General features: G+C 31.5%; 7 protein-coding genes and 1 long non-coding RNA gene across 12 annotated transcripts in view; 6 read left to right on the plus strand and 2 right to left on the minus strand.

The window, feature by feature from the left end:
* The first annotated feature begins 6,001 nt into the window (after positions 1-6,001).
* On the plus strand, positions 6,002-11,285 carry LOC11430559 (O-acyltransferase WSD1). Of its 2 annotated transcripts, XM_024775197.2 has the most exons (8): positions 6,002-6,314; positions 7,714-7,953; positions 8,345-8,920; positions 9,478-9,544; positions 9,692-9,804; positions 10,242-10,451; positions 10,522-10,659; positions 11,074-11,285. In XM_024775197.2, the coding sequence occupies exons 2-8, from the start codon at positions 7,771-7,773 to the stop codon at positions 11,239-11,241; spliced, it is 1,455 nt and encodes a 484-aa protein (XP_024630965.1). In that variant the 5' UTR covers positions 6,002-6,314; positions 7,714-7,770; the 3' UTR covers positions 11,242-11,285. The 2 variants fall into 2 exon arrangements, with proteins under 2 accessions (XP_024630965.1, XP_003588522.1); XM_003588474.4 differs by lacking the exon at positions 6,002-6,314 and having other exon boundaries at positions 7,771-7,953; positions 9,695-9,804; positions 11,074-11,241.
* A 910-nt stretch (positions 11,286-12,195) lies between these two features.
* Positions 12,196-15,018, minus strand: LOC11431318 (protein BOBBER 1). Its single transcript, XM_003588475.3, has 6 exons — positions 14,576-15,018; positions 13,535-13,707; positions 13,323-13,371; positions 13,037-13,203; positions 12,724-12,807; positions 12,196-12,490 (listed from the first exon to the last, which is right to left on the minus strand). Exons 1-6 carry the CDS (start codon positions 14,934-14,936, stop codon positions 12,455-12,457), a joined length of 870 nt encoding a protein of 289 aa, XP_003588523.1. The 5' UTR covers positions 14,937-15,018; the 3' UTR covers positions 12,196-12,454.
* Positions 15,019-21,736: 6,718 nt separating this feature from the next.
* LOC25481856 (protein BOBBER 1) lies at positions 21,737-24,162 on the plus strand. The gene is made up of 6 exons (XM_013610246.3): positions 21,737-22,168; positions 22,824-22,996; positions 23,176-23,224; positions 23,349-23,515; positions 23,599-23,682; positions 23,903-24,162. Exons 1-6 carry the CDS (start codon positions 21,808-21,810, stop codon positions 23,939-23,941), a joined length of 873 nt encoding a protein of 290 aa, XP_013465700.1. The 5' UTR covers positions 21,737-21,807; the 3' UTR covers positions 23,942-24,162.
* Positions 24,163-25,946: 1,784 nt separating this feature from the next.
* On the plus strand, positions 25,947-29,032 carry LOC11429600 (protein BOBBER 1). The gene is made up of 6 exons (XM_003588477.3): positions 25,947-26,407; positions 27,519-27,691; positions 27,870-27,918; positions 28,097-28,263; positions 28,526-28,609; positions 28,713-29,032. Exons 1-6 carry the CDS (start codon positions 26,032-26,034, stop codon positions 28,749-28,751), a joined length of 888 nt encoding a protein of 295 aa, XP_003588525.2. The 5' UTR covers positions 25,947-26,031; the 3' UTR covers positions 28,752-29,032.
* An 18,060-nt stretch (positions 29,033-47,092) lies between these two features.
* Positions 47,093-51,668, plus strand: LOC11434187 (zinc finger protein CONSTANS-LIKE 12). Of its 2 annotated transcripts, XM_024775199.2 has the most exons (5): positions 47,093-47,365; positions 48,814-48,946; positions 49,439-49,945; positions 50,335-50,481; positions 51,183-51,657. In XM_024775199.2, the coding sequence occupies exons 3-5, from the start codon at positions 49,463-49,465 to the stop codon at positions 51,270-51,272; spliced, it is 720 nt and encodes a 239-aa protein (XP_024630967.1). In that variant the 5' UTR covers positions 47,093-47,365; positions 48,814-48,946; positions 49,439-49,462; the 3' UTR covers positions 51,273-51,657. The 2 variants fall into 2 exon arrangements, with proteins under 2 accessions (XP_024630967.1, XP_003588527.1); XM_003588479.4 differs by lacking the exon at positions 48,814-48,946 and having other exon boundaries at positions 47,095-47,365; positions 51,183-51,668.
* A 4,430-nt stretch (positions 51,669-56,098) lies between these two features.
* On the plus strand, positions 56,099-66,776 carry LOC11434637 (histone-lysine N-methyltransferase ATX5). Of its 2 annotated transcripts, XM_003588480.4 has the most exons (23): positions 56,105-57,416; positions 57,553-57,608; positions 57,723-57,918; positions 58,228-58,356; positions 58,489-58,557; positions 58,669-58,737; positions 58,852-58,943; positions 59,142-59,234; positions 59,970-60,105; positions 60,554-60,659; positions 60,763-60,862; positions 61,326-61,450; positions 61,726-61,871; positions 62,199-62,303; positions 63,393-63,457; positions 63,640-63,853; positions 64,279-64,365; positions 64,493-64,549; positions 64,637-64,726; positions 65,384-65,470; positions 65,649-65,723; positions 65,912-66,012; positions 66,357-66,776. In XM_003588480.4, exons 1-23 carry the CDS (start codon positions 56,601-56,603, stop codon positions 66,445-66,447), a joined length of 3,105 nt encoding a protein of 1,034 aa, XP_003588528.2. In that variant the 5' UTR covers positions 56,105-56,600; the 3' UTR covers positions 66,448-66,776. The 2 variants fall into 2 exon arrangements, 1 of the variants encoding a protein (XP_003588528.2); XR_003008725.2 differs by lacking the exons at positions 65,384-65,470; positions 65,649-65,723; positions 65,912-66,012; positions 66,357-66,776 and having other exon boundaries at positions 56,099-57,416; positions 63,640-63,852; positions 64,277-64,365; positions 64,637-64,720.
* LOC112418703 (uncharacterized) lies at positions 65,806-66,482 on the minus strand. The gene is made up of 2 exons (XR_003008726.2): positions 66,350-66,482; positions 65,806-66,082 (listed from the first exon to the last, which is right to left on the minus strand). It is a non-coding gene; the product is annotated as an uncharacterized lncRNA (long non-coding RNA).
* Positions 66,777-67,704: 928 nt separating the features above from the next.
* The window catches only part of LOC11424469 (putative disease resistance RPP13-like protein 1), a 5,762-nt gene continuing 2,607 nt past the window's right edge, over positions 67,705-70,859 (plus strand). For both annotated transcript variants that reach the window (XR_005645304.1, XM_003588481.3), the window contains exon 1: positions 67,705-70,859. This exon is cut by the window's right edge and continues 899 nt beyond it. Coding sequence is in view for 1 of the 2 variants with exons in the window: in XM_003588481.3 (XP_003588529.2) it covers positions 67,858-70,859 (3,002 nt within the window). In the remaining variant the exon portion in view is untranslated.

Below are 70,859 nucleotides of genomic sequence, written 5' to 3' on the forward strand. Positions count from 1 at the left end.
ATTCAATTAAACCATGTTATAACAAAAATAATTCAAGTAACTTTCCTAGAAAGAACCATGTTAACAATTGGTGGCCACATTCATCTAAATCGTGTCACTTGAACTTTCTCTTGCATTACCTCTCTTTATACATAAGAAACCTTTTTTGTAAGAGTTTTCGTTATGAAAGCACACGAACGAGTTAGGTATTTCACGAACCACTTGTGACTCATAGATGTCTTTATTCGTTCATGAAAAAGAGAAAAGGTTGTGGTCCTTAACTATCTGAGTGCATGAACCACTCACTCACTAGTTAGTCACTACTTACTTACTACTCCTTCATAGCAATTTTTCCATTTTCATTTGGGACAAAAAATTAATATAGTGGTCCTTAATTAGTAACTTGGGGATTCATTTCATTAGGAAAGTAGGGGTCATTATCCTATCTAGCTCTCTTTTTTCATTCCCTCTTATACAAGTCATTAGTTCTTCCAAAATTGCTGAATTAGTTCTTCCCTCTTATACCACTAACTCATTAGTCATATAATTTGATCCGGCTCGTCTTGTTCGGTTTTAAACGGGCTTAGACAGATCGGACCGGTCTGCTTTGTCATCTCTAACAATATTGCGCATGTTAGACAAACTCTTATAATAAAACACAAGTATATTTTTTAAAAATTATTTATAATAAAATACGGAGGGAATAGTTGATAACATTTTTAAAAGTTACCCATGCTTATATCAACATAGAATTTTTAACTTCATTTAAATTATAAGAAAACATAGTAAATATTTGCATAGATGATGAATATAGTAAGGTAATAGCAATAGTGGAGACTTCATCAATAAGCAATCCTATATGATGCTTAAGTATCTATCTCCTCTCCTTCTTTGCCTAAATGCGTTGTACAAAAGTCTTTTCCACTGAAACAGTAGATCATATTGAACACTTTTATGTGTTCCTTGATGATACGATTTGTGAATTTTTTTTTCTTCCTATTTTGAGTTCTAATAATATAATTATGGCAAAGTTATACTATCTTTTGTCGTTTAAGTTATTTTTCAGTTTCACTTTGTTTCTTTTATTTTTTTCATTTCATTTTGATCCACTAATTTATAAACATTAGACAGTTTGATCTTTAAGTTTTTTATGTTTTTTACTTTGTCCCATTAAATTACAAACATAAGACAATTTAGTCTCTTAGATTCAAAACATTGGACCCTTAAGTTATCTTTTTTAATGTCTAATATCTATAATTAAAGGACTAAAGTGTCCAAAGTTTATAATTTAAGAGACTAAATGAAACAAAACAAAAATAAAGGATTAAAGTGTCTAATGTTTGGAACTTACTCTTCAAAAAGGGAAGGTACCAAAGTGAAACCTAAAAAATAACTTAAATACAAAAAGTGTAATTTAGCCTATAATTAATATCGTCACCGGATATAGTTCTCTTACCCACTAGACATAGTTCTCTTTTAGCCTAAACATAACTTCTTTTTTTTTGGTCGAAGCCTAAAAATAACTTAAAAGGATAAAAAAATGTAGCAAAGTGATCTCCGATAATAATAGATCAAATGTGAATTAATTCGTCCCAATTTTTGCAGATGAGTTCTTAATGCTGTTGCAAACTATAAATTCAAGAACAATGATAGACTTTCAACAACTCAAACGATGTTTATACTATTTTTAGTTTAATCATCATATATTTGGGGTATAAAGTACAAAGAGTTTAGCATGCTACATATATACTTTTTTTTTATTTTAACAACGGGACATGTAATTTGTTTTGCTGATATTTGTTATTTGGGAAATATTAACCGGTGCTCTTGGAGCATTAGTTAAGAACTTTAAATGGTAATCTTTTATGTAAGTTTGTGTAATAAAGTGTATTGGAAATTGGAAACTTTGACAATTTTATGAAATGATTATTTAATTTAGAATGCTTAAAAAGTACACCGGAGACACTCAAACCCTTGTTATTTTTAGTCAAATGGTATTTTGAGTAGAGGATGTAAGGTGGTTGGGAGCATGTAAGTTTGGATAACCAAAATTATACCTTATATTCCTACACAACGGGACATCATTTTACAACAACACTCAGACACACAAGCGGATACAATTTACAAAATCATAAACCGAATAATTAAGACCCAAATGTTCTGTTTATTTACTCTTTGAATTTTGAGGATTTTTGTTTTATGTTTACGTTTCAATTTTTTCAATTTCGTCTCTTGAATACACTATTTTTGTCTGCCTCTTGTTTTATCGTTGAATGTGGATTGTATTAAAATGAGGGGTACAAGATGAAGATAAATGGTCTAAGATAATAGACTCTTGTGTTGGTGAAGAAGAATGAATTTGGAAACTATCCCTCTTGTTTTCAAAAAAAAAATTGTGGGGTGAAGTCAAACGATAAAAGGATAAAAAATTTACTTTTCATGATTTGCAGGGGTAAAAGAATAAATATAGGGGTATGCGGTATAATTTCCTGGTTTTAATTGATAAATTGATTACTCAACCATCAGGTGGTTTGTTTATAAAATAAGCCCAACTATGGTTAAATAGTTGGTATCTTTCTTAAGGATCTGCTTTACTGCACCCCATTTTTGCTAATACATACTATTTTTTCTTCTAAGATACAATTGTTCAAAACATCCAAATATAACTTCAAATGGAACTTTTTTATGGGTTGTATGGATGTATTCTTCCAAACATCCAAATATAGTTATTATAACAGCTTATTTACTTCCTCTAAAAAAAATAACATATCATTATTATTATATGAAATTTCTCATGGTTGATGGTATTTCAATAACCTTCACCATTAAGATTTGAAATTCATGAAATAAATTAGTGATACATTTATTGATCTTGGCTGTCTGATATCAAATGAATGATGAAAACTATTTAAAGAGACCTACTGAAAGTGTAAAGTGAGTGACTAATCTCATTCAGATGGTTGGAATTAATTAATGCATGAAATTGTGTTTTTTGTTTTTTTTTAAATGCAGGAATTATGGATCGTTACCTTTAACGTCACACAGTATGTAACAGTCTGACCCTACCCTACCAGTCGACGGTGTTTCTTGTGGTCTTCTCGCTGCATATCTCTAGGATAATGTAGTGCGTTTTCTTCTTTCCGCAAGACTTGGACCCGAGACTTAAGGGATAAATATGATGATACTTGAACTCCCACTATGGCTCTACCAATTGTGCTTCAATAGTCATGATACTTACCCCCTAGGGGTTTGTATTTAAATCCAACGGGAAAAAATTGCTGAATCATCTCAAAAATAGAGAAGAATGCGAGAAGACCATAAGTAACGCTGTCGTCTATTGGGGGGGGGGGCTAGAATTTAGAGTTGCACCAAATTAAGGGCCAAAAGTATAATTGTATGAGCATGGTCTATCATAAATCTTCAACAATAAGTGATAAGTAACGCCGTCGTCTATTGGGGGGGGGGGGGGCTAGAATTTAGAGTTGCACCAAATTAAGGGCCAAAAGTATAATTGTATGAGCATGGTCTATCATAAATCTTCAACAATAAGTGAGGCCTAAAGCAAGTTTTAACATATAAGATTTTTTGTGTGTGTGTGAGCACGCACGGATATATTTTGCTTATAAAATTTAATGAAAACTGATAGGCCTAAAGAAGAGCTTTAGTAACCTTACCCTTAAACTGTCTTGAGTATGAGTCATGTTTATTTAAAAAAAAAAAAAAAAGACTCTAAACATACACAATCACAAATCGAAGGCCAAAACTATAATATTATGAGTCAATTTTATCAAAATGTCACTAAAAATACACATTCAAAGCAATGAGATACTTTGCAATAGGTAAATTATATGAACCCAAAGTAAAAGCAATAAACATTGAGTAAGCTTAGGAAAAGCTTAAAAAACAACACAACAACATTAAGAGTTAAAATTTCTAGGATTTGTTTACCGACTTCTTTGCATACAACCTTCGAACTTGTTTCAGATTGGGCTAAGGCCTAATCTGGGTTAGAATTCAGGTCCAACTGGAAATTGGTGCTCGGCGGATCATATTATAGACACGCCCTAAATTGCACAGGATCATGGTTCGGACAATCAACGTGGACTGTCTAATTTTGATCCAATGTTATGACTACGTGCAGATCATTACATATGTCCCTTGAAAACACATGTATGTCACATTTTACCATAAAGTTACCTAACTCTCTTGATCTCTCATTGACTTGAGTGTCGGAACACATGAAGGTACATCATCCCCCTCTAATGGAGAAAGACTCGTGACAAATCACAATGGAATCCTCCCTTTTCACAGTCACAACCAGCTCTAAGACCATCTTTTTCAAGTTCAAAAGGATCATAACTTATTGCTAAAGAAAATAGATTTTCCATTTGAATGTCATCTTTTACACCACCACGGTCCACGGATGGAGCAAAAATCTTTAATTGTTCATCCATATCTAGAACAACTTCTCTTTTGGGACATAATTGGCATATCTAACACTTCACCATATCATGTGAATGTTGTAGTAATTCTCACAATCATGAAACAAGTAAGATGGTCTCAACAACCTAAAAAAGGAGCAACCCACTACAAAAAAAGATAACACCACTTATTTCGGTACATTTCAACAGTGTATTATTTCTTTGTAATTATTGGTTTTGGAACTTCAATTCTTCAAAGATATTTATTGCCCATATGAGGCATAATACCATTAGACACATCTCCTTTCCTGTGAACTTGATTTTGTCTCTTTTTAAGTACTCGATTTGTATTGTATAGATATATTTGTAGAACGTGGTTGTACAATTCTATGATATTTTCCATTTTGGGAGTTCAAAATTCCCTCTTTCTTAACATCCATGTATGATGAGTTATTTATAAATTTTGTTTGTATCCATTTGTTAATTCCTAGTATCAATGAAAATGATGTGTAGGAATCTTCAAAGTAATTTTTAATCATTGAAACTTCACAACTTTTGACGTGTAGACATTTTTTCATAACCCAAACTTTTAAAATCGACTTGTAAACCGGAGATTACTACCATTTATAAACTTTTGTTGAAACCATACTACACCAAATGTGGCCTCTTAATACAAATTCAATAACAATTTAGTGATTATAATAAAATTATATATCCTTAAAAAAATGAAATAAAATTAAAATAGGTGTGGTGTTCTTCATAATCAGGACCAGCTTTACACGGTTGATTGCGGTTCAGCTGAAGGTGTGACTCATCTTTTTTTAAGCTTCGTTTTTTTTTGGCTCTATTTGGGGAATGATTTTGCATTGGTTAGGCTTTGTTTCAGTTCAACTGGCCTGCATTATCGATCACTTAAATCAGTTTCGTCATCTTAGGGAATCATCTAAGATTTTACGGTTATCATTGCATTTGATTTGACTTTCTTATGTTTTGGTCATATAGAATAAAAGAAAAGAAGAATCTTCAAATACGAGGAGCTTTCTTTAAATCATCTTAAAAAAGTTAAGCTGCTATCATTTGCATGGTTAAAGACAAAATACCCTACTTTTATTTTTGACTACCATTTTTGGCTGCAAGATCCTATTTTATGTTTGGGTGTTATCCTTAACTTTTGTTTTTTCTATATCTTTTTTTTTCCCTCAAACGGTGAACTTTGTATCTATTTTACTTTTTTTAATTCATTCTGCCACACTTACTTGGGTACATACAATTAATTCAAGAATTATTCTTGTTTGGTCAGTAAATCAAATTTAGAGTGCATAAACACACACATATTAAGATACTTCTTTTAATAAAGGGTTTTGTTAAGTGATGTCTATAAAAATTATGTCTTAGAAATATAAGTTTTTATTTTTAATCAAACAATTGACTTTACATTTGGAAAAGTGCATTGTGTGTACACTATGAATTTGGTCTTGTGAAATACAATAGGACCTTAGACATCCTAACTGAATAGTAGCTGAAAAATTAATTAACTTTATGTGACATAATGGTGGAGTGGGGAGACCCCTTAAATCTTAATTAAAGGCAAAAGGAAAGATAGAATAAAGAAATCCATGGCAGTTTGGCACATATTCTAACCTTGATGTGTCCGTCTGCTAGCACATTAAAGGAGCATCGTTGTCAAATATTAGACCTCATCAGAAGAAGGAAGAAACTCTCCAATAATCTATTCTCACAGATCACAAGACATAGAGAGTGGTCAGATATACTATCACAGCAGAAGAGTTATTAGGAGATCAGAGAAAGATATCATTCAAGTTAATTTCATGGACAGAGTTTCTACCATCTTTATCGTATATTGTCCTTGATCTAGACAGATAAAGGCTTCTTGGTCCAGATCAACTTTTTCAGGTTCTTTCCTTCAACACTCTTCCTTTTGATATATGTATGATTAATTAGTTATGTCTTAGAGGATGATTAATTAGTTCTTAAATAAACAAAAATAAAACCCTATTATTTTGCATGTACACCAAGAAATTTTGTCTTCTTAGGGAAAAATAAAACCCTATTACATTACACCTCCAATAACCTGTCTCCATCTATCCTATTTTTTTTAGGGAAAAATAGAGTTTTATGGGAGTATAAAAAAGATGTTATAAAATTTTGTATGTACACCAAGAAAAGTGAGTAATGTAATTAATTAATAAAATCATCTAAAATTTATATTGAGAGTCTTATATTTAAAGAAAAATAAATAGAATGTTGCTTTCATCTAGAGAAAACATGATGAACTTATCACTATTAATTTGAAACGGTTAGATATGGCCTTTAGTTGAATAAAGTGGTGGCTGACAAATAAAGACGTGGGGAAGGGTATTAATTTATATTGTCGTGAAACTTTCAGGAGCAAGTTTCCCGCTGCATATATCATTATTTAAATAAGGATTTTGTTAATGATTGTCGTCGTGATACACTTTGAAGTATTTAAAATATTTTTTTTTTTATAAAAATGTCACATAGTTTGATTTCCAATGTATTGCTATACATATTTTCATAAAAATTTATTATTTAAAAGATTTGAAGAGTGTCATGAAGATATCCGTTAACATTATTCTTCAAATAAATATTCTAAAAAGATCCTATATATAGATATAGAGACAAAAAGATTAAATATATTCTAGTTGTTCAATTTTTTAGAAATTCTATCATCCAATGAAGGTTGGGTCAGGCGAAAAAGACTTTTACAACATGATAAATCAATGTTTAAATTATTGATAATATAAACATAGTAGAATCCGACATTTTCCCAAATATAAAAATAACTTCGTTGGAGAAAACCCAAATTATCATCTCATCCTAACATTAGTAAAAATTGCATTTCTAACATCAAAAACTTTTTAAAAATACATGTAAAATAGTTAAATATTTTTAGCGGTAGTTAACTACCGCTACTTATAATTAGAAAACTGATTTGGTCATTTTCATATGTTTTTAAGAAACATTTAAGCTTCAACATTAGTTATGCTGGTTGGTCCATCTTTATTACCCAAAAGAAAAAGATAGATTGCTGCATCTATTTTGGTTCACATTGATTATTGACTACTACAGTGGTATCTTATATGTTATCTATCCCACCCACATGTATGGATATATGTACATTCTTTAATTCGTGTACAGCCTAATTCTCCACCAACCCCACCGACGATTTAAATGACATAAATATAACAATATTATATTTCTAGAAAAAATCATTTTTTTTTTCTCTGAAAATTTCATTAATTTTGGGTAATTTGATCACATTGATAAGCAGGCACATATATATGTACATGTGTCCTATCCAAATAGTTGTCTTGAGGGTTGTGTAAGAATGGCATGTTCAAGTGAAGGTGGTGGTGAGCCACTGAGTCCAGCTGCAAGGTTATTCCATTCACCATCCTTTAACTGTTATGTGATTGCCATCATTGGTTGCAAGACAAGTATCAATCCTCAAGTCATTAGAGATGGTTTATGTCAAACTATTCTTAAGCATCCTAGGTTCACCAGCAAGCTTGTAAGTCACATACTATCCATCCAACCCTTTTTTTTTTTTACTTAAATTATAGCAACTATTTATGTTGAGTGAAATACTTTTTTTATTTACTGAAACCAATTTAAAAAAAGAAGCAGTAATTAAAACATAGATAAAAGAAGAAAAGAAATACCACGTGGTTGAGACATTCTCCAAGTGTGGGGAGAAACAAGATCAAACCTAAGACAAATGAATAGTCATATTGGTCCCTTGTTTTCTCTTCTCAAGTAGAAAATTTATGTAACATTACAAAACTTGTACTTATAACATATTTTGAAACAGAGAAAATAAACAAACAAACTAGTCTTATATTTTGTAGTTTATGTTTCTCACATGGCCATATCTTTTTTCAACTTGTTGTTACAAATTTCAGGTTAAGAAAGGAAGGAAAACTAGATGGACAGAAACAACAATTGACCTAGACAACCATATCATAGTCCCACAAATAGATTCTAAAATTGATTTCCCAGATAGATTTGTTGAGGACTACATTTCCAATTTCACCAAAACACCACTAGACATATCCAAACCACTATGGGAATTACATCTCCTCAACATCAAAACCTCAAATGCTGAATCAATAGGAATATTTAGAATCCACCATTCACTTGGTGATGGTACCTCTCTCATATCACTTCTCATTGCAGCTACTCGCAAAACTTCTGACCCTAATGCGTTACCAACGGTCCCAACAACGCGAAAGAGAGATGACTCAAATGTACATAATTGTTCGATTATTGTCTCGTTTTGGTTGAGTATTTTGTGGGGGTTGAGATTGATTTGGAACACTATTGTGGATGTTTTGTTGCTTGTTTTAACCATATTGTTCTTTAAGGATACACATACTCCTTTGAAAGGTGCACATGGGGTTGAGCTTAATACCAAGAGATTTGTGTATCTTATGGTTAGTATGGATGATATTAAGCTTGTCAAGGCTGAAATGAAAACGGTGAGTTAATTTTCTTATTTCCATTCATAAATCTATAACCAAGTACAATGTTCCATTTTTATTCTACTTGTTTGTAACAATCTAGGTAGTATCTAAATTTTAGATTGAAGATGTGTTGGGTGTCTTTCACGAAACACACACGAAGATATGATTGCATTCAATCGATTATTTTATTTTAAAAATTAGTATTCATGTGTATGTGTTAGTGGTCCGTGTCAATTTTTTGTGCTTCATATATAGAATTTGGATTATCTGCGATGGACAATCTCACACAATCATTTATTTGTTATTTTGGTGGCCATTAGATCAAGATCAAATAGTTTAGATTTCAAACTCGACTTTTGGATTTAAAAGAAAAATCAAAATCATATAATGAAATCTGAATTGTTTGATCTTGATCTAGCAGGGATCACTTGTGAGTGTAGGCAATCCAAATCCTTCCTATATAACAATGCTACTACAAAATTACTACTACACATAAATCTTTATTCTAAAAAACAATTAAGGAGGTTTTGATTATTGTATGTGTTTGATTACGATAAATGTTGATTAACTAGACCATCAATGACGTTTTGTTGGGGTTGACACAAGCTGGTCTCGCTCGCTACCTGAATAGAGAATATGGTAAGCTTCTAAAAAAAATTCTTTCTAATTCAGCTTTTTCTCAAACTTAGTTTGCATTGCTATTATTAGTTAAACTATTCTTATCTACTAAAACTACCATAATGCTTCAAATTAATCATTTGTTACCTATGTTATACGTCCTTTAAGTAGGTGTGAAAAATGCAAATGACGGTGCTGCAATGAGTAAAAGTGGCATCCCCAAGAACATTCGTCTCAGGGCATCAATTCTAGTTAACATCAGAGCTTCTCCTGGAATCCAGGTAGATTTTATTTCTAAATTAATTGTTAGATATAATGTAATGTCCCCGATTCTGTCAACCGAATTATGCTCACAAGGGACCAAATAAGTTAGTCTAATATGAAGTATTTCTCTTGAAAAAAATCTCTCATACGTAAACACTTTTTTGTTACTGCTTGACATTTATGTGTTACGCTATATAGCAAGGTGGGCAAATGAGATCTACTATGATTCACATCAATTTCACTCAATAATTAATAGAGGGTTACATATTTTCTTGTAAATTTGATGGTTCCATTTTATATACATCTCTATAATTCATAAGTTGTAAAATATATGTAGTCCTTCTACCTTTCTTATGATTAATTTTAATTTCTATAGCAAAAAGTAATTTCAACTAAAGAATATTTATTATTTTATTTTTAGTCAACTAATGTATCATTGCTAGTGATTAATTAGGATCTAGCAGATATGATGGCTGAGAAAGGAAAAGCCAGATGGGGTAATAAGATGGGGTATATAATCTTCCCTTTTAACATTGCTTTACAAGAAGATCCATTGGAATATGTTCGTCAAGCTAAGGCCACAATTGATCGAAAAAAACAATCATTGGAAGCTATTTGCTCTTATGCTTGTGCAAAATTGGTACTCAATTTATTTGGAGTTAAGGTATATATTGACAACAACTTGTATTTTAAATATTTTGGAAAATATTTTTACAACTTGAACTTGCATACAGATTGCTGGTGTCATAACAAGAAGAGTTCTCTTTCACACTACTATGGCTTTTTCTAATGTAGCTGGTCCAGTGGAAGAAATTAGCTTCTATGGACATCCTGTTGCATTTATTGCTCCAAGTGTATATGGACACCCACATGTAAGCTTAAATTTCTTACAATCATTATTGTTTTAGGATGGTTTGAATAGGAGGAAGTGGTTACTATCCCTCTCTAAATTATATATAGTTTTAACATGTTTTGGGGTGGAGTAAGCCTTTTTGAGTTTTTCATTGTCCCTTTTAATGTGGAAAGTTACTCTTCTCACTTGCGAAATTGTTCATTCCTTTATATCAATGACAGATTTTTCAGCGGCATTAACTGCCGCTATCATTTTTAAAATTGATTGAACCGACTTAAAAAGTGATTGAACTGATCTTAAAAGTGTCAGCCGCAGTTAACTACCGCTGATATAATAGAATGAACGATTAATAATAGTTTTTTTTAATGTGATACACCTTTTTTAGAAAGGAAAACTGCAAGAGCTCGTTAAAACCTTTCTATTTCTTCTGCAGGCACTAACTATTCATTTTCAAAGTTACGCCAACCAAATGACCATTTCAATGGCAGTGGATCCAACCATAATTCCAGATCCTTATCTCTTGTGTGATGATTTTGAAGAATCACTCAAACTCATTTGTGATAATGTTGTTAAGAAAAGGCACATTGCTGAAATTATTTAAGATTAAAGAATTTAATTACGAGCTCCTATAAAACTTTCCAATCATCATCAAGTTATTTTAAAATTGGCTTAACAAATAAAGTTATGTAAAAATCGTATAATTTATTTAAATAAACTTCATAAAATGTACTCCAAAACTAAGTGACAATGTTTACTTAACGTACAATGTTGCATATTCTTTTCATGTTAAACCCCACTTAGAAGAGATTCTTGTTGAGAGTTTATAAAGAGGAGTCACTCTTCACATCACAAGCCAATTTTGTGGCCCAACCACCATTCTAAGATGGTATCAGAACCTCTCCAATTAGGTCACGCTATTAGGTCACCCACCATTTATGTCCACGAATCAAATCCAATAGTGCTAGTCGTGAGGGGAGGGTGTGTTAAGAGTCCCAAAATAAAATACTTTTTTCTTTTTGTAAAGGGGAATCAAAATAACATACATATTGCATGCATACTTAGCAAAACTCTTTGTTATTATAATTTTTTCTTCCATTTAAACTATAAACTATAAACTATGATTGATGTTCAAAACGCTTTTTATTATTATATTTTGTCCCATTTCTATGGTTGCTAGATTGAAATATCGTTAGTTATTATGAGAAGAAGTTACTTTGCCAAAGGACGAAGAAAATAAACACGTTTAAAGTACAATCACGATAAGTAGACAAAGACAATCACATTGACTTCGATATGTTTGAAGTACATCCACAGTTATGTACTATATCCGAAATAAGGAATGGATCCCCAATTATTTTCCATCATGTCTTTCACATATGTTCCATTTCATCATATAGAAAAATGGTTTTCATGTAGATTCAATCTCGTTGATTAAAGAAAAAAGTAGGATGAGTTATTAACATAAAAATTGAGTAAAAAAATTAATGGTGGATTCCCATTTTATTTTTACCAAACCTATTTTATTTATTTTTACGCAGGAATAGATAAAACATAGTTTGATTCAATGGAAACTTTTTCTACTGTTACTCAAAGCATGATATAAAACTAAAATACTTTCAACGCAATGTGATTTCACCTAACATAAACCAGGATGGTACTAGAAGTCTACAACTATGTCGAAACATGTACACAAAAGATTATCCCAATAGGTATTTCAAAAGATATATATGAAGTATTTTCAGCACCAACGTTGAAGATAGCTTGTGTATGTAGTAAATCAAAAAAGAGCATGACAAAATCATAGCACCGTTCTACTAAAACTTTGCACCCGAGAAGTCCATGTTAGGATGCTGCAAAACATAAAATTTAGATAAGTGACTTAATTAAGAGCTTTTAAGATAAATTATTTTTATTATAAAAGTACTTATATATAAGTACTTTTAGAAGGCTATCATGGAGAGTTTAAGAAGCTTATAGATATGTCACAAGTTGTTATCCAAACAATCTCACAAGTTTTATCCAAACAGGCCCTCAATAGAAAATGAGAAGACAAAGAAAATGAGTACAAAAATCAATGGTTCACCTGGCTCATAAATTTCTTCATCATTTCCTCTTTCTGAAGCTCCTCGCTTGTAGGAAGGCCCATAGACTTTTGCCTCTGATCAAACTGTTGGAACAATACAGCATAACATTAAACCTATTAGCACCTTAAAAATCCAAAACAATGCAATCTAAATCTGTCTGTCACAAGAATCATCTTGACTCAACCATAGCAAATAACTAGAATGAGTACTCATTTAAGTGCAACGGGATTACACGAAATAAAAAACGATGACAAATTCAAAAACAAATGCAGATTATATAAGTAACTGAAGTAAGAAAAATCAAGTAGTTACCATCATCTTTTCAACGGTCATTCGAGTCTCAGAATCCAGGTCACCAAGTTTGCTGCTTGCAGGTTCAACTTTTTGGGTGTTAATTTCAGGATCACCCTTAACAAGACATTTCCACCAGTCCATTTGATCATGCTTGGTTAAAAGAATAGAAACTGTATTCTGATCCTCTGCAGATATAGGGTTTAAAATAATAATAATAATTAAGTAACACACAAACAAAAGAATAGAAACTGTATTTCTGATTGTAACAGGGATTTTCTACAAACACAATTTAGTAGTTTCATACCTATGCTCCAATAACATTCATCAGGCTTGATAGATTTATATAGCTCCCTCTGAGAAATTTTAAAATCATCAATCAGCAAAGGTATCATAAAAACTTCAAACAAACTAAAAATGTCAAACTCAAGACAGAAAGAACCATCAATTATAAAATGTAAAACAAACAAATGTCATATATCTTTCAACAGTAACTCCTATAACTGAGTAAATGCTTACATCAATAATTGGTGGCTGCCCTTTGAGTCCAACTTTTAGATGGTTCTTCTTAATCTCACAGATGACAAACCCTGATTTTGTTCCATTTGGCACTGGAACATTCACATTCAGCTCTTGCAAAGTTTGAGTCCAGGAATACTTCTCCAAATCCATACCATTACCCTGATTTGGTGCTGTCCATTATAAAAAACAGAATTAATTCCACCACACGCCATCAAATTAGAGAGGGAAGAAAAGGACAGAACACTAGTGTCAAAATCTATTAATAGTCCTAGTCTTGGTATTTAACAAATTATACTCAGATCCATGGTTCGGATTATGGGGGCGTGGAAGTGGATCCAATTGTAATAGACCGGTGTTTTCCATTACCAATCCACTGCAGGATAAGTGGTACAGATTTAGTTATGTGAGAGACGCACACTCTAGGGTATGGCTGTTAGAAATTCAAGTGAGTATGGATTAGACCATAAAATTAAGGTACTTCCTCCGATCACTGTTATAAGCACATGTTCATTTTTCAAGTTTATTGAATACCTAATGTATTTGGACTATAATTATTCAATGAACTTATAAGTTGCTTACAATAGTCACCATGATATATAAAAAAGTGACTCATATATTCAATTCTATTCGATATTTTGGACGGATGATCTCGTCACAGATGGTTTTGATCATTAGCCTATTGTTTATGATTCTACATCATAATAAAAAGTCATAAACTAATTAAAAATTAACATTTTAAGTATCAAGAATCAACATCATCATAGGTTACTCATAATATCATCATATAAATTTCAACCATGCAGCTTATTGTCTATGATTCTCCATTACAATGTAAAACCCTAAAATAATTAACAATTAACATTCTCATCTCAATAATCAATGTATAACTCATATTCTAATCACATAAATTTCAACCATCATTACAAACAAATTTCAATAATAATTACAATGCTTAAAAAAAATATAAACAAGAATTAAATTTAAAATAAAATAAAATAAAAAAACTAGGGCAAAGAATGAAATTCGATAATCTCTTACCAGCCTTCTCATCAATCTTCTCGGTCACCGCCTCGGACTTCTCATCGTTCAATTTTTTCTCAGCAGCAGCCTTTGCTTTCTCCTTAGCAGCAATCTTAGCCTTCTCCGCAGCAACAGACTTAGCTTTCTTAACCCTAGCAGCGCGAACAGCAGACAAAACCACCTTCTCGGCGGAATCCTTATCGAAGAAATTGGTGCTTTCCTTAGCGATGAAGTCGAATACCTTTTCAAGAAAAGTGGTTGGGTTTGAAGGATCAAAGGTGGAAGAGAAGGGAATAGGTTTTGAAGGTTTTGGTTGGGAAGATGATGATGATGAAGTTTTGGTTTGGTTATCGTCTTGGTAATCGGAGATGATCGCCATTGTTGATTGAGTTTGTTAGGGTTTTGAAAAGAGAATACGGAGAAAAAGAGAAAGTGAAGTTTGAGAGTTTTTCAAGTTATGTGAAGAAAACATGCGTGAAGGGTTTTGATATATATAGTAGAAAACATGTACTTTTGGAAACTTCTAGAATCTATCTTTTTCTCGGTTTACGTACTTGAGCCCAAGCCCGTTTAGCTCGTAAGTTTGTTTTCAATTTATTTTCAAAATCTTGATTTATTTTTTTTTAAGGAAAAGATTTTTTTTAATTAGAAAGTGAATTTTTGTAGATAGACGTGATGTCAAAACCATCATAAACTCACACATATGAGGTACTGGAGTTTAAACCCCGATCATGACGTCTGGCCTAACAATTTTGATATTTTTGCAAGTTGAGTTAAGTTTTGGAGTCAAGTAAACATTTTTTTCTTTCATTTAACACACTTAATTGTTAAAGTTATATGTAACATAATTGTAAATCATAGAAGAAATTAGGCCAAATCTACCAAAAAAAAAAAAAAAATTAGGCCAATCAATATTTTAATAAAGATTGTAAATAAAAAAGAGTTTATCAAGTTTATACTACTTGACCAAAAAAAATAGCTTATCTTTTATGTTTTCCTCTTTTTGCATTTTTTTTTATCTTTGACTATGTGATCGTCTTTCCGCTCTTTTTATTGTACTAATATTTAAAAATTATTAATGATATTTTTTTATATAATTTTGAATTAGATTAAAACTAAAAATATAAATGTTTGTTGCTTTCAAGTTATATTAAACCAAACTAATCATGATTATTTATTTCAATGACACCAACAATATAACAAAAAAAATATAATCTACATTCTTTATTTTTAATGACACAACAACGATCTTTATTATAGAAAAAAATTGTTTAAGAATATAATTGGGATAATGAAAAAGTAAGTATAAATATACTCATTTACTTTGTTACACTTTTTAAATGATAAGGAAAAAAAATCAGACATAAATATATTCATATCATGTTTGTTACATATTTTTTCAATATTTAAATTTATTCTTATCTATTTGTTGCATGTGTTATTTGTCTTCAAAATTGAATGGGTTTTTGGAAAGAGGTAAAGTCAACTCAAAAGAGCTAAAAAAATATTATTTTCTTTATATCTATACTATATAATCTGTACTTCTATACTATATATCAAGAAAACTACCTCTTTCAATATTTTTGGGTTGGACTGTTCCTTTCAAAAATACCCTCAATTTTCAATACAGATAACACATCTAACAAATAGATAAGAATAAATATAAATATTAAAATACAAGTGTAACAAACACAAGAGCCCAATCTTTTCCTTTATAATTTAAAAAGTGTAACAAACTAGATGAGTGTATCTGTACTTACTTTTTCATTATCCCAATTATACCCTTAAACAATAATTTTTTCTATAATAAAGACTGTTGTTGGTGTCATTGAAAAAAAAAATTAGATTATATTTTTTTGTTATATTATTGGTTTCATTGAAATAGATAATCATGATTAGTTTGAGTTGTTATAATTTGAAATCAAAAAACATTTATATTTTTTATTTTGAATCAAAATTAAAATTTCATAAAAAAACACCGTTTATAATTTTCAAACGTTAGTATTTAATAAAAAGAGTGTGTCTGGCTTTATGCTAGTATATATATATATATATATATATATATATATATATATATATATATATATATATATATATATATATATATATATAAAGTCATATGTAACATATAAATCACATTGCAAAGAATAATATAATATTTTTTTCCTCTTCTATCCTTCAGTTCTTCTCTTTATTCTTGTTCCATTGAAATAGTTTTCATAACAAAAACAATCATTGCTGTCCCTCATCATCATCACCGGTTCCCAATTTCACCGTGGAACTCAAACCTTGAGGTACCTTCCAATCCGTTAATCTCTATATTTTTCTCATTTTTCAGGAGTTAGAAACAAACTACAAAGACAACAACTTCGGTGGTAGAAAATTTGAAAACTAATTCATCACTATAATTTGTTTCAAAAAGAGGGTAAACCTAAGGTTTGGGAAACTCAAGACAAAAATTCAACGATTTCTTATTAAAAAAAAAAAGTATTAATAATATGTAGATATTTGAACCTCTTAACTATTTGGTTTAGTGTTTGATCTATGATCGGTGCATATGAAAAAATATTTGTCGGGAGTGATAAAATTTAAATGGATATCATTTATGATATAAGTTATCTTGAGAGGGGATTAGTTTGTGGAGTCATGATTTAGTTATAAAAAAAAACTCTGGAGAGAGCTTATCATAAAACCCCTTTTACCAAAAGAAGTATTTGTTATGCTAAAATTTGATCCATTTTTTATATAGTGTTTGGCAAATAGAAAAATGGCAGCATGGAGCTCAGATGGTCCTGAAGGACTTGTACAAAATGTATATCAACAATATCTAAACTTTGTTTTACAAGTATCCATTTTAGGGAATGCTTGCATGAAAAAAGAAAAAGAGTAATATGCATTTACAGTGCCACCATACATTGTTTGCTTTCTTAGCTTTTCTTGAGAGTTCCCTGTAAAACATTGAAGTCAACAATGTGAAAGAAAAGTGAAGTGCATAAACTAATTTGATGTTTTAACCCTCATCAGAAATTCTATTGAAATAGTAGCAGATATGATTTTATGGACTCTCAGGGAGGGGTAACATCAATAATTAATCAATATGTTTTCTTTGCTACTATTTTACCATTAATGATATTAATATTCTACTAGTTTGTCAATGAAATGTATCAAGACAGACCATATTTAAGTTAACTAAAATGAGACTAATAAGTTTGGATGCATGTATAAAAGTATCTAGTGGTCAAAGATACAAACATTAAAGTTACAAAAGTCAGTTTGATTATATACAATAATACAAGTCATTTTTACAGTACCTATCTCGACTCTATCTATTGTCGTCCCTCTTCCTACTATTATGAACTCAAAAAAAGGGAAGGAAATATGTATGCGATAGTTGATTACCTATAGGAAGTCATGACTTCAGGATCTCTTAAAAGCCGTTTTCGGCACAAGACATTAACAATGAGGAGGTATAGAAGCTGCCACATAATGTAAGCTGCTAAGGGTACCAGAAACATTAATGTTGTGAATTCGGACAAAATCACACCAATGAATAACAAAGATGTGTGGAGCAAAGGAAGTGGTAACCAATAGATAAAGTGTCTCCAAGCAACAACAACAAAAACAGACCTAAATCTAAGTGTAGAGCAACACCACAAGCATAATCAAAGCAATAAAGATAAGCAATGAAAGAAAGGAACAAACACATCAAGATTGTTGACCCAATTCGGTCCAATATGACCTAATCTGGGGGAGAGAGTAGCTCTCCAATCCACTAAGATGAAAGTGTTACAAAAGTACAAGACGAAATCGTTGGCTCATAGGCAACTCTTGAAACAACAACTCTATTCATTCAAGATGCTGGAGTCTAAATCAATCTCGGAGCAATTGGCGGAATTTAACAAAATTCTTGATGATTTGGCCAACATTGAAGTTAATATGGAAGATGAGGATAAGGCTTTGTTGTTACTTTGTTCATTACCAAAGTCTTTTGAGCATTTCAAGGATACCATCCTTTATGGTAAGGAGGGCACCACTACTTTGGAGGAGATCCAATCGGCTTTGAGAACCAAGAAGTTGACCAAGTCCAAGGACTTGAGAGCGAATGAAAACAGTGAAGGCCTTTGTGTTTCAAGAGGAAATGGTGGAGGTAGAGGTAACCGAGGAAGCTCAAAGAGCGGTAACAAGGAAAGGTATAAGTGCTTTAAGTGTCACAAGTTTGGTCACTTTAAGAGGGATTTTTCGGAGGACAATGAGAACTTCGCGCAAGTTGTGTCCGAGGAGTATGAGGATGCGGGTGCTTTGGTGGTGAGTTGTTGGGAGGATGATGAAGGTGAGGTTTCTCACCTTGATATTGATGCCTTGTAGAGTGGTGTTCGTCTTGAGAGACATTAAACACTCAACATCAGCTTGGGGAGGCGGTGGGAAGAATACTGAAGGATAGCCTGGAGAGGCGGTGTGAATAATACTCGTGATCAACCTTTGAGGTGGAGTTGCAAGGTGAAGGCATAGTGTGTATACGCATTTGGAAGTTGAGGTAGATAAAGCTCAACTTGAGGTGGAGTTGATAACACCGGAAATGGTACCACTATGGAGGCCTTGGGTGTTTATGCTCTAGTTGTGAGCATGTGAATTCTTCATGAGGACGGAAGGCATTCCGGGGTTTGAAGACTGTATGGTGTGGCTTGTGTGATTACCTAAAAGACCAAGGGTGATTGGATGCAAGGTGATCTTCAAGGAAGCGGGAGACGTTCCGTGGTTGAAGAGATTTTGGTGTAGACTTGTGGAGCTACTTGGTGTAGTTGGATGCAAGGAAATGCAAAAGGAGAATGGTGGTTGATGGTTAAAGTTCCATCACCATCAATTTAGAGTCAAGGTGGAGAAATGTTGAAATGTGTCTCAAAATTGAAGTTGAAGTTTGGAAAAATCGTGGCACGTTTGTAGGGAAACTGGCACGATTGAATGGTTCAGTTTTTGATTGCCATTGAAAAAATCGTGGCACGACCCAGGAGGAACGTGGCACGATGCAGGAGATAAGATCAAGTATTGTACTGCTACCAACTCCATCGTGGCACGATGGGCTCGAAACGTTCCTGAACACTATTTAAGGATTCATTCTTCATTTTTTTGGTAAGAGCTTCAAGAGAGAGAAACTAGGGAAATCAAAGGAGGTAACTTTAGGGTTGATGGTCTTTGATTAGGGTTCTCTTGAGGGGTTCTCTTGGGTTGGGAAACATTGTAAACACTTTGGGTGAGTGAAAATCGGATATTGTGTTTGTTACATTTTTTTAAAATATTGTGTTTGTACATATAATCATCCATTATTTTTTTTAAATGATAAAGAAAAAATCGGATATATATAGTTTGTTACATTTTGTTTTAATATTTGAATTTACTTTTATCTATACATTATATGTATTATTTGTATTCAAAATTGAGGGTAATCTTAGAAGGAGAAAAAGTCAGCCCAAATGAGCCAAAAGGGAAAATTTTCTTTATATATATAGTATAGAAGTATAGATGTATACAAATTAGATACAAAGAATTTGAAAAGAGAGACACGCTAATTTCAAATTTTTTCATGGAGTTATGTGTAGCAGAAAAACGGGGTAATGTGATATCTATTTTTGTTGTGAACGTTGAGAGAATTAAAGAAGTCAATAATGTTTGAGAAGTTGTTTTCACTCATTTCAACGGTCACTTCAAATTTTTTCTGTTAGTGCGATCAGGTGTGGAAAATTTCCAGTTTAAAACTCTCATCTCTATGGATGTGTCTGAACTTGAGGTTCCCTTTAGTGAGGAAGAGATGAAGAGGGCGGTGTGAGATTACGGTAGTTTCAAAAGTCTATAACTGGATGGCATCAATTTCAGTTTTGTCGGGATTTTTGGGTCGAGCTCAAACATGATGTTATGAGGTTCATTGTTGATTTTTATGGTAATAGCAGGTTGGTGAAAGGTTCTAACTGCATTTTTATTACTTTGATTCATAAGGTGAAGTGTCCCTAAAAGTTATATATTTTCATATGATTAGTACAAAGTTTCCACCGCCGCTTAACATTGATTCATCTCTGTCGGGAAACGTGTGGGACTCATAAGGTGAATTCTTCTCTTTCAACCATATATTTTTCATACGCACGAGCCAGAAGTCAAATCTCTGAACACATGCTTAAGGGGGAAAAGTTTGTTACCACTTGAACCAATCCATAATTTAAGATGAGAGATTGTGTGTTATTTTATAAATAATATAATAAGCTTAATTGCAGTATTAATCCTGTTATTCCGACAAAACATCAATTTTGGTCATGAGATTTTTAACTGTGTAATTTTGGTCCACCACTTCAAAAAATTTCATCAATCAATGATTTTGACCATCTAATTTGAAGGCGTGAAAATATATTTCGTGACTTGACATAGAGAGCTACAAAACAAAGGATGTTAAATTGAATTGAGGGCTCAAGGTCAATCTTAGAGATCTTAAAAAGATCAATGAGAATAATACAATGGACTGGACGCGAACAATTTACTACAACGTCATCGGATGATCAAAATCATGAATTGATAAAAAAAATTGAAACAGAAGACCAAATTTGGGCAATTAGAAAAGAGAGCAAAAGTTTAGAAGTTCTAGCTCAACTGGAAAATGCCGAATTACAAGGTCGAACGTCGTGACTCAGGTTCGAACCTAGGACCTGACAGTTGTGTGTGAGTTTAATTTCAGTGAATTACCAATTCATCTAAGACGGAAAAAAAAATAGAGAGCAAAATTAAGGTTTTTCCAAAATATGAGGATAAAATTGCATTTAAGCCTATATAATATTTTTTTAGAAATAACATTATATAATTTGATTTGTCAAAAAAAACATTATATAATTTGAATGAAATAATAAAAAATTGATAAAATCGTAAAATATCTCCAACTACTCTTTTTTGAAAAGTTCCCTATTACTTTTAAAAATTTCTTATCTGCTTTTTATACATAAAAATAAGCTTATTTTTTTAATTAATATATTTTTTAATAAAAAGTAAAATTATATTTCTAAATAAAATAAAATATTTCTAAAAATATTTAGTCAAAAAATAAATAAATCTTTTTGAAAATATATTTGAAACTAACTTATTTGTTTGATCGTTTTCTATATAAATAAATCAAAAACCCTCGAGTTGTTTGCACTTTGCAAAATCTTTAACTTCTTCACTCTCCTCTCCTTTCTTTCTCAAACTTCGTTCAATCGTTAACAAAGAAAAACTCAACAATGGCGATCATCTCCGATTACCAAGACGAAACCCAAACTCCCTCATCATCTTCTCAACCAAAACCTTCGAAAACTATTCCCTTTTCTTCCACCTTTGATCCTTCAAAACCAACTGCTTTTCTTGAAAAGGTATTCGACTTCATCGCTAAGGAAAGTACTGATTTCTTCGATAAGGATTCGGCTGAGAAGATGGTTTTGTCTGCTGTTCGTGCTGCGAAGGTGAAGAAAGCCAAGGCTGTTGCTGCTGAGAAGGCTAAGATTGCTTCCCAGGAGAAAGCAAAGGCTGCTGCGGGGATAAAAGTGAACGATGAGAAGTCCGGGGTTGGGACGGAGAAGAAGGATGGGGAAAGTGGCTTAGCAGGTAAGAAAATAACGAATTTCATTCTTTGCCCTAGCTTTTTTATTTGTTTGATTATCTGTTATTACTTATTTTTTGAAAGTGTTGTAATTATTATTGAACTATTAGTCATGATCCTTGTGTTATTGATGTCTTGTTGAGTATTTTAGAATGTTTTTTTATGAATGATAACAATTGTGTCTGTTTGACATTTTTATATGATTATAACATGAGTTTTGATACTAATTCTTGAGCTGAGAATGTTAGTTGTTTATTAATTTCATGGTTTGTTTTATTGTAATGGAGAGTCATAGTCAATAGGATAATGATCTATGAAACACTGTTACGGACTTAAGACACGTAAAAATTAATAAGCGAATGAGTTTATTGAACTTATCACAGTTGTCCGACACATGTTAGACATCATAGACGTCATCTATCATAAGTGTATGTGCTATAAAGCTAATGACCTAGACAATCCATCAACAAACAGCGACGAAGCTGGTTGGAAACCGTTTAAATACTAGGAATCAATTTGATTGTGCATGATGGAATCAATTTTGTGTTTTATATCACTTAACTATTCATTAGCTACTGGAATAGTAACAAATAACACTAAATGGTTATCAACTTTACTATTTTAAGGTTTTTTTACACCTTTGTTCTTTATAATGGACAGCTCCAAATCAAGGTAATGGCATGGATCTGGAGAAATATTCCTGGACTCAAACTTTGCAAGAGCTCAATGTGAATGTTCCGGTGCCAAATGGAACAAAATCAGGGTTTGTCATCTGTGAGATAAAGAAGAATCATCTAAAAGTTGGACTCAAAGGGCAGCCACCAATTATTGATGTAAGCTTTTACTCAGTTATATATTCGCAGTTACTATCAAAAGATAAATCTTACCTGCGACATATATTTGTGTTATTTTTGAAATTGATCGTTCCTTTTATCTTTCAATCTGTAATTTTTAGTTTGTTTGAAGTTTTTGTGATGTCTGTGCTAATTCATCATGATTTGAAATTTCCTAGGGGGAGCTGTATAAATTTATCAAGGCTGATGAATGTTATTGGAGCATAGGTATTTGACTATTACTAAATTGCATTTGTGGAAAATCCTTTTTTATGTGACCATAATTCCATGATGGATTTGATACTTTTAAATTTTGGTGTTTTGCTAATTATTTTGAAAACTATGTTTGCAGAGGATCAAAGTACAGTTTCTATTCTTTTAACCAAACATGATCAAATGGACTGGTGGAAATGTTTGGTAAAGGGTGATCCTCTAATTAACACCCAAAAAGTTGAACCTGAGAGCAGCAAACTTGGTGAACTGGATTCCGAGACTCGAATGACCGTTGAAAAGATGATGGTAACTAGTTTGTTTTTGAATATGTCATCGTATTTGTTTCGCATGATCCGTCTTAATTAATGTTATCTTGTATTGTTCAACAGTTTGATCAGAGACAGAAGTCTATGGGCCTTCCTACAAGCGAGGAGCTCGAGAAACAGGAAATGATGAAGAAATTTATGAGTCAGGTAAGCCGCATTTGCCATCTATCGACATATATAAGCATTTGTGAGATTGTTTTGGAGAGCTTATGGAAACAGCTTCTAACATATGTATAAATTGTTTATAACTTATATGAAAACAGTTTCACTTTATTTTACCTTTTTATTATAGAAATTATTTATATATAAGCACTTTTATGCTATTATCCCTTACTTAATTTGCTTACCTTGATTTTATGTTTTGCAGCATCCTAACATGGACTTCTCTGGTGCAAAATTATCTTAGAAAGTTAGAATGATGCTATCCTCAATGTTGGTGCTGAAAGTATTACATACATCTCTTTTGAAATACATTATGGGATCATTTAGTGATAATATTTAGTGCTTATGTTTTGACATAGTTCTAGTGCAAACATCGATGTTTATGTTTGGAGAAATCACATTGACTTGAACATATTTTTGAGTTTTTTTTATGATGCTTTCAGTAACATTAAGAAAAAGATAATTCTCCATGGAATCAAACTAAGTTTTATGTGTTCATGCGTAAAAATAAATATTAACTACTAAAATATGAAGGAGATGGTTGAACTATGAAGCCCGCATACTTCCAACACGGAGATGTATCCGCATCAAATACAAGTTGGATATTGATACTTTGCATATACTTGCATACCCGTTAAGTATGAATTAATTATTTTAATTTTTTAAAAATATTTTATCGGATATTTAAAGATAACTCTATAGATACACTAGGATATTTATAAGATATACTTCACAGATAATTATACTAGGAAAGATGAAAGTTAAAAATTTGAGACAATGTTGTGAAAATTCAATGAATATGTATATGATTCAATTTTAGATATGAAACAGTAGTGATTAACCACTTAAATTATATTTTTTTGTCAATGAAGGTAACCAGAGGGATGAGATTAAATTAATCAACATTGACAAAATCTATATTGAATTCTTTTAATAATGTTTTTGTTGATATCCTACTATATGAATGAAAATAAAATATTATTTATATGAAAACTTTATTTTTGAAGATAAATGTGATTTTTCTTTAATTTGATAAATCGATACTTATAACTAATATATTTTTTATTTATCCTTAGCTCAGTTGATATGGATATTGCATAATATATGCAAGATCTGGGGTTCGAATTCCGGCCACCATAGACTTAATAGGGTAGCTCATAGTATGCTAGAGCCGCCTTATTCCACCCTAGCCTCCATATTTTTCATGAGGTACCTACTTTGGTTCAAAAAAAAAAATTTTGATACCTCATGTTTTCAGGGATACTTAAAGATAATTATCCGATAAAGTATACTCTTTAGATACACTAGGATATTTATAAGATATACTTCATAGATAATTATCCTTGAAAGGGACCTAACTTCTTTTATTTGTGAAATAACAATTTAGCCTGTTAAATTAAAAAATATATAATTCAATTCAAACTTTTTGAGTATTAAAGCTACTTTAAAATTAAAACTAAAAATAATTGTTTTAAAAATAAAGTCGGATTTTTTTTAGAAGAATGGAATTCGAGTTTTATTATAGAAATATTAAGATTTAATTTGTATATAAACATCAAATAAATATACTCTATAACTAAGCAATTAAGCTGAAAGAGTTTAAACTAGTATAGCAAAGATGAATTATTCATGAAGACTTTAATTTTTTTTGTCAAAAAAAAATGAAGACTTTAATTTAATTTTTAAAAAAGAACAATTATTAATTAAATATAACTTACTTTCGGATCGAACATAGATCACAAGACTTTTTTTTAGACAAATTCGATCGCAAGACTTTTTGATTAGTTTCTAAAATATGTTTCCAAATATGAAAAGATATTGAGTTGGGTTTGGACTTAGAAAATTGTTCTTCGATCAACAAAAAAACACTGATTTCATACAAACCGATCAAAATACCCTACGTGAGTTAACCGATCAAAATATCCAACGTGAGTTAACTCGCGTTTAGTAAGCTGAAGTGTAACATACATAAGTTTAACTCACGTTAAAGTTATAACATATATGACTTAACTCACGTTGAATTATAAGTTATAACCTACACGAATTAACTTAAGTGGAATATATCGATGTAATAAACATAACTCAAGGCACGTTGAATTTAACACATGCGTAACTTAAATCACGTTAAATTATTTTCGAAAGTTGAGTTATGAGTGAGCAAAATTTGATGGGAGAAGAGCATTTTTCTTAGACTTATGAGATTAGGCCCGGTCCGTAAGTAGAAACAGCTATTCTAGAACTTTCCATTCCACGTATACAAATCGGAAAACCCTTCTCGCGTGTAAGTGTTGGTACTTTGAAATTAAAAATCTTCAACAACTTCTTCAGTCTCTAATGGCGATTATCTCAGATTACCAAGAAGAAACCCAAACCTCTTCATCTTCTCAACCAAAACCCTCAAAACCTATTCCCTTCTCTTCCACCTTCGATCCATCAAATCCAACTGCTTTTCTCGAAAATGTATTCGACTTCATCGCTAAGGAAAGTACCGATTTCTTCGATAATGATTCAGCTGAGAAGGTGGTTTTGTCCGCTGTTCGCGCTGTGAAGGTAAAGAAAGCTAAGGCTGTTGCTGCCGAGAAAGCTAAGATTGCTGCTGAAGAGAAGGCCAAGGTTGATAAGGCGGCTTCTGTTGCTGCGGCAGAGAAGAAAGCTAAGGAAGTAGATGAGAAGGAAGATGACAAGAAAGATGGTGAAAGTGGTTTAGCAGGTATTAAAAAAAATCAATTTGATTTTATTCTATTTTTGCCCTAGTTTTTTTTTTAAAAATATTGAGGTTATTATTGAATTTTGTTTGCTATGAACATTAGTGTTGGTGCTGTGATTTTTATACTTTAGAATTGTTTGAATACATGATTACAATTGTGTGATAACAATATGAGTTATGATATAGTAGTTGTTAATTAATGTATGCTATTTTATGGATATGGAAAATCATTTACAATAAATTAGCTGTTTGATGCCTAAAATTTAGTACGATGATGTCCACAATTTCTAGCTCAACCGGTTAAATATGCCGAAATTGCTAGAGGTTTAAACCCCGACTTGCGCGTGTGTGAGTTTCCGGTGATTATTGTCATTTCATCTATCTATAAAAAGAAAAAAGAAATCTGTATGATGGTAATGTGAGTTGTTATGATATTGATTGTTTATTAAATCTATGGCTTTTCATAGTGATAGAGAATCATAGATGATAAACCAATGATAAGGACCGTGAATCAAGAGATTGTGATACAAAATCTCTACCCAAAATTGTATGCATTGAGTGTATGGGTCACCTCTTTTATAACTAGTTTGTGTAGCTTATTTGCAGTTAATGTGAGATTCTCACATGAATAAACTACTTGCATCACTATGCTTATTATACCACGTTGTTTGCTAATAGAAACCCCTGCCTAACTCCATCTATATCACAAAGACTTTCGGTGCAATGATCTATACATTTGGATCGACTTTCTCTTCCTGTCCGTCAAAACTATGGATCTGGTACCATTTTTTGGGGGAATTCAGCTCCGAAAGTTGTAACCATTTAAATACAAGGAGCGACTAGAGACTTTTTAGATTAGTGTTCTATCTTTTTCCTACCCTTTCTGATTTGATTGTGTTTGGTGGAATTAGTTCTGTTTTTTATATTGTAAAATTATCAAAATGATGGAATGGTAACTTTACTTTGTTTATTTTATTTTTTATCGCTGTTTATTTCATTTAACTATTCATTAGCTAATGGAATAGTAACAAATAACACTCAAACGGTAACCAACTCTATATCTCAAGTTTTTTTTTTTTAAATAGTTTACATCTTTGCTCTTTTTAATTGACAGCTCCCAATCAGGGTAATGGTATGGATCTGGAGAAATATTCTTGGACTCAAACTCTTCAAGAGCTCAATGTGAATGTTCCAGTGCCAAACGGAACAAAATCAAGGTTTGTCACATGTGAGATAAAGAAGAACCATCTAAAAGTTGGAATCAAAGGGCAGCCACCAATTATTGATGTAAGCTTTTACCAAGTTCTAGCAGTTACTGTTGAAAGATATATCCTACCAGTGACATCTGTTTGTGTTATTTTTTATATTTATCATTGATCGTTCCTTTTTTCTTTAGCCTAATATTTTTAGTTTGTTTGAAGTTTTTATGATACCTTCGCTGATTGATTATTTCAAAATTTCTCAGGGGGAGCTATATAAATCTATCAAGCCTGATGATTGTTATTGGAGCATAGGTATGAAACTACTAAATTTCTTTTGTGGAAAATCCCTTTTTAAGTGACCATAGCTCGTTAGGATCATGATGGATTTGATATTTTTAAATTTGCGTGAAAATTCTGATTGAGAGTCTTCTGATTGTCACTGGCCTTTGTTTGTGTGTTACTAAATGTTCTTTTGAAACCTATTTTTCAGAGGATCAGAATACACTTTCTATTCTTTTAACCAAACATGATCAAATGGACTGGTGGAAATGTCTCGTTAAGGGTGATCCTGAAATTAACACCCAAAAAGTTGAACCTGAGAGCAGCAAACTTGGTGACCTTGATCCTGAGACTCGACAGACTGTTGAAAAGATGATGGTAACTAGCTGATTTTTGTTACTTCAATTACTTAATATAACATGCATTTGTTTTTTATCTGTTATCATTTTTATTCCATGAGATCCTGCTACACTGTAAAAAAAATAAGATGACATTCTAGTTGATTGCCACATAATCTAATAGAGATAACTTGGTGGATTGAATTTGTTGATGAAGACAATATGATTGATTTAAATACCATTGTTGGATTTAGGAATTTCTTTTGGTTGTTGGTTTGATGTTATCTTGTATTATTTAACAGTTTGATCAGAGGCAGAAGTCTATGGGCCTTCCTACAAGTGAGGAGCTCCAGAAACAGGAAATCATGAAGAAATTTATGAGTCAGGTAAACCTTTGATTTTCGTATTGCTTCTGTCTACTCTCTCAATACTCGAGTGCTTTTGCCGGTCTACTAAATTTGCTAACATTTTAAATTTTACATATTGCAGCATCCGGAGATGGACTTCTCGAATGCAAAATTATCTTAGAAAGCTGTGCTATGATTCGGGGAGCTTTTTTGGTACTGAAAATATTTTGAAATGCCTTGGGATAATCTTTAGAGTACTTGTTTTGACATAGTTCTAGTCCCCAGCCATTCATGTTTATGTTTGGATTACAGTTGTACCTCCCAAACAACAGTTTGGGTGTCTAAATTGGGTTTTGTTCACAAACATGTTTGGTGAAATCACTTTAGCTTATATTTGAACATATTTTGAAGTTTTATATCATGGTTTAAGTAACGGTAAGAAAAAAGTGCTTCCCCATCGAATCAAACTATGGTTTATATATTCCTGCATAAAAATAAAACAAAATAGTCTGCAATGCAAAATAAATTTATTTAACATTTTCTCGTTCTCCTCCAACTGAAATGGAAGGGACTTGTCACCGAGTAAACCCAGTACTTAAATATGAAATACTCCCTCATTCCTTTTTAAGTGTTGTTTTAGATTTTTTATTTTTGTACACTTTTTTCCTATTTTACCCTCATTTTAATCCATTAATAATTTCCTACTTTTTTTCCACACAATTTATCTTTCAAATAAATTTAATATGTAACAAACAATGAGTAAATTGGCAAAAACCTCCTTGAAATCGTAAGTTTCATAAAAAAATCCCCCTGATTTTTAAGAAACTTCAAAAAACCCCATAAAATTATCAAACGTTAGTCAATTATCCACCCCCCTTATATTTGTTTGGACTGTTAAACTCTGTGACATGGTAGTTATATGTACATGTGGCATCTCCATATGGATTGAATCATATGCCACATCACAGGGGATAAATGACTATTTTTATAAAATAAAATAAAAAGAAAAAAAATTATTTTCTTCATCTTTCTTCCTTCCACATCTTCATCTTCTTCAACATCACCTTCATCAATGTTCATAAAAAAATTCAGAATTTTTCTTTAGGAAACAACAATCATCAACACCACCACCATCATCTCAATGCATTCTAACAACAATTCTAATTTCTCATACATAGGACAAACGCTCAAAATTTGCATCATCAATCAAAATGAATAGAACACAATAATCACCCACACCACCAACAACAAATATAAAATGACCCTTTTCAAAGAAAAACACATCCATTAAAACCTAAATTATTTTCTTTTTAAAAAAACTTAAAACCCATTAAAAAAAACTGCACTTTTACCAAGAATTGAGTATGTAAGTCCCAATTGAAATCCCCAATTCTAAAAATCCAAACTTTGATACATTCATCACATATCTATATATTACAATATTTGGCACACCAATTTTAAAATGTACCTTTACAAAAGAAATAACAACTCAAAATTGGAGGAAATTAACAAATGAGAGTGAGAGATTACAATGAAGGAGAAGGAAGGAACAACGAAGACGGTGAGGAAAGTACAAACAAAACATGTTAGTTGTTAAAGCACTAACACAGGGGAAAGCGGTTCTCTTAAATAAATAGAGACAAATTGCTTTGGACATCAATTGTTTTTTCACTTTTTCTATTGCATCTGTGACTTTATAGAATCATCAATTGTTATTGTTGTTGAAGGTGTTGGAGGTTTAGTAATGAGATGATGGTGGTGGTGTTGATGATTGTTGTTTCTTAAATATTTTTTTGGATTTTTTATGAATATTGATAAAAGTAATGTTGAAGATGGTGAAGAAGTGGAAGGAAGAAGATGAAGAAAGTTAAAAAATAAAATAAAAAAATAGTCATTTACCCCATGTGATGTGGCATAAGGTTTGATCCACGTGGAGGTGTCACGTGTAGAATTAACCGCCATGTCATAAGGTTTAACAGCCCAAACAAATGGAGGGGGTAATTGACTAACGGTTGAAAATTTCAAGGGATTTTTGACGAAATTTACAATTTCAGGGGGTTTACTCTCTTTCTCCAACAAATTCTTAATTTTTTGCGCTCTTTATCCTTCTCTCATAAGAAACAATTTTTACTTTTCTAGATATTGTGCATATCTTTTGAAAATTTTAACAAGGACTACTCATGTTATTTGTAGAATTTTAACTCTTCATGGAACTATTATCATAGTCATAGGTAACAAAATTTTGTTTAAATTTGAAGATAACAAGAAATAAATTTTGTTTTAGAACAAAACAAACAAACTTTTGTTTTAAAAAACAAACTTTATTTTTCCAAATATATAACATTAATTAGTTTTATTGAAAAATATTAGAATAATTGACAAATGGTATAATTGATAAATCATACTTAAAATACCAAAACGATAATTAAATAGGAACGAAAAATTCTCTCTAAAAAGACACTTAAAAAAGAACGAAGGAACGAAGGAAGTAAACATGGGGTGTGACATACACCAATTATAACGGGTAGAAAATTACATTAGAAAACTATGAATCGGATCTTCAACTAACTTTTAAGTTTGACAACACCTTTCTATTGAGACATTGTCATAAACCTACATCTTGTGTTTGGACTAAGGTGTTTAATACATTTTATCTTGAAAAGGATAACTAATTTCAATCGAATCTTTTTGGACTCCATCTCTTATGTGATAAGATCTTTCATCTTATTGGCTACCAATGGAGTATCTCCATGCCAACAACGTAATTATCTTATTAACATTTTTTAACTCTGCCAAAATCAAACCTTATTTTATGATAATGAAGTTTATGAATGAACCTTATTTCTCCCTCAAAAAACAAATGAACCTTTTTTCAAAAGATACTTTTTTTTTAAGTTTATAAATATTCCTATTTTCTAAAGATATTTATTTTTTTAAATGATCCTGCACAATCATGAGCCGATTACCCAAGTGGACAAACTAATCTTATCTCAATAAACAATTCAAACAAAGACATGAAGCTCCATCGGAAATATCATGCTTGAAAAATTATTCTTTAGGTGTCTAATGTTTGCTCACATACATCCAAACCATCAAATGTCAGCTCATAGAAACGCCAAACCATAAAAAAGCCCTCCAACGATAGTTAATTATTGTTGTTCACTTTTGAATGGTAGTTAACTAACGTTTGTTAAAACTATAATTATATGCGGTATCCAAATACTTTCTTTCGGCTCTCTTTTCTAAATGTAAGTTATTATAAGTTATTACTTTAACCCAAAAATAAATTTTCACGAAGATGGTATGAGCTTTTATTAACATGTATATGGCAGGTTTCCTGATCTGTATTTGATGTAAGATTTAAGTAAGTATTGTTGAGATGAGTTTTACATTGAATGACAGTTAATTACAATTTCAACGAACGATAGATAACTCCTATTCAGAGCGAACATTGACTAACTATTGATGGGGCATTTTCAGTAGTTTGAGATGTATGTGAGCAAACACTAGTTGCTTAAAGAGCAATTTTCTTAGGCTTGATTGTGATTTGTGATTGAACTATTTTTCCTTGCTTAGGAAATCTGACCCACTTTAGAAATTAAATAAATCAGTCTTGTAATATTTTTAAGACGGAATGATACTTTGGTTGTGTTGAGTGTGTAACTTATAAGTAGTTTAGGATTGTGATAGTTGTTTTTGTTAATTGTTTGCCGATGAAATGAGAGCGCTTAAACGAGACGACACAAGTCCCTTTTAGCTTAACTACGATCCTTGTTTGAATTCAGTCTTGGACATGCAGGTGCCTTAAAACGCTTAGGGAAAGTTTACCGCCTATTTAGGTCTCATAAAGCTCGAGGATTAGTCTCGGCAGTTGCACGCGGAGAATACTCGATTTACGCCGAAAAAGAATAGCTTCCCTAAGTTCTAAATTAGTAAATTTTAGCTTTTTTTGAGGGGTCTTTATTAATCAACCTTTGTCATGATTTTAAATTCAAGATTTCAAGTTGTAAGTCACAAAGATGCTGATACCTATTTTGTTTGTCATGATAGACAAACTAATCCATATCATCAATAGTAAAAATTAGGGATGGGCATGGTTCGGTTAACCTAAAAAACCGAACCGAAATTTTGAAATGGTTCGAGAAAATCGAACCGAACCGTTTCAGGTATGGAGTTAACCGAACTGAACCAAAGTTATGGTTCGGTTAACCGTTTTCTTACCTATGAACCGAACCGAACCGAACCAAAACCAATATTTTGAACCAAAATGTATTTTTTTTTTTTATCCTTTTGTGAATTTAATTGTGTTTTTTTTTTTATCCAAAAGGCAAAATATTTTTTTATTTACTTCTTTTAAGAATATAATTTTTTTATTAATATTATTATTACACAAACACAGTAAAATAATAAGTTTAATGCAAAATATATTAAGAAATAAAAATTATAGTATGAAAATTATTATCGATTATTTTTTGAAAGATATGAAGTAATAATAATATAGATTAAATTAATGTAATATATAAGATTAAACACGGTAAAAAAAATATGTATTAATAATTACTTTCGCGGTGAGTTTGCTTCGGATTTGAAACAATTTACTACGATCTCTTTTTAAAAATAGCTTACTCAAAACCGCTTATATTATGCAAAACACCTTATTTTAAAAAATAGCTTATTCAAAACAGCTTATTTTATGAAAATACCTTATTTTAAAAATAAAAATAAAAACAGCTTATTTGATAAACAACTTATTTTCTGAAAAACAACTTATTTTAAAAACAACTTATTCAAAACAGCTTATTTTATGCAAAACACCTTATTTTAAAAAACAACTTATTTTATGAAAAACAACTTATTTTTGAAAACAGCTTATTCAAAACAGCTTCTTTTATGAAAAACAGCTTATTCAAAAAAGCTTATTTTATTAAAAATAGCTTGTTACGATCTCTTTTTAAAAACAACTTATTTTATGCAAAGCAACTTATTTTAAAAAATAGCTTATTTTATGCAAAACACCTTATTTTAAAAAACAGCTTATTCAAGCAGCTTATTTTATGAAAAAAACTTATTTTAAAACAGCTTATTTTATTCAAAACATGTTTTGAAAATAAGCTGTTTTCAAAATAAGGTGTTTTTCATAAAATAAGTTATTTTTCAAATAAGCTATTTTGCATAAAATTAGCTGTTTTTTTAAAATAAGTTGTTTTCATAAAATAAGCTGTTTTGAATAAGTTTTTTTTTTAAAATAAGGTGTTTTGCATAAAATAAACTGTTTTGAATAAGTTTTTTTTTTATTTTAAAAAAGAAGCTATTTTGCATAAAATAAGCTGTTTTTCAAATAAGCTGTTTTTTTAAAATAAGTTGTTTTCATAAAATAAGCTGTTTTTAAAATAAGATGTATAGCATAAAAAAATAAAGCTTTTTAAAATAAGCTATTTTAAATAAGTTGTTTTTTTTGGAAAGATCCAACAAAGAGTTCAAGTGGTTTCCTTAAAAAAAAAAAAAAAAAACAGTTCAAGTGGTTCGGTTATGGTTCAAGAACGGTTAATAAATTTACGGTTCGGTTCGTGAACCTTTATAATGGTTCGATTATTTATGGTTTGGTTCGGTTCAGTTCATGGTTCATTTTGCCCAACCCTAATAAAAATCATAATCGCACTACAAATGAATAAAAATCACAAATTTATGAAGTACTAATAAACGTAGTTACCCTTATCAAAATGTGAGCAACTTCATGAAATGTACACAATTCCTAGTATATTGCAACTAAAAAGTTGAAAAATTATACATAAAAGACTCATAAAATAAAAATAAAACATCATCAATAGCGTAATTTTCTTTCGTACAACTGAAGTTTAAGAGAGTACCAATACGATTTAATATTAAAATTATTGTCTCTTAAATCACTTAACCAATAATTTAAACTTTATTTTTGGAATATAGAAATTGTAAATGTTTTATCAAAAGAGGCATCAATATTGATAAGTGATAACCTCACTAAAGAAAAGTGTTTAGCCAATGTTAAAACCCTAGCAAATTAAAGTACACCATACTTTTGAAAGCAACACCCAAAAGTAAAAGTAGCCTCATAATATATGCAATTAATTATTGTGGTCTAATTAAAATCAGTAATTACATCAACTAATATTTCACATAATGTCCGAGCTAATCACAGCATATATTGTATTGTAGTGGACATAGATGATAGATGTGATGTGGCATGCGTGATTTATAAAGTATTTGGCTTCTTCTCCAAATTAAGGACAAAGATAAAATAATTTTTCTCATTTGAAATAGCCCATATACCAACCCTATCATAGCCTTAATTCCCACCAATCACTTGGCTTAAGAATTCACAAGAAAGAGACTTAGGGTTATCATTCTAATATATGTACTTAAAATCTCCTTGTTTTACTTGATTATTATGGTCAGGCCTATTCACTATGAAATAATGAGAAAAGAACGAATATTCTTTTATGAAAAGATGGATGGTAAAATAATTGTGAATACTTTAATTAACAAGTGGAAATTAAATTGTATATGAGATCCAGTGGCTTGCAAAGATCCAAATCAATATGATTGAAACCAAGACTGAAAATCCAACGCACATTTTAATTTATTTTGTGGACTTCATGTAACTTGGAGATATTAATTTCTATGTACAAATTTTTAAAATGACACTCTCATTTAATCATGGTAAAATAATGTGTTTCTCAATTAGTTTACTTTTTAATGTGTGTTGTACTAGCATTGGCCCGTGATGAGTTTTATTTTTTGGGTCGTATTGGCTTTATTGTAAATGTTGTTCATTTTGGTTTTGGACATATATGATTATGATAGTTTCTTAATATAATTTTTTACTTTGACTTCTTAAAAAATATATGTATGTACAGGTAATAATATGTGATTGAAAGATTACATGATTTTCTTTTACGAAGATTACATGAAATTGTTAAGCACGTCGAATAAAAAGTGAGTATTTGATAAGAAAAAAGAAAACGTATAGAATTGAGGAAGGGGTGTTAACAAGCTCTGTATTTAGGATCAATTTTGAGGCACAAAAACTCATTCAATTCGAAAATGAAATCAGACACAATTTTGTTCGGTTATACAACATCACATGCAATAAATTTGTTAAAGGACGTTTTTCTCTATTTTTTTTTTTTGAGAGGACGTTTTTCTCTATTAATAACTCGTTTTTTTTTTTTAGGGAAATAACTCGTTTTATTAAAGACGTCAAAATGAAATATATTAGTACCGCAAAATGTTCATTCTACCTAACACAAGGTGTGCAATAGTAGAAGAAAACAGTTACAAAAATAAAAATAACAAAGAGTCCAAACCACAAGCGAAAACAAAACGGACAATAGAAATTAGGCAAAACACAAACACAAAAAGAGCATTAAGCCACCGATTATTATAACTAAAAACACCAATGAACTTATGTGTCTTTGGTCACCTATATGAAAGTAGCTTAATACTATCTTATAGTTGAAGTAAAGTGTTTGCACAATTGTTAAAATTTTTGTTGTTCATTTCTTTCCACATCACCTAAATACAAGCAAACTAAATGAGTAACATAACAAAACGATGCAATTTAGAAAACCTAACCAAACTAATCAAATGTATCATATCATCTGATCAGAAATAATTACTCGTTTCTAATTTCTTTTGTAAATTTCCCTAGTTATAATATCTATCTTTTCACAAAATAAAAGTGAGTGAGTACTTTGCACCCAAAAACAAAGTGAGTACAAGAAAAAATAAAAACTAAAAATATTTAAAAATTGCATACTTTTTTTAAATGGAGAATTGTAAAAAGACAAGATTAACCTAGCTAGAAGTAGAAAGTGATTGAGGGTTTAATTCTAATTCCAAATTGCGGTGAATGACAAGACTTGTTGAAATCAACTTTAATAATGTCACTTGTCATGTTCATTCATGCTCATTGCTCAACTTCAACTAGTTGAACAACAGCACTTTCACTTTGAGAGCTAAATAGATCCTTTCACTTTCACACACGTAATATCATCATCAAGGGTTTCCATCCAAAAGAATCCAAAAAGTGCCTTCAAGTTTGTGCCAAAGTGTAAAGGGTGGGTCCCATTTACCAAAACAATTCCAATCAAAATTCGTCTAAAATAAGACAAACCACAATCAGACGGTACCTCCAGCTGTTTCTTTCTAAATTCAACTTATTTTTCATAGGTTAAATCACAAAAAATGCAATGAAACTAAAAATAAGAAATTATTGATTGTTCTAATTGAGTGCGTCGTAGAACATATATAAATGGTTTACTTAACTTGTCTGTCCTTGAATTATTTGGAATCGTTTAAACATATACTATAAGTTTAAGTTAAATAACTTCCCTAAAAACAAAGTTTAAGTTAAATAACTATAAAAATAAAAAGCTTGTGTAGATGACCGAATAGTTGAACTCGACTTTAGTAATTTTCCACATATTTTAATTTTATTTTGAGTTGTTTTATATTTTATAATAGCGTTTAAAACTATATGTTAATGAAATTGTGAATAAAAAATAGAGAAATATATGTATTCAAAATTTTATTATATTAAAATGAACATGCAATGCTATTTTTCTTTGAAGTATGTTAGATTTTTTTTTTTGCTAGATTATTAGAAATATAAAAAAAATTATTAAAGGACTAAATCGTAAATTTTAACTTAAGAGGGGGCAGGGGATGTAATTCAAGCTTCTCTCAAGGGAGGGGAGTGAAATATTTTCTAATATGTTTTGAATAAGAGAGGAGGGGAGTGTATATTTTAACATAAGAGGGGAGGAGAGTGTAATTAAATCATCTTTGATGGAAGGGGATTGTAATTTACTCTAAAAAATCACCATGTAAATATTATTGAAATAAAAAAACCTCAAAAATACTTTGTTTTGAAACAAATTATAAAAATATTTAGGGCATGTTTGAAATATTTTTTGTTTTCAGTTTTTGAAATATACAGGTCTTCTTCTCACAATAGTTATCCTTTTACATGTTTTAGTTTTTTAGTCTCTAAAACTAAAAAATTCTAAACAGTTTTCAAAACTGTAATTTTAAAAATAGTTTAGCAAACAAGTTTTTAATTTTCATGTTTTAAAAAAACTAAAAAAGAGTTTTTGAAAAGTGTTTCAAATAGACTTTTAATAATCTCGTTTTTTTTTTTAAAGAAATAACCTCGTTTATAAAACAGTCCATTTTTGTAAAAAAAAAAAAAAACCATTTTGACCTCCCCGCCCTCAAAAAAATACACACATAAGATTAATTATCAAACTTACCATATACTAGATTTGACAAATATGGTTTAGTTTAAATGTAGATTTTGAGTGCATAAACTTGATCAAAACTTCGATCTCTATCCCCCATAAACTTAACTCAATTAGTAAGATAATGCATAATATATGTAAGTCTGTGGTTTGAATTTCAAACACCACCAAAAAAAACTCACTCTTTAGTCGGTACATACGAAAAAACATATATGATAGATATTGACTTTTATTACTTTTTTGGTTTCCTTAACCAATGTCTCGAGCACCAATTAACATGACCCTTTATATAATTTTTCCGTTATTATAAGTTTTATTTTCGGTTTTCTTGTTCGAACAATATAAATTTCATTTGGTTTGAACAAAACTTATCACTAACAACTCAAATTTGTTCCTGCAATATAAGTTTGTACGGTTATTCAGTAAGTTAAGAAATTTAATGCGATCATGAGTGTTGGTGGTGACATACAGAAAATGCTAATTTAGCATACACAAAACAAAACGATACCAAATTCATTTAACCACCCTTTTCTTCAAGTCAACTTCGCCAATAATTTTTGCTACCAATCAATTTAGTTGTAGGCCAATCCCATTGCATGATTCTTCACAATACATACATATTACAATTTCAATTCACACGAATTTATTCCCCCTTTTGAAAGATACTCTAAGCCATTACTCACATTCCACTCCCCTAACCAATATAAATAAACACGTTTCCGACCCACAATGGTGGATGTGGAAAAATTGAACCAATTTCAAAAGTTTTTTTCATATACTAAAATTTGAAGTGAGTTGAATCTTACGAGTTTTTCAAGTTCAGAACATGCATCATGATTTATAAAATATTGACAAAAATACTTATAGATTACTCGCCAACAAGATTCGTAAACCAATAACAAAAAACGAACACATATCTTTACAAAGTGCGAGTAAACTCTTTATCAACTAGATCAAATAATTTGTTCCAAAACTTAAGAAACCAAAAAAGACAAACATAATGTTCATCACTTGTCTGCTTCTTAGAAGCCATAAATCGGTCTCAAGTGAAGATGCCAAATGGTGTGACTAGAAGCATCCACGTGTCATGAAAATAACACAAGATACAAAGTGTATGGCAATAGACATAGACATTCCAAAATGAATTTTGTTGTGTTGCAAAATTAGTAAGTACAATAGTACTACTAGCTAGCACCAGCCTAATAAAAAGGCATTTTCTTTTGGGTAGGTTCCTAGAGAGTTCCCTTTTCATCATCAAATATTTTGATTTTTATTTTCTAATTTCCTAATATGGGAAATTAAGGTTTTTGTATCCTTTTATTTGATCCTTCTTGAGCTGAAACTTCTTGCTTCCTGCCCTAAAAAAGATGGAAAGGAGGAGCATATACCTTATAGCTTTAAGTTAGTGAATCCACTTTTAAATTAAGATAAAGTGTTTGATTCAAATTCCTTGCAGCCATTTTCCCGCGTGCACTTTACAGCTTAACTTCATAGTTCATATTCCATTAGGAAATTAATTTCTTTACAGGTTGAAAACAAATGTTAAATGCAATATGTTAACTATTTTATTTACATAAATATTTTGCTCGAGACTTGATTCATATGCATTATCAATCAATCATAAATATTAGATTATTAAAAAAGTTCAACGTTCATCATAATTATGAATCAAAATTATTCTCTTTATATTATATGGCCATAAAAATATGGTTGTGACATTGGTAACTACTTTGATTTGACTCGAAATTTTCATATCCCTTTGTAATAAAATATGAACAAAAATTACTCAAAAAGTCAAATATATTTGTTTCAAAATTTAAAATAAACATTTTAATTTTTGCTTTTATTTTATTACAAATGGAGTACTTCTTTAGTCCAAAAAAGTTTGAGATTTTTGTTAAATGTTTCAATGGGTTGACATTCTTTAGAATTTTACATCTACCATTAACTTCTTCAACTTTTATTCTTAACAAACATGCTTTTAGTATAGTGAAAAATTTATTCTTAACAAACATGCATGCTTTTAGTATAGTGAGAAATTATTTGACTTGATTCAATTACATGAAGCTTCACCTTCAATCCAATAGGGCAAGTAAAATGGGGTTTTACTTTGGATATTTGTAGATATTAATTAATTTCTCCATTGCGTGACTAACACTTATTCTTTACTTTATGCTTTTTGAGAAAAGGACAAAAATTAGGTTACAATTTTATGATGAACTAATGTTTCTTAAACTCAATTTGCGAATGTGGACGAATAGGGCTCACCAAATTGAAAGGGAATTTGAATAATCTGAACGAATTGGAATATAGAATCTATCCATTCATTATCTCATTTTTACAGCTATAATGATATAAAAAATATTGAGAGAAAAATAATCTTGAGTTGTGCAATTACTGGATAGGTTATAATATTCAATTAGATAAGCATTCTTTAATTTTCTTATAGGTTTCTAAAGAGGCTAAAGGGTCTTATATCTTCTATTTTATTAAGAATGTCTTGATCTAACATTATCTCTATGCTTATGACAAAGATTAGTATATAATCTTAAATCAAGTAAATCTCATTCATGAAGATTTTTCCATCTAACACTATCTAATTATTACAAGCTTTTGACTAGAAACCAGAAGATCCTATTAGGCATATGAAAATGACTCCATAATTCCATGCAATTGAAGTTCGTGTTGAAGTTGCATTGCGCCTTCAATGAGTTGTCCAAAGCTTTTTTTTTACTTATTTTTAAGCTGTTTCTTTACTAAATTAATTAACTCTTAACCATACCTCTAGCCATACAAAAGTACCACTAATTGACAAATTGCACATCATGAAAGTCTTTTGATTTGATTAGAGAAGTTTATTATTTAATCATGTTATGTTATATTTTATATAATTCAAAGATATTTCCGTACTTTTAGGAATCTTTCATTAGATTAAGAAGTTTTATCTTTATTATAAGAAAATGTTATCATATCAGGATTCGTAAAAAACAAACATTATGATGATCGGGATTTGTATTTGATTTTAATGAATTTATTGGTTTATATCATAGGAAAATATAATACCAAGATTTTGTGGGGGAGTAGATTGACTCAAAGTTTGGTTGTTCCATGCGGGTGTGTGTCAAATGTAAGATAGAAATCCATTTTGGAAGGAAAAGTGGTTGAACAACATATAAGTGAGACGACTCATATAAATAACGTCTGAAAGTTTTGAGTGAAAATGTAGTATCAAATTTTCTATGAGTGGTTTTTTTACGTAATGTGGAAGTCATCATGCTCCATGCTCCACTCATGATCCAATAGTGGCATCGAAGATGATGGTTTGCATAAAAGGATCATCTCCTTGTATAAAAAGTCTTCTTGAGAGTTGTGGTCAAGCGGTGTTTCATGTTGATGGAGCAGCAATGGCGAATAGTGTAAGTTAGAATCCTCATATTGATGATAAAAAAACTTCTGCTTGAGGAGAAACATACCTAAATGGTGTGTATAGTGCAAGTTAGAATCTTCATATTGAATGAAAAAGTAATGGGGAGCATGCGTAGATTGTGTGCTAAGTATGAGTTAGAAATTTCGCATTGAATTATTGATCTTGGCTCGAGATGATGATGCATCGGGCTCTCCTCATGACCCAACATTCCTCAAGAGTGTATTTGGATGGGTAAATTATAATTTTAGGAAATTCAAATTTTCCATTTTTTAATAGATGAGTGGCCTAATGGCCACACACGGCAAAATGAAGGGTGGAAACCCGAGATCAAACACGTGCACCCACATGAAATGTCCTCATTGTCAACCACTAGATTGTAACAACGAGGACAAATGATTCACTTGAATTTCCATCATATCGATTTTTTTTTAGATAGAATAATAAAATTCTTCATTCTTAAATTTTGGTGGGCTATATCAATGAAATTTCAAAATGATGAGGGACCGATTTAGAAAGTTGTAGAATTTAGGGACGACTTTGCAATTTTTTAAAACAATTATAGAGAATGATTCGCAAAATCTCAAAAATATTGAGACCATTTCGTATAATTCAAAATAATTATAAGGAGGAACTTGAGATTCAGGTTGTATACAGTAAAGAAGGAATTTCAAGTTCTTAGGTTTTAGGTGCTATTGAAACATGCTTCACAACATCGATTTCCATTGTGGGAGATTGTTCATTGATATAACCCAATTTTTATGTTATTATTAATAATAAGGACTCAATTTCTCAAACTTAGTACCTTAAAAAAAAATTGATCCCACAAATAACTATAAATTATTACATTTCTACAAAATTTATTCATTTTAATATAATTTATTAAATGAGACTCACAAAAAGTAAATAGATGGTAATTCTATCGGCATCATTCCTTTCTTTTATATATAAAAACAAAACGATATTTATTGATTTAAATTGATAAAGTACATCATTCAACATCATTAAAAACGTAAATGATGAATATGTGAACAAACTCGCAACATCTAGTTAATAGCATACAATGAAAAATATCTACAAATAATATGATAAAATTGAAGTAAGTGAAATACTCATGTCTCCGGATTTGCAACGATCTTTCAATATGAACCAAATGAACACCGCAATAAGACAAAAATTCAAACAACACTGCACAAGATGACAAACAACATAATGACACAATGAGACGACGAATCACGAAGTAAAAAATCTAAATATATGTGAAAATCATTTATTTATGTTGAAATAAAATAAAAGTGCGACGGAAGATAATTTTGAGTAAAAAAATTGACTAAAAATCACCACGTAAATGAAGAAAATGGAAGAGAGAATGTAAGGAGATAAAACTAGGATGGACTTATCGGCGATATATCAAATTTACTTATGAAACAATTGGGCTGTCGCTTTATGTTGGCGATAAATAAGTAAAACATTCACCTTAGATGCTATTAAACATTAAATAAAATAAACTTTTTTTAGGCATAAATAAAATACACTTTGCCAAACTCAATGTACATATTTAATTAATCAACGAATAAGCAGGAAAATTGAGCATGCTAAAGATTTCCATTTGAAAACAAAAAAGACAGAAAGAAAAAAAAAAAAGTATTACTTTTCCCACCTTATGAGAGTCTCATGCATATTATAAAATTCTTAAAAATGCCCTTTTACGGTCCGGATTTCATAATCCGGACGAGTTTGGATTTCATAATCCGGACTATGCTTATGTATAATCAGCAATCATAATCTCTCCCATTTTAACAATTTTGAATTTTGCTTTTAAAAACAACAAAAAAAATGATCTATTTTTGTCAAATAAAATCATAAAAACACAAGGATGAGAGTTAGGAAAATTAATATTGTCCTAAAAATGACTATCCATGCTACAAACATGTTTTGAATTGGTGTTGGTGTTGTCCGGATTACGTAATCCGAACTGCATCAGCACCATAAAAAATGGTCTAAACGATGGAATTTTGGATTTTGAGGGCAGAGTCCCGTAAGAAGTCCCTTCTAAGGGAGTCTTGATCATAAAAATACAAGGATAAAAGCTAAGAAGATTATATTGTCCTTAAAATGACTATCCATGTTATAAACATGTTCAGAATTGGTGCTGGTGCAGTCCGCGTTACGTAATCCGGACATCACCAACACCATAAAAAAATGGTGTTTAGGGGGTGTTCGGATTCTATAATCCGAAAAAATCAAATAAAGCGCCCTATTTTTTGAGATTTTCGGATTACAAAATCCGAATTAGTGAAAAACTCATTTTTTTTCACCCTGTAACAAAAGAAAACACTAGTACTGATTTAAAAATCCGAAAATCTCAAGACATTTTTAGGGAGAAAAAAATAGGGCGTGCGAGAAATGGATAGGGTGAAAAAAGAGCGAATAGTTTGGGTCGTTGGGCCTATAAAGTACTTAAATGGCTTTTAGAAAATGAATTTTACTCTTCTTCTTTTCCATGTTGCTTATTTTTACCTCAAACTTTCAAAATTAACCCTAATGTAAGTTAACTTATGCTTTGTATCCAGCATGAGTTAACTCACACCAACTCCCAATGTGAGTTAACTTGTGTTGGTTTCAGGTATGTTAATAGAATAACAATTCTTAACATAATTGTTGTTTTTTTAAGCACCTAAACTTTCATTTTTTACAATACTAATCATCGACTACCACTACATTCATTCACAACGTTCATTCTTTCAACCATTCAATCAAATTGTTCATTCAATTAAAATAAAAAATAATTCTAAAATAACGCTAAATCAAAATCAATTTCAAAATAACGCAAATGGCATAGCTAAAAATGTGAATACACATACGTCATTAATTTATATCAAGATCCAAAATGCCATAAAAAAACTAAACGCAACGTGAGTTAACTCACGTTGGTCCCGAGCGTGAGTTAACTAACGTTAGAGTTCAGCGCAATTTAACTCACGTTGGGTACCAAGCAGAAGTTAATATACGATGGGGTTAATTGTGAAAATTTGGGGTGGGGATGAGTTTTTTTAAACGGGAGAAGAGTAAATTCTTAGAAAAATGAATAATTTTTTGAAAGGAGAAAATGAATAATTTGATTTTCTCTTGTTAAAATAATAATAATTTGATTTTCCTAAATTAAAAAACATAGAACGAGTCTTTGTGAGAATAACTCAATTATTAAGGACAATGTATGGTAATATGTGGTATCAAGGTTCGAACTCGAGACATCCATTTATTCATCTTAATAAATGAATTCCAACCACTAGACCACTTCACAAAATATATAATACGATAGAGGCTTTGGAAAATATTCAACTATTAAACTTTTGGCTAAATTACACCGGATGTCTTTAAGTTGTCTAATTATAACATCCTGATTCTTTAAGATTTTTTGTACCACTTACGTTCTTTAAGTTATTTGTAACAAGTTAGTCCGTTATAAGTATTTTTTGTAACACTTAAGTCCTTTAATTGTAACTTTTAAACCTCAAATAACTTACATTTTTAACATCTAAAATCCGCTAAATTGTTACGGTTAAATAACTTAAAGGACCAACTTGTTACAATTAATTAATTCAAAGGATATAAGTGGTACGAAAAAAGTTTAAAGGACCAATTTATTACATTTAAATAACTTAAAGGACGTCTTGTGTGATTTAGCCTAAACTTTTTTATTAATACTTTGTTGCTCTAAATTACTTGATGGAGCCCGATAAATACAACACAATTGATAGCTACAATGACGTTTATATACAGTGGTGAAAATTTAAATTATAGATTCCCCACTCCTGCACATTAGACTTACTTACAAAAAATAATTAATTTTTTTTTAAAGTACAAAATATAATTACTTAAAACATCAATGTTACCTCCTTGAAATAATATATCATTTGTAAAATTAATAGGGTTAAATATCTTTTTGTTCCTATAGAATTGGAGACTTTTAAGTTTAGTCTCAAATAAAACAAAGTTTGTTTTATTATCCTTAAACTCTTTAATTTTGAACGATTTTTTTGAGACAAGATTAGACCATTATAAGAGGTTTATTTTTAGTCCCTATAAAAAAATATTTATATTTAATTTTAGTTTCTGATAAAATAAAGTTTGTTTGATTATCCTTAAACTCTTTAATTTTGAACGATTTTTCTGAGACAAATCTAGAACATTATAAGAGGTTTATTTACTTTTTTTTAACATGAAATGAATTAAATATAAACTTTTTAATAGATCAAATACACCTTAAGTAAATTTAGGGTCAAGTACCATGTTATTTTCTTATTGATTCATGTTCTTTTTCTTATTGACCTTGTCTTTCATCATAGTTGAGAATGTTCTCTTCTATATGGGAGGATGTTGTCTTCTTGATCAATCATTCTCAAATTGTTTTGATGATGCAAAACCTCTTCTAATTTCTCTTGGTATTTGCACACACACATTGTTTCTTGTGCTTCAAGTATCTTTGAAATAATTTAATAGATTGCTCAATTGATTTGAGATAAGTGTTAAAAATGTTAATAGTTAAAAGATCATAGTTTAAATTCCGAATAAAAAATAAAGATGATTCAGTATATGCATGAATTATTCGTTTCAAGGTAAAAAAAAAATATTTTTTACTTTATTTGTTGGAATGATTCAAATACTAATTAGATTTGGGCTTTGGTGCGTGAATCGGCCGTCACGCCCAGCAACACTCGTTGGGTTTGGAGCGTGAATCGGCAGGTGGCCCTTGAATTAGACAGGCTCTGATACCATAATTAAATTGGGGGTCTAATTCATCTTAAAAACCGGTTCATAAGATGAGGATTGTCTCCTCTATATAAACTTCTATTAAGAATCTTATATATCTGATGTGGGACATGAGTTTTTTCCAATACACTCCCGTCACACCCAGCACTCTTTAGGTTTTGGTGTTTGAGTCGACCGTCCAACAACACTTTTTGAGTTTGAAGCGTGGATCGATAGGTGACCCTTGAATTCAAGAGGCTCTAATACCATAATAAAAAGAAAAAAAAAAGCATCATATTAGCGCGTACATGAGTGATGTATATTTTTACATGAAAAGGCAACATGTGAGCGCGTGGATATGGACATGTGAATGAATCTTAAGATATTTAATATTCATACATTTACATATTTATAATATAAGATAATATAATATAATGCACCATCCAATATTTGCAGTTGCTGATGAGTGATGACTATTCACTGCTAAGTGATGAATACTGTTCATTTCCAACCCCACCAACATGTCCAAGGTCCACACCACACCTATTATTATTATTATTATTGCCTTGGTTCACTTCACCTCTATTCTATATGCTCCAATTTGCAATTATTTTATCACATTTTATCTTTTCTTATTATAATATAACCCTTTTTCATTTTTTTTCTTTATTCAGACATGGGGTCACTGCATTATAAAACATCATGCTGTCCTTTTCCTAACTTTGTCTTTATTTTACTATTTCTTACATCACCTTTTCATATTTTCTTTTATTGGAAAATTATTATTAAACAACCAAATTTTGATTTCAAATGAAGTGTTTTTAATTTTTTTTATATGTATTTTCTTTACGTGTTTAGTGGTTAGAAATTCAGCTTTTTAAGATGAATAAATTGAGAATTTAAAATTCAAATATATTTTATTAGTATTTTAATGTTGAATAGTTTTCATAGCATTTTAGATTAGAGTTCGAGTTTTCTATTTTATGTGTGTGAGTTTATACCAATATTTCTTTTAAAAAAAAATGTTAGAAAATTTTATATGATATAAATTCCCTTTCATGTTTGTATTAAATTCATCAAACCTCAAACCCCTTCCTCACAATCTTTACATACATTCTCTCTCTTTCTTACTTTCTCTTACTACAACAGGAACTGTGTGTTTGTCTTGTTTCCTTTTGTGTTTCTCATTGAAACTTTGATATTTCACTACACTGTTTCTCCTCTCAGCTAACAAAAATGTTTGCAGAAACTGGTCTTCTATTCCCTTATCTACAGAATTACTCTCATGAGTTTCAACAACTTGAAGAGTATTGCATGACTCACAAGTCCAATGCTTCAATGGTACCCTCATTTTTTTTTTCTTTCCATCTCTTGCTATTTCCAATTTCTTACATATTTTTTAATTTCACAATTTTTTTTTTTTTTTTTTTGCTATACTCCTAGCTATTTTTGTGCTCCATTGAACTGCATTTGCTTGATAATTTTTACTTATATGAAAGAATATTAAATTTTGTTTCTTTTGTTTTTGTTTAACTTTATGTTCTCTTTCACTTCTGTTTTCTAAAGATTTCTTAATAGTTTTATAGGAACAAGCAGAGAATGAAATATCAAGAAGATTTGCCTCAACTAATTATGTACATATTTGTACTTTAATTTTTTATTTTCCTAAATTTGAAAACTATTTTTTATCTCAATTTCCATGTATCTATCTACATATACTCATATAGTGAGTGATATTTAATCTTAATCTTATGTGATTGGTCACAACTAATTTTTCTTCATATTAATCATGATATTTTCTTCATGAAGAAAACATCAAGCTTGAGAAAATTAATTAATCAAGTTTATAAGGACATTTATTTGATGATTAAGTATGAATTATTCAAGAATATTTGTACATAGTCATACTCAAAGCACAAGTGGAAACAGCTAGAGTTAGCTTTAATTGCTGGATCTGGAAAAGTGTTAGAAAAGGAAATAAAAGTGATTTAGATGGAAAGTGTTTTTGTTGTGATACTTCCGTGTTCTTTAATTTTTCTTCAATTTTATGGTGTTGAAGTGTGAACTCATAGTGGTGTTTGTCTTTTTCTACCCCACTAAGGAGAGGTTTATTGAAGAAGGAAAAAGTCATATTATTCCCTTTTTTCTTGGTAATAAATAATATGGAAAAGGACTTCTGAATGCACATGTTAATAATTTCTTTTTGGTCTTTTGTCTAGCACTAAATATATACTTACAAAAGAGGTAATCATGCTATTTTTGGTCTTCAACAATAAAAGATACAAGTATTAGTGGGTTGGTTTTCATGTAGTGTTGCTTGGTTTTTTGGTCACTCAAATTGAAACAATTCTAAAGACATGAATTTAAGATCTCTTTATGGACTTGGATTCTTTGCCGTCTGCTGCCTATCCAACCGCACCATGAAGTTGGATTAATTTAACGGCCGAGCGTATTATATCTCAGCTATCACATTAATCCAACAACTAAGTTGCGCTTGGAGAGGCTGCACAGATAACAATTGGCCGTTTTGTCTGTTTGCGTATTTGAAGTTGGATTAATTTAACAGATGAACATATTATAACTCAGTTGTTAGATTAATCCAACGACTGATCAGGTGCGGTTTTAGAAGCTGCATAAGCAACCTAGGATCCGGATTATGTTTTTGATACTTGTTTGCTTTAACCTGGGTTCCATTTTGCTTGTACGAAAAGTTTCCATGTTTTGAGTTGAGTAATAGTCCAGTTCCTTCTGGACTGAATTAATGTCTGTTTGCCGTTTCAATGTTTCAGCCATCAACAGTTAGGCTCTTTCAAAGTCAGCTTTTTTGGGTGAAGCATGAGCTTTGAATTTGCAATCAATCATGTACCTAATACCAATTCAAATAACCTGTGACACTACTCAGCTCTTCCTTTCCATGTGAAGGTTCAATGGAATTTGTATTCAGACCTTTCGTTTACGCAAAGCTTCTTTTATGTTACCGGAGAATTTTCCGCAGTAGTTATATTTTCACTCAAGTCTTTTGTAAACAAATAGCTTTTCTATAACCTATGAAAACTTGGTATCATTCTTGTTTTCTCGCTTTGTAAAATGGTTGAGGAACAACCTCTATTGGTCTAAATCTTTTCTAAAAAACTTGTAATTTGCATAGTGGCCTTAACAACTACTTGATGGAATGGTGCAAAACCTCTAAGGCGTCACATGTAGCCCAACTCATCTGCGTTACTCAGTAAACACCAATTAAATTCTCAATAGTTAGTTAATTGGAGATACATTACATACAATACTAATATTTACAAGGAGATAAAAAGTTACGATACTTTCCTATTATTGATTAATTACTCAACCCCTAGTATATGTCTTTTGTCATTCTATAATTCTTTGTTAACTGATCCTTTATACTGTGTTTTAATGCAGAGTGACCTTGTTCAATCATCTGCGATGTCAGAATTTGATTTGTTTGTAGAGGGAGATCTGTTCAAAGCACCCGAGACGATTATTGAAGAACCGGAAATGGACCTTGATCAAATGCAAGCAGCCATGTCAATGATGTCTGGTGGGGAAGACATGTCGTCGCAGGGTCTAAAATCTTCGGATATTGATGATGTGCTTCAAAGCGAACAACTTTTGAGTGAGGTCTACTATGATTGCAAAAAAGATCTCTTAGAAAAGGCCACTATAGAATCACCTCTTTCTGAAATCCTTGAAATCAAGATTCCTGCTCTGAACATTGACGAGAATTCAATTCAAGAAAACAAACCAATTCCTGATGTACTATTATCAAAGAGTGTCAGTTCAGGAAATCTGAGTTCAATGGATTGGATGCATGGTCCTGCAATGAAGCCTGCTTTCCTTGATTTCCCTGGAATAGATTTTAACGCGGTTTATGGCATGCGGAGAGCGTTTAGTGAAGGAGATATCAAGGTCAATCTAAAACAATTCATGTATTTTGTGTGTGCTTCTTATAAATTAAATAACATCTATGGCCACTTTGTTAAACATTATATGTTGTATTGGAAAAAATCTAAGTCCCACGTTTAAAAGAGACAAGACTTGGATAAAGTTTATAAAGAGAGAATTTAAGAATGAGTCAGGTCCAATATAACAATTTAATATGTTGGTGTATCTGGACTCGGATCGTCAGTAGCGCACACGGTGAACGGATGTTACTAAGTCCAAATACATCAACATATAATGTCTAAGACAAAGAAGCCATGGATGTTACTTAATTTATATAGATTGATAAATATATTGTATACCTAGTTGCCATATCAACAAGATTTTGTGTATGATTAACATTGTTTGTATAACAGACTCTTGGCAATGGTAACATGAGTGTTGGCCAATCCACTCTAGAGAGGCCTTTTCTTCTCAGTAACTGCACGAGTGAGCAACGTCAAGAAAAACTCTCCAGATATAGGAATAAGAAGACAAGAAGAAACTTTGGCAGGAAAATCAAGGTAAATATAGAATGATTAACCTTGTATACAAATTGAAAATTCCACATCAACATAGAAGACTTTAAATTTCTATGTAATGCTTTACCTGACACATCTTTTGAAATTTTCTATGTTGCATCTCATTAAATATTAAGGATCTGGATTCCCTGATGTAAGAGAAGCAAGTTTTTTCATGCAGTTAAAAATCTTGACCATTAATTTGAAATCTGACGGCGTAGGTTACACATTCTCAAAATCAGTTTTAAACAATCTCTTCCGTTGATTTAGATTAGATAGTCGAAATCGGTAACTGCATAATGCAGTTATTGCAGGGAATCCATTTGCAAATACTAATACTCCTGGTATGAAGTATAATATTGATGCGTCAAAAAGTTCAACTCTAAGATTTTCTTAAATTCATTTAGTTCAATTATTTTCGATAAGTCTCTCGAATATATCCTCAATGAGTAGCTAAGTGTCTTGTATAAAGAATCATTACTTCAACTTTTGAAGCTTCAAACATGTCATTACCGGTTGCTTTTTGTTTTAACGATCAAACCTATAAAAACCTGCATAAGTAGCAAGGCCTAATCCCTTGCACGCTTTTAAGTCCTTCAATATGCATTGAACTTAATATTCTTATGCTACAAAATTTCAAAGACTTCATTTTCAGCCTTTGACATATTCTGAACTCAACTTCTAATGATGTTGTATGGTTATAGTATGCTTGTAGGAAGGCGCTCGCTGACAGTCAACCAAGAATCCGAGGAAGATTTGCAAAAACAGAGGAATTAGATGTCAAGAAGCAATGAACCTTTAACTAAATTAATTGAAGAAAAAACAAGGAAGTGGAAATCAAGTTGATGCATCAGATCAAAAAAGATGGAAAAGCTTGGTAATGCTATGTGATTGGAAAATTATAGACTTGATGGAATTCTATAACTTGAGCAGGTATCATGGAATAAGATATACCTCAAAACTTCTAAGTAGTTTTCCTTATATCTGTTGTAGTAGCCTTTTCTTTGTAGATGGATATGACCTTCTAGATATGTATATAGGTTTGATGAATAATAAAAGAAGGAAAAAAAGAGAGGTAAGGTTGTATCTGTGTATGTGAACTTTTAATTTAATTGTATTATGTGAAATAATGTTGAGAATTTAGAATTATTTCTAACAATGATTAATTGGTGAAAGTACTAACTTTTGTCCATATTGATTCATACAAATTGTCATTAGTACTAACTTTGGTGTACATATATTTTCATTTATTATATTGAACCACCTATATTTATCATACACTAGACAATTCTTATTTCTTATACTACCATGTTCAAGTATATGACCTTCTAACCCATCTAGGGTTGGCCTCGTGGTTGGTTTGGGATCTTGGAGTTTACTCCTCTTAAGGTCTCAGGTTTGATTACCCCTAGTGTCAATTTCGGTGGGCAAGTCCATACAAAGCCTTGATCTGGCTTTGAATGGGGCATTTGCAAATGGGCGGTGGGATTGGTTCCTTCGGAGTAGTCGATTCTTGGATTGGATACTGAGTTTTTTTTTTTTTAAAAGTATATAACCTTCTGGATATGTGAAGTAGTTTTGATGTGATTTCTCATTTCTAAAAAATTTACTTGTGAAACACGGTGAAATATTGAAAAATTTCTTTAAGGTTTCAAGATTGATTTTTTTAACATCTTCTCTATAATTAGGTAAAATTTATGTAGATTTCACTAAACCATGTCTACCTTATTTTTAAAGTGGTGATATTCTTATAAATTTCACCGAACTCTCAAAATAGTGTTGGATAGAAACTGTGTTGCTACTACTTTTTCAACTTTTGAATATTTAAAACCAGGAAGCATAGTATAAAGAATTACTTAGATAGTTCTCCCTGAGGGGAGTATAATAATATCCCTTGCAAGTTGGTCTTCCAAAATAATATGTACCATGATGTGGACCGTAGTATTATTAGCTAGATTATAAATTATGTAGCATATCACTATCAATTATCAAATACCATAAGCACCTTACATCAATAAGACTAGAGTTTCCATGGTACATTAATAAATTATAATGTATCGACACATTCCTTCCTAAATTAAGAAATTAACAGACAATATCATTTCATAAGAAAAAATATAATTGTATTGTATATAAGAATCATACTATTTTGTTTTACATTTTATCGTAAATAATGATCATAATTTACTATTATTAGTAATAAAACTTTAGAAAAACTAAATTTTAGGGCAGAAATCAGGGCTGAAAAATTCAGAAAAAACTACCAACAAACAACATCCTCACTTTATCATTATTTATTTTTTGTTGTATTTGTTTATGTTTATTTTTTGTTTGCCGTCTCCCATCAGCTTCTATTATCGATCAGACAATAAAGTATAACTTTTATTCAGAATGTCTATTATGGTAATAAGAAAATATTGTCAAATTGGTAAAGATATTTTGTTGCAGTCAAATCATATTTATATTCTATACTACTAATCTTACCTTTAGTCTATTTTTTCTATTAGCAAGTGGATCCTATTACACTAATTGTAAGTTACTTGACATTTTTTTAGTTACTTGTTAGATTAATATATTTATTCATTTGTTCGGGTTTAAATTCAGAACCTTTAACTTTTTGACTGTTAGATGAAATTAATTGAGCTACTCAATTTCTATGGTTACTTAACATCTATTTGAAGTGATGATGAGTTTTTATAGAATCACGACGCCATGATTTAAATAAAACTATATTTTAAAGCTTCAACTAAGTAAGTGTTTGGTTTAGAGTTTGCAATGGTGCAAGTGCGTTTGACATCAATTTCTACAGTGATATTATGAAGCCACAAATTGTAGCATCCATTGGACATACGTCTGACACCTTTTTGCCGTGAAAACAAACATGCCATAAATCATATGTCACCACAATTGATAAAAACCTATTATGTATAGACCATATTCGATCCCTCCTCTTAAAGGATTGTAATATTTCTTTCACTTGTAAGTTTCGTGAAGAAAACTCTTATATATTTGATTTTGTCAAATTGGGTGTTTCGCTTTCGAATGATCTAAAGATCTTTTTTATTTTTGAGAAAACCTAAAGTTGTTCAATACTTGTCATTCTTCTCTCTTTGCTATTTGTTTAGTTGATGTTATAAGGACTCTTCCTCGAAGCTTAAATTTCTTTCTTCTTTTTATCTCCTCATGACAATGATAAAAAAAAAAGTATAATATAATGACTACAACTATGTGAGTTGGCTTATTTATAGTTCATCTAGCTTAATAAACTTAAATTAAACACTTCCAAGTGTCTTTGAATGAATTTACAGGAAAAATCATTGTTTTTTGTTTTGTTTTGGTAGACAGAGAAACAAAATTATTTCTACCCCTACCCATAAATGAATTATTATGCCATATATACTTTTATGAGAGCTATTTTTATCTTCCACTCAAAACCCATCCATCTGAATTTACCAATCCAGATTGCAGAAAAACACTTTCTTTCCTCATAGATAGATGGTACAAAAATGTGAGGGACTGAGTTAAGGCAACCCACCAAACCCTCATTATATGTACTTGATGCTTTAAGGTCCAAAACAGTACTTCATCAATTTGACTTATAAATCCTTTAAAAAGAAGAAAAAACTCTCCTCCAACTTCAAAAGAGAAGAATCCAAAATTTTCTCTATCCTTGAAGCAGCTTTAGTTTACCTTAGAACAACACTTACAAATTTACAACATGTACTTGACAACCTCGTACCTAGTTGATTCATGCTAGCAATGTTAGTCTGACTTCAAAATCAAAACATCATTATATTTCATTTAGAACTCATAGATCCAATTGAGATTTGACTATAAATATTGTTTACCATTAGCAACAACAAAGTGTGGTTGTGATGTAGTAATTTGTATGTCTACAAAAAGGTATATTCTTACCTTGTACTTTATGATTTACACATCGAAGCTTATTTATTTCACACAACAATCACTGCCACAACGCCACCGTGCATACACCATCGTTTTCCTCTTCAAACCCAAAATAATAATAATGATAAAAATATATTATATTTCTTGTTTGCAAAATGGATTTTTGATGGAAATCACGACTAAAAACTAGTATTTGGAGTTTCTGAAAATCACGACAAAAATGTATCAGAAAACGTGCATATATGTTTTTGTTTGTTGTAAATGGGAAAACAAACACAATATATGTAGCTATGTTGTTGATATTTTAAGGTCCCAAATAGTACTTCATCATCAATTTGACTTGAAGATCCTTTAAAAGGAAGGAAAAAGTTTTCCTCCAACTTCAAAAGAGAAGAATCCAAAATTGCAGTTTTACTTTGCCTTCAAACACCACTTATAGGTTTACAACATGTATGTACTTAACAACCTGGTACCTTGTTGTTGATTCATGATAGCCATGTTAGTTTGACTTCAACATCACTATGCCATGAATTAAGCTCAGATCGAATTCAGGTTTCAAAGTATATCCAAATTACTTTCATTTCGTATCATTGTCCTTGCTCCCTTTTTTGGTAAAATATTTGCTCCTCCTTTTTAAATTAATTAAATAACGACATAGAAAATACCCATCCCCCTTCTTCCACTCTTATTATTTTTTTCTTGAATCTCTCTCATCATTTCAGATACATGCATGAGTTTCTGATATTGTTTTTACCATTAGCAACAACAAATTGAAATTGTAATGTAATTTGTATGTCTACAAAAGGTATATTATTTTCTTTTATGTGTTACATATCGAAGCATATTGGGATTCTTCAAAAATTTATTTAACACAACAATCACTGCCACAGCGCCACCGTGAAAACACCGTAGTTTTCCTCTTTAGCCCAAAATAATTATAAAAATATAAAATATTAATTTTTTGAAACTAAAAAAAGTTATTTATTACAAAATCAAAATAGTTCTTTGACTGCGCAAGAGGGAGAAGATGAAGAAGGTAATGGAAATCAAATTCATTTTACTTACAACATGACATGAAAAACACAAAAATCAAATTGTAAGTTTGAAACCCACAAATCATTGATAAAAAAATCAAATAAATTGAGATTTGACAAGATGAAAACACAACCCAATTAAACATGTTGAAGATATGAAAAAGAAATGAAGCTAACCCTGTTCTACTACTCCATTGCGTCACATAACATGATTATAAATTTGTGTCATAAAAAAATCAAACTTTTTCTTTGACAAACTACATATAAACCTTCAAATTCAGAATAAATATTTCTTGGTCCTGGATGTGTAAACTGTTCCCATTCATCATGTTACAAAATGAAGAAGGTAATCGAAATAAAAAAATAAAGTTCCCTTGCCTTTTCCAAAAACAAAAATGAACGTCAAAATCCTAGTAATTGACACATACATACATATTTCAAACTCCAAATTTCATGGAAGAAATAGTAAAATCTTATGCAATCTTCTTTGTTATTCATCAAAAAAAAAAAAAAAAAACTCTGCAACAAAACGAACTTAGCCCATGTCAAAGAAAGAAGAAAGAATCCACCCACCATATTCATGAATTCTAAAGCTCAAAATTTCTTTACCTACATACACGTGACACTCAAGTAATCAAACCCATCATCACATAAAATTAAAATAAAAAAATATAAAAAAAATTCATTCAATTCATTAACACACTCACTCAAACAAACGAACTCAATGTAACCTCCAACCTCTTCTCTCTTATCACTTTCCTACTTTTCCTCTCTCAAATAAATTATTAAATTATTATTATTTACCTGAGATTTTTATTTGTTTTGTTTCAGATACTTTTTTATTAACTTAACAGATCGCGTTTTCGTTTTCGTTTTCGTTTTCTTCTTTCTTCTCTTCTCTTCAATTCATTCATTTGATCTCTTTCTTAATCGATTTTCTCCAACATTCTCGTAACACACTCACCTCAATCTCTCCGAAACCTTAATTTTATTTTGTTTCTTTCATTCTGTCACTGTTTCTTTCTCTTCACGCGTTTTCACCTACTCTGTTTCTCCAATTCTCGTTATTCAATTTCAATTTCCAAACAAATTAGGGTTTATGTTCTGTTTTTTCATCGCATTAATCAAATTTTAATTAATTTGATTAATGCGAATTTTGTTTAATTCATTCTTCTTTCTACAATGATAATTAAGAAGAATCTCAAATCTGAAATGCCGAATCGCAAACGGAGAAGATTAACGGAAAACGACGAGTTGACTCAGAGAAAGAAGAAACTTAACGGAAATAATTTTCCGTTAAATCTTCTCAACGGTGCAATTCCCGTTAGTTTTACTGGTTTACTCGGTGCCACCGTTGCGACAGTGGCACCGGGTAATGATAATAGCTGCTTTTCCGTTGTCTCTGATGATGACGGAAAAGGAGATATTATTAAAACTGCAACGGCAACTGCTACGCGGCCGCCGTTGGTTAGAACCTCACGCGGCCGTCTTCAAGTTATGCCCTCGCGGTTTAATGATTCAGTTATTGTCAATTGGAGGAAAGATGGTAAAAACAACGCGGCAGCGACGTCTGCAGGCGCGGCTGCCACGAGCTTTCGTGAATTTGAATTTGACAAATTTGAAGATTTTAGTCTTAAGAAATGCAATGGGAAGGGGAAGAATGGAACCGGCAGAGGGCGAGGGTATTCGGAATTGTGTGAGGAGGTGTTGCATAAGAATTTTGGTGTTGCTGCTACTAGTAAGGAATTGAGTTTGCGTGAGATTGCTGAGGAAACAAAGATGAACAATGGAGTTTTGAAGAAGAAAGAAGGGTTTTTTGGACCAGAAGATTTTGTGGCTGGTGATATAGTTTGGGCTAAGGCTAGGAAAAAGGAACCATTTTGGCCTGCAATTGTGATTGATGCAATGAGTCAAGCACCTGAGCTGGTTTTGAGATCATGTATAGCTGATGCTACTTGTGTCATGTTTCTTGGCTACTCTAGGAATGATGATCACAGGGTATAGCATAGTATAGTATAGTGTGAATTAGTATTACTTTATTACTTTATATTACGTATATGGTAGGTTTATTTAATGTGTATTTTTTATATAATGGCTATTTATTATGTGTTTTTTGATTAATGGTTGGGAACAGGATTTTGCATGGGTGAAGTATGGGATGATTTTTCCATTTGTGGAGAATGTAGACAGGTGAGGAATTTTTGTTTCTATTTGTTTTACATTGTATTAGAATTGTTGTTTAGATTTTGTTTCTGGGAGAGTTTCTATGTTGCTTATACTAGGAATGATGTTCTATTGTATTAGGTTTCAAGAGCAGTCTGAGTTGAGTTACTGTGATCCGTCTCAATTTCAAGCGGCAGTTGAGGAGGCGTTTTTGGCGGATCAGGGGTTTGTAGAGAAGTTAACAGAAGATATAAATGCGGTGGCTGGTAATAATGGTTGCAGTGATGATTCTATTATTAAAAGCTTTCAGAAAGTCACTGCTTCAAACCAGAAGAAGGTAAGTCAGCTTCATGACATATTTTCTTTTGTTTTTGGGTTCTGCATGGCTTTTAGTGACTGTTAATGTTGTTCTGCATTGTATTTATAGGATATTTAAGGATACTAGATATTATTCCAAACTTCAATTTGTAACTGAAAATTGACTTGGTCACTGCTTGGCCCTTTAAACTTGTAGATTTGACATGCTGATTTGATAGTGCAATTATTATGCAATTCTCCATACTACACCAAAATACAGAAGTGATGTAGCCTGTTGACATATTGACAAATTGAAATAACACTTCATTGATTTGAATTTCATATGTAGGATTTATTTGACAGAAAGAAAAACGTAGGACTTTGTGACGAATGTGGATTGGACCTTCCTTTCAATATGTCAAAGAAAACAAAGGATTTGACTCCTGGTGGTCAACTCCTATGTAAAACATGTGCAAGGGTTTGTATAACTTGCTTTTTCTTCTAACAATTTATATTTCTGCCTGAAATGGAAATGTTATAATTGATGTGCACTGTGTTTGTTGTAAAAAGTTTTATATTGTCGTTTTGAAATCAATTTCTCTTTGGACAGTTGATGAAATCGAAACATTATTGCGGCATATGTAAGAAAGTTTGGAATCAATCGGATAGCGGAAGTTGGGTGAGTTAATTGGATGTTGTCATCTATTTAGAATGTTGTCTTTTTTAGATTATAAACTTTATTTTTGCGGTATTGAAATTTCCTCCCTTCCGGATGTTCGCCTTGAATTAGGTCCGTTGTGATGGATGTAAAGTGTGGGTGCATGCCGAATGCGACAAAATCTCCAGCATCCTTTTTAAGGTTTATCCATTACACCGTCATACTTGATGTCTAATTGTTGTCTCTTTGTTGAATTTGAAGCTCAGAAATAGACATTTTGTTTTTATTCTGATTATTATAATCTGTTTCTTGTAGAATCTTGGAAGCACTGATTATTTCTGCCCTGCTTGCAAAGTGAAGTTTAATTTTGAATTATCTGATTCAGAAAAATCACATCCAAAAATCAAGTAAGTTTATATATATGGTTCATGCTTTTTCTCCAAACTCCCTATTTGTAGCCTAACTTAGTAATCCCATGTAACATACATACGAAGCTAATCCCATTTTTTAAGAATAACATATTTCTTTAGGTTTCAGAATAAACATCATTTTGTGCTGCTTTTTGTAGTTTCTATTGTTGACTAAAGTGGAGATTTTTTGTATAGATGGAGCAAATACAATGGGAAGGTAGTGCTTCCAAAGAAGGTCACTGTTCTCTGCAATGGTGTGGAAGGCATATATTTTCCATGTCTTCACTTGTAAGCATAAACTCCTTCAGAAGTGTTTACACAATTTGTTTTTTATATCTTGTACTTTGTGTATTATTTTAGTTTTTATCTGTTATAGTTATTATTAATTACATAGCATTAGTTGGTTTGTTTGAAAAATATGCGGCAAGTAGTAAAAGATAAATACCTTTTCTAGATTGGTAATTAAAACAACTAACCACAGTCCACAATGCTATTTGATTGTGTTCTTCTCTTAAAAAGGGAGAAGATGGCAGTATCTCGTCAATGGAATTTTCTTTTTACTAAAATGAAAACCTGATTTGAATTTTTAACAAGTAGTTCACTGTGATTAGTAGTTAGTTGGTCACAAAATTTTGTCCAATGATTTGCTATAGGAAAAGTTCACAGTTAAATTGATTTAAGTTATCGCAATGGCATATACCTCAAACTATGCCTATAAACATCTTATTTATGTTTCAGAGCTTTTTTTATAATCCTATTGGAACAACAATAGCTATATGATGAACATGGTCTTATATGAAATATTTCTTGTGTTTGTTTCTCTTTCTTTTGTGTGTTTGATTTGGTATTGGTGGGGTCAAGTAAAATGTGAGATGTCTGTCTAATTTTCAGAGACATCGACTGTTCTAAACTGTTTGATACTAATTTCATATGGATGTTGTTATTATGCTGAACGATCCATTTCTTCATTATAGTTATGATATGGAGGAATTATTTCCCCTTGTTTTCCATGTTCTCCTGCAGAGTTATGTGCAAGTGTGATTTTTGTGGGACTGAAAAACAGGCACTTAGTGAATGGGAACGCCACACAGGTTCCAAATTTAGAAACTGGAAAACAAGTATTCAGGTTAAAGGATCCATGATATCGCTGGAACAATGGGTGCGTATTTGACTACATTATTTAATTTCTGTGTTTACTATTCCCCATCTCTTTGCCCTAAAACTTCACTACTTATATATTTTACTACTATAGTACAAAATGGCAGTTTGAGTGTCCAATCATTTGATGTACTAATAGGCTGGCTATGTATTTATATATACCAATCGATATAAATAATGATAAAATTTCCATCTTATAATCAAGATTTCATATCATATATTACTATTATCCATCAACATTGATATTTGATATGCATTATGAGGTCTTCAGTATCAAAATTGCAGTGTTACTGACCTAGTGAGAATCCATGGGAACTTAAGTCTCATGATTTAGCTTATGGTGCCCATAGAAAAAGAAAGAATTAGATTGGATATGTATGGTGGCTCTAGTCCTTTATTGTGAGACATAAGTGTAATTGTAACTGATACAATCTGTTTTGACTTCTCAGATGCTACAGTTGGCTGATTTTCATGCTAAAGTTGCGGTTTCTTCTGTCAAACCTAAAAGACCATCCTCAAAAGAAAGAAAACATAAATTGCTTACCTTTCTGCAAGGTACCTTTTAAGTCTTTCCTTTTTTGTGCAATTGTACAATAATAAGAGTTTCCTAGATAAATTTCTCAGTCATAATGGTAATGGAAACTATTGTCTCTTGCAGACAAGTACGAACCTGTTTGTGCTAAGTGGACTACAGAACGATGTGCTGTATGTAGATGGGTTGAAGATTGGGACTACAACAAAATTATCATCTGTGTCAGGTAATATAGCATCTTCAGTTTATTATAAATATTTAAACTGTGAAAACTAGGGATTAGAAAAAGTTTCTGCGGAGGTCTAATGATTGTGTAGCTGAAAAACGTAGTGATTTCATGAATATTTGGACAGTTAACAAAAGAATTAATTTATGTATGTGTCTTGAAATATTATAATCCAAGAAATGCCTCCAGTATTTGGTATTAAGTATTTAACACAAATATTTGCCCTGTCTTATGCTTTTCATTACATGTATGGTAATCTGTTATTTTGCTTGGCCTTATCATATATACGCCCCATCCATCCACCTTATGAGTGAGACCATGGACAACAAAACCATTTACATATAAATACTTTTTTTTTCTTTTGCAAGCTTGAACTGTCAAGTTGTTGTTATTATTTTGTTTTTCTTACTCTATGATGAATGACATTGCAATTGATATAATAAATGTGTTCCATATTTTTTAGATGTCAAATAGCTGTTCATCAAGAATGCTATGGAGCAAGAAATGTTCGAGACTTTACATCATGGGTTTGTAAAGCTTGTGAAACACCAGACATCACACGAGAGTGTTGTCTTTGTCCTGTAAAAGGTGTGTGTCTTCTGCAATATTTTAGATGTATTGTATTATGTATGTAACTCTTTTATTTGTATGAGCTACACCTCCCCCTTTGCATTCTACTGTTTGGAATTTACCCTCTAGATTCTTTTAACCTTGCATATGCATTTATAAATCTTGCTTCCATTACCTCTTTTGACTGTAGTACTTAGGATAATATCATGTAGTTTTGCTAAGTTTGTTTTTAACTTTGTTTTGTTATTAGTGTCTATGATCTTTTTATCTGAAATGTATTGTTGGACACTCAGGTGGTGCTCTAAAGCCTACTGATATCCATCCGTTATGGGTTCATGTCACTTGTGCCTGGTTTCGACCTGAAGTATCTTTTGCCAGTGATGAGAAAATGGAGCCTGCTTTGGGTATCTTAAGTATACCATCAAATTCTTTCGTGAAGGTAGGGTATTTGTAACTTTTCTTTTGTTTGTTCAGAAAATGTACTTTATATCTCTTTACAAAAGAAGTATAGTTTGATAGTATCACTTATGTGTATATTTTATTTTACTAAAATATAGTAATGGTGTCCATTCCTAATTAATGTTAGTCACCAGTTGCTGTAGTTTATTCTTTGCATATTTCACACTATTCCATATTATAAAGCTGAAGAGTGAGTCCTTTTTACAATGAGCAACCTAGGCTCCACTCCAGCTTTCTTAACATCTGTATCATTTAAATGTATCTTACATTCTGATTCAATCTAAAGTCTGCATCAATTCAATTTCAGATTTGTGTTATTTGTAAGCAAATCCATGGCTCGTGCACACAATGTGTCAAGTGTTCCACTTATTTCCATGTTATGTGTGCATCAAGGGCCGGTTATCGCATGGAGGTGAGGCTTTACTTGGATTGACTTGAGTTCCATTTGCATAATTTTTACTGATATTTTCCATTTACTTTCATTTAATTTAATTTGATACAGGTTCAATGCCATTTTTAATTAATATTGCCCTGGTTTATGCAAATATGATTTAGCTTTAATGAATACTGTTTGATGATTTATTACAATTATTCATCAGCCCCTGTCTAGAACTTCATCAATCAGATCAAAAGGTTACTTTCATGCTGTAAGAAGAAAAAAAAGGATCATAATCTTAATTTCGAAAGATTTTGACGGAAAATATGTCTTCACCTAGAAATTAAAATTAAGTTCATAACTTGTATAACCATTTGTATATTTTTATGGCGATAGGATTCTGTTTGCCCCTAATTGCAATACAGTCAACTGAATCCTTACAGTTAAAAAATCACATAAATCATTTCAAGATAATCTTTAATTTTTTATGCATTTTTTGAGTGTTATAGTTTTATATTTGGATTTGACTTACAATGTAATGTATATATCCTTTTAAGTTGGCCCTTCAAAGTTTACACGCATTACCCCATTAGTCCATTAAAATTTCAATCAGCAAATTATTCCCTCAATGGTCTAAAATGTTACCTACTACATCAGTCTTTCGAAAAATTTGTTACTTAAGTTAGGCCATCACCTAGCTTAAATGTCATCATATTTGGAGACAAATTCAATATTTGAGCCTGAGGAATTAATTTGTTAACAAGTTTTGGAACTTTTAGATCTTTAGTGAACTAGTTTGACCAACTTTTTTCTAGTGCTAACTTTGTGACAAATGTAAACTTGGAGGACCGATATCAGGGTTTACTCTTCATTTCAAGAACACTACCACTATACAGGTTATTTGCAAATAATTTTGTAGAGGTGGCTTGCGATAAGAAAAGCAGGGTGCTCTGCTTGAAGTGCCATTTAAATATGGAATCTGATGGCAATATTAATATATAAGATACAGTACTTTTCATTATTATTCTGTATCATGGATGGCTATAAGTTGATAATTTTCATTTATTATATGGATAATTATGGTCCATGAAATAGTTAATTGACTTTTCTCCTCTGTAAATACAGTTGCATAGTTCGGAAAAAAATGGTAAACAGACAACAAGAATGGTTTGTTACTGTGCTTATCACAGGTATGGAATCCTCAATTATGTCAATATTGTTTCTCCTTTCTCTCTTTATATTGTTTCCTTTACGGAGTTTACTTTTTACAAATAACAAAAAACTTATGTGTTTTTGGAATTGTATGGGTGTGGTTGCACTTAAATTCATCTTACCCAACTTTTCATCTTTATGATTTCTATATTTCTTGCAGGGCTCCCAATCCAGACACTGTTTTGATTATACAAACCCCTCATGGGGTCATTTCAACTAAAATCCTTATCCAAAATAAGAGAAAAGTTGGGTCAAGATTAATTTCGTCAAACAGAATAAAGGTAGAAGACACTCCTCCAGAAGATAACACCGAACATGACCCATTTTCTGCTGCTAGGTGCCGAGTCTTTGTAAGAACAAACCACACAAAAAAGGTAACTTGGAAAATATTTTTGTTCTTCTTGATGATTGTTTGTAGATAATCAATCGAATCGTCTTTGTTATTTATTTGATACTTTTGGAAAATCCGCCTTAGTTGCGACCATTATGTGGTCTGTTATCGGTCCACTTCATTTGCTTTCATTCTGTGGTCTGTTATAGTCCCACATTGCTTAGATACTTGGCCTTTGTAGTAATTGTAAGACTTGGCTCCTCGCTCGCCATACATTCTCATTGTATGTGATTGTGATGTAATGGTGAAATATCATATGCTTATTGCTTATTGTTTTGATTCCTTGACTTCCATACTCTCTATTAAGGCCTTATTAGCCACCATTACCTCTAGAATGTCCTCTGGTATCTTTATCAGTTCTTGTAAAACAGCAACATATTTCTCATCATTATGTTTTGTACTTGGCAGAGAGCAGCAGATGAAGCCATTCCTCATAAAGTGAGGGGTCACTACCATCATCCTTTAGATGCTATACAGAGATTAAATTCATCCAAAGTAAATCTTTTACTCTGATATAAATGGGATTTTCATGTTCTTCGTTTAAAGCTTGAATGTAGGGGTTTAAACTGTGTGCCCCGCCCCTTTATTTTCATTCTTTTGCTCATCTCTTTCCCTCAAATAGGTGGTAGATGAGTCTCAGACATTTTCATCTTTTAGGGAACGCCTTCATCACTTACAGGTAAATCTTCTTTTTCTTCAGTGGTGGTTTATTGGCTTTGCTCATCCATTTTCTGATTGGATTTTGGGTACACTTGCATGATTCCAGAGAACCGAAAACGAACGAGTGTGCTTCGGTAGATCAGGCATACATGGATGGGGCCTATTTGCACGAAGAACTATTCAAGAAGGAGAAATGGTACGAATGTCATACACAAATATGAAAAGATTACAAAGACCCATGGTGTCTTTGGCTATTTTAGAATGCGATAGTCTTTTAGTCAGCCTCTTTAAAGCTTGTTTTCTCAAGGCTTTGTCAATTATTATTGACATAAGGAACTGTATAATGATATATTCCAATCAAATATTTATCAACATTTGGATTTTTAACAATTTTGTTATGACAGTTGCTAAAACTTAGAAATGATGTTATGTTTAATCATATTCTTGGGCATAGCTTTGAATGTATGCATATTGGTGCAGCAGTTTCTAAATGACCTAGAGCCTGATAAAAGTTTAATTTTCATTTTCTTCCCTCTGTATATTTTCTCTTTTTGAGCTGCTTTCATCTCTAAGAATATCCTTCCGGGGTTGGTTTTGGATTCAAATGTTGACATAACTAGTGTAGGAGCCCGTGTCTTGCACAAGGCAGATAAGCATTGCGATGAAAATATATAATCATGTCATTTTTAAAAGTATATATGCGTAACCTTGCGATAAAATTAGACATAAATTATGGATTTAATATTTGCCAAAACATAACATCATTATCCTGTGATCCTTTGTGTTTCTGTTTTCCATCTAATCAGTAGAACTTTTATTGTAGAAATAATGAGTATGATTTTATCCAATGCAGGTCCTTGAATATCGTGGTGAACAAGTAAGGCGCAGCGTTGCCGATCTAAGGGAGGCGCGGTATAAATTAGAAAGGAAAGACTGCTATGTAAGTTAATTCTCCCCCTTTTCTGATGATTTCATCCTCTTGTCCTTGACTTTATTTTTGTCCACTTTGGTTTCCTCTGCTCTATTATTTTCCCTCTGTTTTGATGCTGATTTTTTCTGTGCATCTTAATTGTTAACATTTTATCACATTAAATTCTTCTGGCTTCTTTTTTTGGCAGCTGTTCAAAATTAGTGAAGAGGTGGTAGTTGATGCAACTGATAAAGGAAATATTGCACGGCTAATTAACCATTCTGTAAGTCAACCTACAGTTCACTGCTCACTTTTCATTGCAAGAACCTGTGAGACTGTTCCTTTTAAAAACTCAATTGGCAATCTTGAAAACAGCTGATATCGGCCTATGTTTATTCGTTTTAGTACATATTACTGGTTAATGGTTATTAGTCATGTCATCTTACCCCTTCTTGATTTATGTTAATACAGTGTATGCCAAATTGCTATGCAAGGATCATGAGTGTGGGTCATGACGAGAGCCGGATCGCCCTCATTGCCAAGACTAACGTATCTGCTGGTGATGAGCTAACGTATATTCCCTATCTATGCTTTCCTGTATCATTTCACCATGCATTTTGGAGTGAATCATCATTTTAGTCCCTAAAATTGAAATTAACAAAATTTTAAAATGATTTATTAAATTAAAAATCATCTACAACATTCCTTTTTTATTTGGTTAATTTAATCTATGAATTTGTCTAGAAAGAACTAATCACTAGTTTTATCAAGAATTTTCAATATCATGGATCTTATTAGAATTTCATTAATTTCAGTGAACAAATGGCATCATTCTTACAATTTCAAAGACTAAGTTGGTGATTTACATGTTTTATAAAAAAAATTGCTAATAATATCAAATTATTGTACCTGACAGGTATGACTACTTGTTTGATCCGGATGAGCCAGATGAATTCAAAGTCCCTTGCTTATGTAAAGCTCCAAACTGCAGAAAATTCATGAATTAGGATTATTCAGATCATGATGACAAGTTTTGTTTCTCCATAAGGAGCACTAACCGGTTGCGGCATCAATGGGAACCTCACAGTTATACACAAGCTGTAATTTTAATTTTAATCAAAGAATAAGAAAAAAATATAGGAAAATAATAGCTGTGGCATAGTTATTCTTTTTGCCCTCAAATGCTTTCTTAGAGTTTTAGTCTTTGACATTCATCAAAGCCTATTACATTGTATAGATTTATTAGCAGCTTTTGGTGTCTTTGTAAATGTGTCAGAAATAATATTGTTTTCTTAATTTAATTCTAATTTTTTTTATAAGCAATTTAATGCTAATTTACTAATTGTTGCTACTCCATTGCTCAATGATCATTCTATTTTGCCTATGTTCTCTTTTTTTGTTACATTGGAGATTGTGTGGGACATATTCTCCTCTGCCAATCAATTTTTTTTCATACGGAAGAGCTAGGGATTGTAATCATGATTACTTGTTTAAGGGTCCAAATCTTTTATCACATGGATCAATTCATTGTCGGTTTTCTTTGTTGGGTATTTGAATCTGTGGTTAAACAAATGAGAAAAGTTATATATATAAATAACACGGAAATGTTAACTTGTTCCCTCAAAATAAGAAATCAAAAATAGAAATAAAATCTTGAAAATTGTGTATTTTTAATTTTAAAAGCTTTAAATATTATATTTTAACTTGTGCATTTATTGATTAATTCCTTTTTTAACTTCTTAACTTGTGCCTTTAAGACACAAGTTAGCATAACCCTAAATAATATCATTGTCTAAGGCCACTCGTGCAATAGTTTTCCTATTTAAAACTTGACAAGGAGATAATTTTTTGGGTCTTGCTAACAAGTGTCTTAAAGGCACTCCTTAAGGATTCTCAATTAGGAAATTATTCACTAAAAAAATCAAAAACTTCAATATTCAATGCTATAAATAAACAAATTCTAAAGTTCCAAAATCATTAATTAATTATTTAGACCTTTAATGAGTGCCCTTAGGTGACTCGTTAACATTTCTATATTTTTTTTTATGTCATATATTTTAGAAAACCGATATTTAAGATTTTACAACCATTGTCAGAAAAAACACTTTAACAACCTTAAATTTTTAACATCCGATATTTCAGATGATTTTACCAGATTTGTTTTTGGCTTATTTTAAATTTTTCTCGAAGATATCTTATGAAAATAAATTATAGCCTATACTAACACGATTTAGGTGTATTTTATTTAATTTTGGTCAAATAGTCTAATGAATAAAAAATCATCTTTTAAATGTAAATAAATGACGTGTCATGAGTAATCTCTACATATATCGTGCAAGAGAAATGCTAGCAATATTGTTCTATCAACTAAGCTAAGATCGAGACAGAGCCCTAAAACCCTAGAAACCCTAATCTGTATGTCCTTCACTTTAGTCTCCATTGTTCTTCATTTCTTTGCTTTAACAGCAATGGTGGAAGGTGCTTTCCTCTCTGCAACGGTTGAATCCTTGTTGCATAAGCTTGCTTCATCAGAATTCACTGATTACATCAAATACAGTGAGTTGAATATCTTGAAACTCACAGTGTTTGTAACAACTCTGCTCACTCTTCGCTCAGTTCTTCACGATGCTGAACAGAAGCAGTTCTTCAATCCCAAAATCAAACAATGGATGAATGAGCTGTACAATGCAATCGTTGTTTCCGAAGATTTGCTTGACGAAATTGGCTATGATTCTCTTCGATGCAAGGTCGAGAATACACCGCCTAAATCAAATTTTATATTTGATTTCCAAATGAAGATTGTTTGTCAAAGGCTTCAACGTTTTGTTCGTCCGATAGATGCTCTTGGTTTGCGACCAGTAAGTGGTTCGGTTTCTGGTAGTAATACTCCTTTAGTGATTAATGAATTTGTTATAATTGGTAGGGAGGATGATAAGGAGAGATTGATGAGTATGTTGGTGTCAGGAAATGACAATGACATTGACACAAGCGGTAATAACAATAACAACAAATTAGGCGTGATTGCAATTTTAGGTGATGGAGGTGTTGGTAAATCGACACTTGCTCGACTTGTTTACAATGATAAGAAAGTTGATGAGCATTTTGATTTGAAAGTCTGGGTTTGTGTCACCGAGGATTTTGATATTTCTAGAATCACAAAAGCTCTACTTGAATCTGTCAGCTCAACAATAGCTTATGTAGGAAATGATTTGGATGATGTTCGAGTTCGTTTAAAGGGGGGTTTGATGCGTAAAAGATTTTTGTTTGTGTTGGATGGCTTATGGAATGATAGTTATAATGACTGGCATGATCTAATTGCTCCATTGGTTAATGGAAATTGTGGAAGTAGGGTGATCATCACAACACGCTACGAAAGAGTTGCAGAGGTTGCACATACGTATCCTATTCATAAATTGGAACCTCTATCGGACGAACATTGTTGGTCTTTACTCTCCAAGTATGCATTTGGAAGTGGTGACATTAAATACCCAACCTTAGAAGCAATTGGGAAGAAGATTGCAAAAAAGTGTGGTGGATTGCCAATAGCTGCCAAAACGCTAGGAGGGCTTTTGAGCTCAAAGTTAAATGCAAAGGAGTGGACCGAAATCTTGAACAGCAACATATGGAACATACCAAATAATAACATTCTGCCTGCTTTGCTTTTGAGTTATCTATACCTTCCCTCTCATTTGAAAAGATGTTTCGTCTATTGCTCAATTTTTCCCAAGGGTTATCCCCTTGAAAAAAAGCATTTGGTTTTGTTGTGGATGGCAGAAGGCTTCCTTGAACATTCTATGGTTGGAAAAGTTGAAGAGGAGGTAGGTGATGACTTCTTTATGGAATTGTTTTCGAGATCCTTAATTGAAAAATTCAAGGATGATGCTGATAGAGAAGTATTTGTCTTGCACGACCTTGTCTATGATCTAGCAACAATTGTATCCGGGAAAAATTGTTGCAAGTTTGAATTTGGTGGTAGAATCTCTAAAGATGTTCACCATTTTTCATACAATCAAGAGGAGTATGACATTTTCAAGAAGTTTGAGACTTTCTATGATTTCAAAAGCTTGCGAAGTTTCCTACCCATTGGTCCTTGGTGGCAAGAATCTTACTTATCTCGCAAGGTGGTTGATTTTATCCTCCCGTCAGTTAGAAGGTTGCGTGTGCTATCCTTATCAAATTATAAAAACATCACTATGCTGCCAGATTCAATTGGTAATTTGGTGCAGCTGCGGTATCTGAATCTCTCTCAGACTGGAATCAAATGTTTACCTGCAACAATATGTAACCTTTACTATTTGCAAACCTTGATTTTATGCTGGTGTGTGGATCTCATTGAATTATCGATACATATTGGAAAGTTAATTAATTTACGTCACCTTGATATCAGCAATGGAAACATAAAGGAGATGCCGAAGCAAATTGTTGGACTAGAAAACCTTCAAACTTTAACGGTTTTTGTAGTGGGCAAGCAAGAAGTTGGGTTAAGAGTAAGAGAGCTTGTGAAGTTTCCTAACCTACGGGGAAAACTATGCATCAAGAACTTGCATAATGTCAATGAAGCGTGTGATGCCAACTTGAAAACCAAAGAACACCTTGAGGAGTTAGAGTTATATTGGGACAAACAGTTTAAAGGTTCAATAGCAGACAAAGCAGTTCTTGATGTGTTGCAACCATCTATGAACCTCAAGAAATTGAGCATTTACTTCTATGGTGGGACGAGTTTTCCACGTTGGTTGGGAGATTGTTCATTTTCTAACATGGTGTACCTTTGCCTCAGTTCTTGTGTGTATTGTGTAACACTTCCTCCACTAGGACAACTAACTTCTCTCAAAGACCTACAAATCAAAGATATGACTAGAGTGGAAACAATTGGTGCAGAGTTCTATGGCATGACAAGTGGAGGTACTAATTTTCCATTCCAACCATTTCCTGCCCTAGAGAAGCTTGAATTTGAGAGGATGCCTAATTGGAAGCAATGGCTTTCGTTTCGAGACAATGCATTTCCCTTTCCCCGTCTTAAAACTCTGTGTTTAAGTCACTGTACAGAACTGAAGGGACATTTGCCTAGCCATCTTCCTTCCATAGAGGAAATTGCTATAATTACGTGTGATTGTTTGCTGGCTACACCATCTACTCCACATTCGCTCTCATCAGTAAAATCTCTAGATTTGCAATCTGCAGGGTCACTTGAATTGTCGTTGCTCTGGAGTGACTCTCCATGTCTTATGCAGGATGCAAAATTCTATGGCTTTAAAACGTTGCCGTCTCTACCTAAAATGTTACTGAGCTCCACTTGTCTTCAACACTTAGATCTCACATATATTGATTCTCTCGCTGCATTTCCAGCTGACTGTCTGCCCACTTCATTGCAGTCGCTTTGTATTCATGGTTGTGGGGATTTAGAATTCATGCCTCTTGA

The sequence above is a fragment of the Medicago truncatula genome, chromosome 1 (genome assembly GCF_003473485.1).
Source record: "Medicago truncatula cultivar Jemalong A17 chromosome 1, MtrunA17r5.0-ANR, whole genome shotgun sequence".
NCBI classification, from domain to species: domain Eukaryota; kingdom Viridiplantae; phylum Streptophyta; class Magnoliopsida; order Fabales; family Fabaceae; genus Medicago; species Medicago truncatula.

Bases quoted from the DNA above. Each gene is read 5' to 3' on its own strand.
- LOC11430559 (XM_024775197.2), top strand. From the start codon at position 7,771: ATGGCATGTTCAAGTGAAGGTGGTGGTGAGCCACTGAGTCCAGCTGCA. The intron at 8,921-9,477 runs GTGAGTTAATTT...TTGATTAACTAG, and splicing joins TCAAGGCTGAAATGAAAACG to ACCATCAATGACGTTTTGTT. The intron at 9,545-9,691 runs GTAAGCTTCTAA...ACGTCCTTTAAG, and splicing joins CTACCTGAATAGAGAATATG to TAGGTGTGAAAAATGCAAAT.
- LOC11431318 (XM_003588475.3), bottom strand. From the start codon at position 14,936: ATGGCGATCATCTCCGATTACCAAGACGATAACCAAACCAAAACTTCA. The intron at 13,372-13,534 runs GTAAGCATTTAC...AAAATTTCTCAG, and splicing joins GGCAGCCACCAATTATTGAT to AGGGAGCTATATAAATCTAT. The intron at 13,204-13,322 runs GTATGAAACTAC...CTATATCTGCAG, and splicing joins TGAATGTTATTGGAGCATAG to AGGATCAGAATACAGTTTCT.
- LOC25481856 (XM_013610246.3), top strand. From the start codon at position 21,808: ATGGCGATCATCTCCGATTACCAAGACGAAACCCAAACTCCCTCATCA. The intron at 23,225-23,348 runs GTATTTGACTAT...CTATGTTTGCAG, and splicing joins TGAATGTTATTGGAGCATAG to AGGATCAAAGTACAGTTTCT. The intron at 23,683-23,902 runs GTAAGCCGCATT...TATGTTTTGCAG, and splicing joins TGAAGAAATTTATGAGTCAG to CATCCTAACATGGACTTCTC.
- LOC11429600 (XM_003588477.3), top strand. From the start codon at position 26,032: ATGGCGATTATCTCAGATTACCAAGAAGAAACCCAAACCTCTTCATCT. The intron at 26,408-27,518 runs GTATTAAAAAAA...TTTAATTGACAG, and splicing joins TGGTGAAAGTGGTTTAGCAG to CTCCCAATCAGGGTAATGGT. The intron at 27,919-28,096 runs GTATGAAACTAC...CCTATTTTTCAG, and splicing joins TGATTGTTATTGGAGCATAG to AGGATCAGAATACACTTTCT.
- LOC11434187 (XM_003588479.4), top strand. From the start codon at position 47,261: ATGTTTGCAGAAACTGGTCTTCTATTCCCTTATCTACAGAATTACTCT. The intron at 47,366-49,438 runs GTACCCTCATTT...GTTTTAATGCAG, and splicing joins ACAAGTCCAATGCTTCAATG to AGTGACCTTGTTCAATCATC. The intron at 49,946-50,334 runs GTCAATCTAAAA...TTTGTATAACAG, and splicing joins TTAGTGAAGGAGATATCAAG to ACTCTTGGCAATGGTAACAT.
- LOC11434637 (XM_003588480.4), top strand. From the start codon at position 56,601: ATGATAATTAAGAAGAATCTCAAATCTGAAATGCCGAATCGCAAACGG. The intron at 58,357-58,488 runs GTTTGTATAACT...CTCTTTGGACAG, and splicing joins TATGTAAAACATGTGCAAGG to TTGATGAAATCGAAACATTA. The intron at 64,550-64,636 runs GTAAATCTTCTT...GCATGATTCCAG, and splicing joins AACGCCTTCATCACTTACAG to AGAACCGAAAACGAACGAGT.